The sequence below is a fragment of the Beta vulgaris genome, chromosome 6 (genome assembly GCF_026745355.1).
Source record: "Beta vulgaris subsp. vulgaris cultivar EL10 chromosome 6, EL10.2, whole genome shotgun sequence".
Classification (NCBI taxonomy): domain Eukaryota; kingdom Viridiplantae; phylum Streptophyta; class Magnoliopsida; order Caryophyllales; family Amaranthaceae; genus Beta; species Beta vulgaris.
The window spans coordinates 2,708,451-2,780,539 of NC_079207.1; the positions used below are offsets into that span (position 1 = coordinate 2,708,451).

General features: G+C 32.9%; 3 protein-coding genes and 1 long non-coding RNA gene across 6 annotated transcripts; 2 read left to right on the forward strand and 2 right to left on the reverse strand.

Moving 5' to 3' along the window:
- The first annotated feature begins 3,616 nt into the window (after positions 1 to 3,616).
- LOC104894979 (uncharacterized) lies at positions 3,617 to 16,907 on the forward strand. Of its 3 annotated transcripts, XR_007275142.2 has the most exons (7): positions 3,660 to 3,936; positions 5,218 to 6,982; positions 7,141 to 7,261; positions 7,355 to 7,487; positions 7,756 to 7,792; positions 14,475 to 14,729; positions 16,463 to 16,907. It is a non-coding gene; the product is annotated as an uncharacterized LOC104894979 (long non-coding RNA). The 3 variants fall into 3 exon arrangements; XR_008969818.1 differs by having other exon boundaries at positions 3,617 to 3,936; positions 5,218 to 7,261; positions 10,961 to 14,729; XR_790261.4 differs by having other exon boundaries at positions 3,659 to 3,936; positions 5,218 to 7,261.
- A 7,351-nt stretch (positions 16,908 to 24,258) lies between these two features.
- LOC104894980 (growth-regulating factor 2) lies at positions 24,259 to 28,277 on the reverse strand. Its single transcript, XM_010681369.4, has 4 exons — positions 27,498 to 28,277; positions 26,541 to 26,765; positions 25,729 to 26,092; positions 24,259 to 25,441 (listed from the first exon to the last, which is right to left on the reverse strand). Exons 1-4 carry the CDS (start codon positions 27,895 to 27,897, stop codon positions 24,685 to 24,687), a joined length of 1,746 nt encoding a protein of 581 aa, XP_010679671.1. The 5' UTR covers positions 27,898 to 28,277; the 3' UTR covers positions 24,259 to 24,684.
- Positions 28,278 to 48,837: 20,560 nt separating this feature from the next.
- LOC104894981 (probable leucine-rich repeat receptor-like protein kinase At1g35710) lies at positions 48,838 to 51,265 on the reverse strand. The gene has a single exon (XM_010681370.4). It carries the CDS (start codon positions 50,946 to 50,948, stop codon positions 49,143 to 49,145), a length of 1,806 nt encoding a protein of 601 aa, XP_010679672.1. The 5' UTR covers positions 50,949 to 51,265; the 3' UTR covers positions 48,838 to 49,142.
- A 6,507-nt stretch (positions 51,266 to 57,772) lies between these two features.
- On the forward strand, positions 57,773 to 62,937 carry LOC104894982 (thioredoxin-like protein AAED1, chloroplastic). The gene is made up of 7 exons (XM_010681371.4): positions 57,773 to 58,309; positions 59,475 to 59,521; positions 59,615 to 59,729; positions 61,779 to 61,823; positions 61,940 to 61,999; positions 62,103 to 62,198; positions 62,573 to 62,937. Exons 1-7 carry the CDS (start codon positions 57,989 to 57,991, stop codon positions 62,690 to 62,692), a joined length of 804 nt encoding a protein of 267 aa, XP_010679673.2. The 5' UTR covers positions 57,773 to 57,988; the 3' UTR covers positions 62,693 to 62,937.
- The last annotated feature ends 9,152 nt before the right edge of the window (positions 62,938 to 72,089 follow it).

A 72,089-nucleotide genomic window follows, 5' to 3' on the forward strand; every position in this document is an offset into this window, starting at 1 on the left:
TGGGGGTTGCGCGACGGTTGCGGGGGAAGGGGAGGGGGTGGCGCGACTGGCATGGAAGGGGAGGGGGCCACGGTGGAGGAGGGATGAGTGGTGGGGCAATGGGTGGCTAAGGGCCGGCTAAGGGGTCGGGGAGAGGTGGTGGTTTGGTTAGGGTTGTGCTATTAGCTTAGGGGATTAGGCTTAGGGTTGGGCCTAGGTTTATGTTAGTTAATTAAGGTTAGGGTTGGGGGCCTTTGGCTTAGGTTTATACTAACGAAAGTCTAACACCGTTAGTCATAAGGATAAGTTGATGTATATTTTGAAAAGTCGAGGGTATATGGTGAATTTGGTACTTGCAAGGGTACATGGTGAAAAAACAAAATTTGTCAGGAGTATATGGTGAAAAAACCGCATTATTTAGGTATTGCAAGCTTTGATCTTCAACTCAACTTATTGGCTGATGAGTTCAAACGATTCAAATCACCCTTTGTTCATGTGATGGCTTTGATAGTCATCACAATTCAAAAATGCATCTCGTGGGAGGCTCTCCAATTTAATTCGAGGTAAAGTTTGACCTTCACAAAGTTTGGGTTTTTGTCTCTTGAGGAAAAATCATGATACCCTCAATGCAAGGTATGAATCCATTGAATATAGTGACTTCCATGTTATTTCAATCTTTAGAATCCAAGAAGGTTTCTCATTTCAATGGCCTTGGGATTCATCGTCTTGTGGACCTAGGATTCTACAAGAACAAATTTGGCAATCCATCGTTTAAGACTGGTTTAGGTTAAAATATCGAAAAGTTCCATCACACTTCAATAGCTCCTTCAATGCAAGACATAAAGGTCAACTCCACCAGACATCGCCCAACAGAAGTTCCTACGTGATGTCCAGAATTTCCTCGACAACAAACTTTGTACTGGTAAGGTAATAGAATGGTGTTTAACTTCTTGTCGATTTTACTTCTATGGTTATAAGAGTTAGTAAAGCTTAGTTTAGTGTTTATTTATTTATTTCTCGTTTGTAGTTTGGATGTTTTTTCAGTAGGTTGTAATTTCGTTTTTAATTAATGCAAATTTTGGTGATGTTAAAAGAAATTAGCAACTAAAGAACTTGTGATAACTTAGCAACGGCATGCATGGTACCCTTTTACAACAATATAAAAGTAGCATTTAATTTAGATATGAAACTTACTCTAACATTCTAACATTCAGATATAAAAGCCTGCGCAGGAGAATCATGTGTATCAATCTGTAGAAGAGTGGGCAAGAACCCTTCCTGAGTCATCACATTCCGTTTTCCATATGGAACTCCGTCTCATTCCAGCAACAGTACTACTATGTAATTTTCGGGCAGGGTAGCAGCCAATGGACATCCAGCAGTACCATCTCCGATAATTACATAATAAAAATACCCTTCCACAGTAAAATCAGATATAGTTGAAACGATGACTGCGCTGTCTTCAAGAAAGGGGCAGTCCAATTGAGTTGGAGAGGCCTATTCTTACTATTTATTATATATATATAATAAATAGTAAGAAAGCACTAAATATCACAACCATTTTTGAAACAGAAATAATAAAGGATCAAATAAAAGATTTTTTTTACTTTCAAATTATAAGTCAGGTTTGACCTTCACGGTTAATCGCCTACTTATATTTTCAATTTTAGTAAATTTATGGGAAGATTGCTTAATGTACACTCTGATACAGATTTTCATACAATCTGTCTTGTGTGGACCCAATTCATATTAAAAAGAGTGTGGACCAGACCTAGACACGTGTCCCATTACAAATTAGTCACTCCCGCTTTTCAAAATCCGTGCGATTTTCTCGATCTCTTCAATAAGATTCTCTCGCCCTAAAATTTTAGCAAAAACAGTTGTTCAGAACACACATACACTATATCATTTTAAAATATACTATATTATGTCAAAATATATTATTATGTCAAACACTATAATGATCTATTATGATACTTTTGTGTAATATACAAATAAACTACACTATAAAATTTCAAAGTACATTATATTATGTCAAAACACACTATATCATGCAACACTATCATGTCAAGAAACACAGCAAAACACTATCATGTCAAAATACACTATATCATTTCAAAATACACTGTATCATGTCAATATACACTATAACATGCAACACTATCATGCCAAAAAACTCAGCAAAACACTATGATTTACAAATACATTATATCATCTTAAATACACTATAACATGCAACACTGAACGCGGCAAAAACGGAAAGTTGTAATCATTAAAACTCACGTGAGATGGATAAGGTGTACACTAAGTTAGTGTGCACCGGGTTCATATTAGTTTTTTTTACTTTTCATATTATCGAGAGAAAGAAATATACATTAAAAGAAAGTCTATGCTCAAATAAAATGGAAGAATTTATGTATCAGGTTCAATTGTCGAAAAGTGTTTGATTTATATAATAGAGATTACCGAAGAATAATCAACATTTAGGTTTTAAAATATTATGAGTATAATTATTAATATGAAATTCAAGATTTTTTTTCTTCTAACCGTGTCAATTAAGTTATATTATCGAATAAATTTTTGAATAAATTTTTTTCACATACACGTAGGTAATAAGAGGAAATCATTCTCCTTAATTTAATTTTAATTGAAATTTCAAATTCAATTCCATTATTAACTTGTTCAATATAATTTACATGACAATTTAATTTCATTAAGGGTATATTAGACTTTTTATGAGAGGACACCATCTTCCTCTCCCCTTCACTTATATAATAGAGATATATATAGTTCATTTTTCTATGGTATACTTCATATATTCTTAATAATACTCCCTTCGTTCCAAAATACAATTTCCATCTCTTTTTGCATAGTGTTCAAGACATACTTTTGACCTATAATATCGTCTATTTCGTATTAGAAAAAAATATAAAAAATTGATATTATGAAAGTATACATTGAAGCGAGTCTAACAAGACTCCACATAAGTATGTTTTTTTATACTCCTTCCGTCTCAAAATATTGTTCCCATTTCTATTTTAGGTGTCCCAAAATATACTTCTCGTTTCTATATATAGTTTCACATTTTTCCTTAATTTATCTAGAAAAATCGTGTCCCTACCATTTATTTTCTTCTTGAATTTTGTTTTTTGCTTTGTTTATTCAAATCAAGTGTCACAATTAATGCCCTTTCACCAATTAACCTTCATTCTCTCTCATAAAATCATTTTTTTCCATACAACATTTATTTAAATAAACAAAAAAATCTTTAGTAGCGGGTAGTCTACCCGGTGGGTAGATGTAGCAATGTCCTCTTAGATTCTACTTGCCTTATTTCTCGTGAAATAATAAAAATGAGAACTAACTATATTTTGAGACAGAATAAGTATAAGTTAGTAAGAATATATGATCAAATTTTTAAAATTTAACTCCCAAAATAAATATATAAACTATATTTTAGAACGGGAGGAGTAATAACTATCGAGTTGCGGACTTCTTAGCTAGAGTGAGGAATAGTGGAATACTATAAGTAGAAAAAGAAAATCTAGTGTGAGGAAAATGAACAATAAAATTAATTACCGCCGCTGTTCGTTTTGTTAAATTAAATAATTGATAGGTTCTCATCTTAGATTTTCACTTTTAGCCCATATTAGTTCACACTGCAGTCGACACCAACCATTCAAACTTCAATGTATCTCCCCGTGACCCCTATATAAATAACTCTCCAAGTTTATCATTCCAACACCCACCCCTCCCAACTCCCATACATCTCTCTCTCTCTCTCCTCCTAGCTCACACACCAACTCTACGTATTTGCAACAAAACAAAATTCTACAATATATATAGTTATATACAATAATGTCCAAATTCACAACTCTTCTTATAATAACTATGCTAGTTTGCTTCGCAAGTACTGAGACTTGTGCAGCTCGTTCTATACCAGCTTTTCATCATGAGGTATGTGAGTTAATTAAGATGTCTAGTACTTTAATTACTACTCTTCATTGTGGTCGTATGGTCGAATATGAGAAATAATGGAGTATTTCTTTCTGGCATATAGAGATTTTATTTTGCTATGCATGTCCATTTTTTGCTTTATTTGTGAAGTTAAAGTTTTTAGAAAGTGGAATAAGGTGAACTTATTTGTTAGTAGAATTATAACTTTCTACCAGTATGTCTTCGCCTAATAGTTAAGATTGAGATGCTGTGAATGATAGGTTATATGTTTGAATCCCCTCCCTTTCTTTGTACTTTATACCACCTTCGTAGTTCATATGAATAAAAAAATTAGTTTATAAGGAGATTTGCTTCCTATCGAATGCACTAAGCCAAACTTTTCTTATTACACTAAAGTAGAGATAATCATATAAGATTTTTTAGTTTGATTGGATTTTAAAATGGAAACTTTTTGTATATGTATAATGATATATATTGGAATTTTGATGCTATTAACCTATAGTTTGTGGTATATATAGTTTACATCCTAAATGAAATTCTACATGGTAAAAATGATTTCTTAGCCAGAGAATTTTACTTTTCATATTTAAGCAAAAAATAACTTGAGCTATTTAGTTGATCAAGGAAATTAAAAGTTTGCTTATCTAGACTCTAGAGATTTAGCTATATACCCAAGTAAGCAACAACTTTAATTTCACCATTTTTTGTTGTTAATTGTTGAGAAATAGAACTTCATCAAAAGTGCAACTTCCTATATTTATTTCTTCAACCAAAGAATTTTACATGATAAATTTAGTCTCTTTTACTTATTAGAAATTTCAAAAATTATTAAAAAAAAACGGTTTAATTTTAATATAAAAGTAGACCTAGGGCCTGTTCTCCCCAGCTTATTTTCAGTTCAGATCAGTTCAATTCAACTCTTGACAGTAATTTTACTCTCACATATCACTATTCATTTCAGTTCAATTCAATTCAGTTCAATTCAGTTCAGTTCAACTGTTTTATGCCGAAGAGAACATGTCCTTAGTCACTATGGATTAAATTAGTTACCGAAAGAAATTAAATATTTCTAAGGAAAAAAAAAAAACATTTGAAACTGATTGTCATAATATGGACGTGACAAATTAAACATGCACATGTACATTATACTACACTGTTTCTTAAGTCTATGTGCATTTCTAAAGTATTCAACCAAGAAAAGGTTATTCTTATCTTGCATAGTTGCATGTTCAGCTTTAGTTAAAATTTTATTAATGACGTTGTTACTTTTTCGTAAAGCAGGATATTGATTTTGAGAATTTGAAGGTCGATGATAATGAGAGTTGTCAAGGAGTAAATGAAGAGGAGTGTTTGATGAGGAGGACACTTGTGGCTCATACTGATTATATCTATACTCAACATCAAAATCCTTAAAATTATAATTAGTTTTGCTTATTACTACTATATGAGTTTAGCCTTATCTTATATAAGTATAAAGGATGCTCTGTAAATTTGATTTAGTAGTAGAATATGATTTTAAATTTTGCAAAGGTTTTCTTTGGCCTAATAGTACATGATTTTTATTAGTCGTGTGTGGTATGTAAGATTTTAATCTGATCGATCAATTAATATCTTGGTGTGACCTTATTTAATAGCCTCATAATATATATATATATATATATATATATATATATATATATATATATGTGCCCACAAAATTAATGATTTTCATGACCTATATGTTGATTGTTGAACATTTTGTGTATATATTTGACCAATTTTTTGTCCTCTTAACAATAAAAGTCATTTTTCTTTTAATTTATATGAGCCACGAAAGCAGTACAAAGTATAAAGAAGAGGATGGGGGATTCGAACCTGTAACCTATCATTCGCAACACCTTAATCTTAACTATTAGGTCAAGACATCCTTAATTGATATATACAATAAAAGTTAATTTTGATAAACGAGATATGTATACAAAAAGATGGTTCATATCAATATACATATCACTCTGTAATCTTTATTATAAATTGAAAGTCAATTAAAATTCATGCACTCTCACAAATAGAATTCAAATCTTTTGTTCCACATTTTATGTACCATTTGGATACTATCCATTTTCATTGGTTGATTATAATGTGTTTTAGATTATAGGCCTTTCTAATATAACCAACCAATAGTAAAGTGGCAAATAAATAGTGCTCAAAAGATTTTACTATTAGTAGGTAGTTTAGCTATTAAAAATGGGTAATTATAATAATAGATTTAGTGTTAATTTGAATTCTACTTAGTTTTAGTGTCTTTTTTCGAATTCTTATGAGTAAAATAATCTTTTTAATTGATTTGTTTATTAGTGTGTATTTAGTTAATTTCACACTTCTTTAAAAAAAAAAAGTTAATTTCGCATCTCGAACGACCTGGCACATGATATTACAACATTAGAAATGCAAGAAAGCACTGGCTAAACATTGTAATCATCCATATAACTATATAAGGGGAGAAGCTCATCATAGTTAACTGCTGATTCTTTGGCTAAACAAGACCTTCATCGAAATTCAGAATTTCTCGCTTGAGTGCAGGCTTCTTCCAAAAGTCTAGATCATTTTTCCATGCATCTCATAGAAATGCAATTCCTCTAGCATGACTTTTGGTGTAACGGCCATCATTTTGGTCTGTTTCCTCGTGTCTTGAGAAAGTGAAACAACATGTACTTTTGACTTTTAATAGTCACAGAAACTGAAAACTGAAAATCTCCTAAGATTATCAACAAAATAAAATGACATAATGGAAAGATACCATATGAAGAAACAATAGAGTCGATTAAGCCACCAACACATATTTAGATCAACTGGTAAGGGAGTTGTTCTAGCTTAACTAGAGGTCTCGGGTTCGAGCCTTGGAAACGCAACAGAGTGTGTTGGGAGAGCTTTCCCCCCAATTGGGGTCTGACCCGGCTCGAATCCGGATTAGTCGGGATCTAAAAATAAATTTCGAAAACCGGATATGTTCAAATAAAAAAAAAGTTCAATCAAGCCTCCAGAGAGAGTGGTAAAAGAACAATATGAGGTAATCTATTATCTATATGGCAAATACCCTTGATGAACTCTCCTACCCTAATTAATGGTCCAACTAAACTTATCTTCTAACAAAAGGTGTGTGTATAATGGTCCTTCAAGAATGACTGCATCTCTTTGATTTAAATCATTAAATGCCTTGTTTTGAAGGTTGCGAGCATGGGCCAAACTTGACAAATGACAATAGCTTTCCACAACGCATGGAACAGGACCAGTCTGGGGAGCTTTTATTACACGTACAATTCGTAGCTTAGGTAACAAACTTGGTTAGGTTAGTATCTATCTCACAATCTGTATCAAATCTCATAAAAGTCATTCTCATAATTGTCACAAAATTTCTTAAATCTCCTTTTTTTTCTTTTAGAAGAAAATCTCTTCGACAGTTGTGCAGTTGAAAGATTTTCCAAGAACAACTATCATTCTTATTTACACAACGTATATGTTACGAGTTCACTCATAGTACACCCGGGTGTACCATGAGCATGATACATCCAGAGGTATTTTTGTAATAAATTAGAACTTCAGGTGCTCATTTGATACCAAATTTGCTCATATGGACATTTTGCTCATTTTGCTCATTTTGCTCATTTAGTAATAAAAGTGTTTGCTCATTTTCTTAAATGAGTAGAAATGTTTGCTCATTTGCTCAATCGCTCATTTTGCTCATTTGGATAAAATAGTCTTGGGTGTACCATGAGCATGGTACACCCAGGTGTACTATAAATATTCTCTATATGTTACACATTTCATCTTTTCTTCTAATAGTGACATTCGGGTCATCATCGTCAAGTCGTCAGTCGTGGTGAGTATCTTGTGTTTTTTCACTATACCTCAATATACATTTTGACAAATTTATTTAAATATAACAAATCTCAATCATCAAAATATTAAATATATTATCGTATCAATTATCTCGTTGCACGAAAATATATGTTATAAGCTTAATTTTTCTAAACTGGAACAATACTTTGTACATATTTGGAAAATCGTCAACAATTTATATCTATACTTAAGCCTTTACCTAAACCTATACGAATAAGATTAAAAAATTTCTTTTAGGTGAAAAGAAAGTTCACCTCCTTTAATTTAATTTAAGGAATTAAATGAGGATCATTTTCTTCTCATTGTCTAGGTAGCGCGTTTAAAGATTGAACCAAAATTAGGCCAAATGAACAATATCTAGAACTAGAAGACTAGAATTTAGCATATTAAGGTGGTACAGATTCAACCTATTTGACCTACATACACATTTTTTTAGGAAAATGCTGAAAAATAGAGTGTAAATTAGAGACATATGAGGTCCATGAGAACAGATCATTAGTCATGCATGGCAGATTGATCAAGTAGAAAGAAAAGGATCTGGCCTAAAGTATATTAATTAGAATTCATATTTAATACTACTTTTTGATGTTCTGGATTTTTGAATTTAAGAACTCTAGTTGACTATACTCCTATTATATTACATATTTACATGGGCCTTGTGTTGACTTTGTAAATTGTAATTCCATTAAAGCACCAGTTTGACATTAATTACGTTGGACCAAAACATGGGGCTTCTTTTTAAAACATTTATAAAAGTAATATGCATTATTGCATGCCCATGAAAAAAACTTCATCTACATAATGACACATAATTTTCATCTTTACATGTCTTGCTTATACTTATATTTTGTGTGAGTTGCCTGATTGGGTGCCTATAATGCATACTCTAGTCTCCTAGACATGTGGCCCATTCACCTAAGAGATAAAAAAAATCAATTTTGTTATTTTAATTATCTATTTTATTGTTATTTTTCGAACATAAAAGAAAAATAATACTTTCTTCGCTTCATTTTAGTTGCAACACCAAATAATAATTTAGACCAGTAATATTTTAAATTGTATATATATATATATATATAAACAAGTACAATTACAACTCACATTGCTAAACTTTGGAAAATACTATTGGAGTAAAAGGCTCAACCTTCACTAATCACAAAAAAACATACATGTCTATAATACAACTCTAAACCCTCAATAATCATACATCAACTAGGACTAGCTAGGAATATATATGCTCTTTCCATAACTATCTAATTAAAATTCCTAATACATCGTAATACGCAACGTACAATTTCTTTCTATATTTTTTTTTTGAGGGGATTTCTTCCTATATATTAGTAAAACTAATACAATCAAATGTAATTTATAAATAAAGTAAAAATTAAATTGTTACAACCAAAATTACAAAGGAAGTGTGTTTTATGCTCATTATATCGCTAATGAACAAATTATCTTTCAAACTGAGATTTCTTCCTATTGTTTATTTCATGTAGAAGTATTGGGTCAGACCGTCTGACCCAATACTTTCCGTCGGACGACCTTACAAACCTCTTAAATTTAACCGTCTCCCTCCATTTCTGATGTTTCGGAAGATCTTTACCGACTGCAACATCACTAAGTTTCTTTTCACAGCCACTCCCTCTTTGAACTTTCTTCTTCTCCCTGTCAGTTTTACTACCATATTGTTGCTCTCCATCAGGATGAGTAGATGATAAAGATAATATCTTGAGTTAGTTATGTACATCTATCCTAACTTAGTCAACCTGTATTATGGATAATATCTCCTAGATGCTGTGAATATTCTTAGTATTATACTCTTAGCTCTATCTTTTGTAAACACTTTGTATTATCTTCTTATACCTATAGTTGATGTACTACTGTATAAATATCGTACGAGAGTTAATGATAATCTTAAGCTTTTGCTAATCTTCACAGTAGATTCGAGAGTTTGGAGGAGAGAGAGGGAGTGAGACATAGCAGTTGGTGTGAGGTAGGAGTAGAGAAGAAGATAGTAATAATTTGGTGAGAGATTACTTGACTTTCAGTTGGTGTGTAAATTTTTTCAGTTTGTGTTGTTTTTCTTTCATTTGGTCTTCTGTATTCTTTCAGTTGGTGTGTAAATTCTTTTAGCTTGTGTTGTTTTTCTTTCATTTGGTCTTCTGTTGACTTTCAGTTGGTGTGTTAAATCTTTCAGCTTGTGTTGTTTTTCTTTCATTTGGTCTTTATGTGTTCTTTCAGTTTGTGTGTAAATTTTCTCAGCTTGGGTTGTTTTTCTTTCATTTGGTCTTCTGAACAAAAATTGAAACCAACTGAAAAAAAATTGAAACCAACTGAAATTTTTTTTTGAAACCAACTGAAAAAAATTTGAAACCAACTAAAAAAAATTGAAACCAACTGAAAGTCGTCTGACCAAATATTATGATCGGACAAGTCTAACACAATATGTTCTCTTATTTCATTTTCAAATGAGTATTAGATGCACTTTAGGAAAAGTAACACTTTAATTTCCACTAATTACAAGAAAGTATGATGACAATTTTCTTCACATCCTATTGAACTCAAAATGAAAACGTAGGGTCGTAACTCGTAACAATAGAAATAGCTTCTGCCCTATCCGTAGCGTGGTCTTATGTTATACCTAACTAAGATAGGTTTTCAGTGTGAGGAAGAAAATTGTTGATTAGACTAACCTTTTCTAATTTTCTTCCTCTCAATCACAATCTCGTGAACAAAGCCCTCCTGTGTATTTGACGAGGACAAAACCCTAGAGGTCACAGACTCACAGCCACATGAGATTTAAGTGGCCAACAATGGTGATTATATAAAGAAAAGTATTAGTCTTTGTTGGCAACGTTTTAATCAACCAATCCCTCAATTGTAACACCTTCAAATTACTCGCTTTTAAATAAATAATTTAGTAAATAATATTTGATTAATATAGGAGTATTACCGTCACATGACTAATACGCTTTCGGCAACCAACTACGTACTAACTAACAAAACAACTTGCAGCGAAAGACTTTAACCAAAAATAATAATACTTCTTTATTAATAAAAGTAAATATTGTCTCAATACTCAAAATAAATAATAAGAACGTATTGTGTCGGACTCGTCCGACCATAATATTGGTCGGACGATTTTCAGGTGGTTCCAATTTTTTTTCAGGTAGTCTTCATTCTTTTTCAGGTAGTCTTCATTTTTTTCAGGTAGTCTTCATTTTGTTTCAGTTAGTCTTTTTTTTTCAGTTAGTCTTCTTTTTTTTCAGTTGGTTTTTGTGCTTCAGTTAGACTTACATGGGTTTCAGTTGGTCTTTATTCTTTTTCAGGTAGTCTTCATTTTTTTTCAGGTAGTCTTCATTTTGTTTCAGTTAGTCTTTTTTTTTTCAGTTAGTCTTTTTTTTTTTCAGTTAGTTTTTGTGCTTCAGTTAGACTTACTTGGGTTTCAGTTGGTCTTTATTCTTTTTCAGGTAGTCTTCATTTTTCTTCAGGTAGTCTTCATTTTGTTTCAGTTAGTCCAACTGAAAGTAAACAAAGTCCAACTGAAAGAAAACAAAGTCCAACTGAAAGAACACAAAGTCCAACTGAAAGAAAACAAAGTCCAACTGAAACAAAACAAAGTCCAACTGAAAAACAAAACACTAACCTCCGCTTTCTCTCACTTTCTCCTTCTTCTTCATTCCTCTTAGCTAGTTTTTGATTCTGGTTGTAGTGAGGATTGCAAAACAGATGTTGAATATTCTTCTAGTGAGGATTGCAAAACAAATGTTGAATACGAATATCGAAACCTCCATGGCTTCCCTGTCCAATCTTCAAAATTAAGAAGCAAACCTTTCTCATTATTACTCGAATCCAAAGGAAAATACTTCTCCGCATGCTGCTTTGGTATTACCAATTGATTCAACTTCCCTACGTCACTTGGTGTCACCACTTTATCAAACATATGCTCTCTTTCTATTACAATTTTATCGTCCTCTTCATCATCCACATGAACTTTCATTTTTGTCGCCGTCGTCGTTGTCGCCGATGAATGATTGAACAAATCCTTGAAGATTGATTATGGCAGATTTAAAGGATTATATGAAAATCCAGAGAAGAAGAAGAAAGAGGAGAGAGAATGTGACCTAAAAAGTGAAGTAGAGAGAAGATGTATTGGGCTCAGCCCGTCTGACAGTAAACAATACGTCAGACGGTCTGACCCAATACTTTCACATAAATAAAACACCATAATCTAAGTAAAGATCCCCTTCCTAGTATGGTCCCATGCACATCCAAAATTCACCTGGAAAAGTGCTTACCAAAATGGTAAATATGGCAAAGCCAAATAAGAAAAAAGAAATACGTGTCAGTATAAAACTGAGTAAGAAATATATTAGATAAGTAACACATTTGTTAGTTCACAACATTTTTCATTTTGAAAACTCCATCACTAATAATTCAAGAATAAACTATTTTATATTATTTTCAAGAATAAACTATTTTCAAACACTTTAAGAATAAACTATTCAAGAATAAACTCTTTAAGAATAAACTATTTTCAAACACTTTAACTAGAATTCAAGAATAACCTTTTAAGAACAAACTCTTTCCAAACACTTGAATAATAGTTCAAGAATGACCTTTTAAGAACAAACTCTTTCCAAATAACTTGGATTAAAAATAATCTTGAAAACAATTCCTCTTCTTATCTCCCCTTCTATTTTGTTAAGTGTGCATACACTCCAAGAGTCCAAGGTGTCATCCCATCACAAATCTATATCAAGGGGTAACCATAATGCCAACAAGTAGACTTTGAAGCATGTACCCTTCTTGATGTTAATCAAGTGGTAATAATAATATGACTTGTAAGTCATCATGAATAAATCTCCTTTTCTCATAAACAACTTTTTGAGCATTCAAAATTCATAAAACCAATCAAACATTACCAAAGGGAGCTAGCAGTAAAGAAGATGAACAAAATACACAAGGATTTACGTGGTAGTCCAAAGGTGGAGGATTCAGGAGCTTTTCAGTAATCTTCAATGGAGAAACTTAGAGGATTACAAGGAGTCTTACAAAGGTTTAGAGGTTTTAACCACCCAATAATAGGGTCCTTTTATAGGACATTCAGAACCCTAATGACCCCAAGAACACCCTAAATTTATATGAGCAATAGCCGTCAATTAATTTAAGAAATATCTCAAAAATAGAAAAATTGCCAAAAATCACGAAAATTGAAATCATTGTTCTTGCTTTCCCGGGCAACACACCAAAAATGAGGCAGTGAGTGTGGAATATGAGCCAAACCCCCGAGAGATTCCAAATCTTCTTTTTCGTCGATTTCAAGGCAACACTTACATGATCCTTTCAATTTATGCACATGTAACAAGAAGTTGTTAAATATTGAACATATACTAAATCACTATTTATAAAAAAATGATATTAGCAGTTGTAACTGTGGCCAGTTCGTTTTAAAAAGGTCTCAACTTTTAATTATCTCATAATAATTCTAACTTTATTTGGGAGTTCTCTTCTCATAACAAACCTTCAACTTAAGGAATTTGCTAAATCAATTAAATTAAACACATGAACTCATCCATCAACACTTTTTTAGATAAACTAAAGTCAATGAAAGAGTTTGTTCATCATAATTAATCGATTTAGTAATTAGTTAATTAAGTCAGAGACCATTTTGGGAAGGGCACCTTTAAAGTCGGGACCACTGTTACATGTATAATAAACAAAAATTAAGACCTTTTAAAGTGAACCGACCAAGGCTAAGATCAATAATGTCAATTATTCCTACTAATTAATATTGACAAGTATAATGCATTTTAACATAAAATGACAAAACCTAAAAGACAGTGGTGCTAATTATTAAACTTATTTTAATACTTACTCCATAACAAAATAGATGATAAATTTTAAAAATTGCACTATTCACCTACTACATTTAGTAGTTATTATATGATATTTTGTTAGATTCGTATCAATATACTTAATATTAACTTCTTATAATTTTCAGTGATACACAATTAAAGTTATTAATGTCAAAGTACAATATTGACAAGCATGAAAGTCAAAGTGTAACATGTATTTTATTACGTATGAAGTATATATGGAATTAGAAAGTTTTGTTACTTGGTTATATAGATATATTATTATTAGAAAGTTTCGAATCAAACAAGGTCTCATATGATTATATATTTTCTTACCCATTAATCACAAATGATAGGTAGACATCTATACTATATATTAAAAGGCGTACCTATCAAAGGAACGGTGACATGTGATACTATTCACTATATATGCGCCACATAGCTTCGCCACGTCATCTTATATGCCATGTAGATCGTTACATAACGTTACAAAATAAATATTGCTTTTACTAGATTTGAACATGCGACCTCTTGCAAAGAGAAGATTGTCCTTACCATCTCAACCAACTTTTTTTAGTGCTTCATAAATCCACATAATGTTATTTATTCATTGCAAACATAAAGTAAATTAAATGTTAGATTCTTTTTTAAATTAATTTTTACAAAAATGTTAAAAATACATATCAATTGTGAAGAATAAAAAAATAACACCGGAGCAACGCCCAGGTCAAATCACTAGTATATATATATAAATAGTGTCGAAACTCAAAGGATAACCATGTGGTTTATTGACTATGGTTACAGCTATATTTTGGGAACAAAGCCCAAGTATACAGAGCCATAAAATGGGTAACTCCCCAACCAAACTACTCAAAAACGGAGGCCCGGTGATGATGCCAAGAGAAGAAATAAAAAATCAAGAATAAAACCTATGTAATACTACTTCTTGTTAATCAGAGAATTCAGAAGTAGTTGAACATAAGAACGCAGTGCATAGATCAACATTATGTTTTATCGAGGAAGGTTGCCGTCGCTTCCTTTAGTTGTTGGTGCTGTCCTGTTAGTCTCTCTATCTCTCTCCTCTCATTTTTCTTATAAAGTTTGCTTCTTCATCTTTTTTCACGAAGATTGTTGATTAATGTTTTTAGTTTGTTATGTTTTGTTTATGCAAAAGTTGATTACTATTGTTGTAGATAAGTTAATCGTGTAAAAGAAGATTCATTTTAGCATATAATTGAAAGTTAAAATTGTGACTAAGTTGGGGATTTAATTCAAATTTCAATTTAAAGGTACCCAACTGCCCATTTAAGTGGATGATTAATTGGGGTAGTTTTGATAATTATGTAGCTGATTACTCAGGAATTGTTTGAGAAACAAAGAATTAGGTTCCTAATAACTCAACAATTTGGACATTCTTAGATTGTAATTCAGTCTACTGTTTTTGACCTTAAGGAAGTGCAAGCAGGTAGTCTTTGTTAGCATTGGCTTCGCCATTGTAGCGTAGAGCCCGTTTTCGACTCGTTCGATAGCTCTTAAGTGTGAAGTTTTGCTCTTGTTTGATCAGGGTTAAGAATGCGTTTAGGTGAGATGATTTGAATAGAAGGGAGAGTAATGGATTTATATTTTTTGGTTTGGATATGAAATTAGGTGAAGTAAGGGAAAAGAGATTGAAGGATTAGATTTCTTTCTTGGTTCATAAACCATATACTCCAAAATTGGAAAGATTTAGAGGGTACATAGTATATACAAGTCTATTTCTCCCCTTTCGGCCCTTTCTCTCTTGAGCTGAAATAGGCGAATTAGGATACACAGGTGGTATATTTTTGGGCTAATTTAACGAAACTAGATAGCGAATTGCAGTCCAATACCCATTCTTGTACGTCAAATTAGGTGTTCCCACCTCACATTACTATGTGGTAAGTTTAATAATCTTCATTGGATTTGAAGACGGATATTGAATTAAGTTGATTGGTTCCTTATTCCCGTTCTCCGAACTAGAACGAATTGAATGCATATTTAAGTACTCTTTGTCATGAGAGTCAATCGAACCCATAGCGACATAAGCAGCATAAGAGTAAGGATAAATCAGTAAAGAAGGTGTTGTTGCTTTTGGGTGGAATATTTATGTGTGGAGTCCAGGAAACTGAGGCAATTATAATATTTAGTTATAATTTTAAAGTATGTTCTCTCATCTAAACACATTGTTAGTCATAAACGCGAGTTTGAGCAGAGGGAGGGGCCATGACGAATCCATATAAGCCATTCTCTAGGTCTCCAGTCCATATACGCAATTTGGAACTTGAGTCCCTTACCTTGCAGATGGACAATAATATTCGACCACTCTTCGCAACCCAAGTGTTTTCATGGCTTTGTGGATGCTCTAGGCATCGATTTGATTTTTGTGTGAGTCCATAAATATAAGTTCAAAGGGAGGAGAGCCTTCATAAGCCAGAGGTTAGCCCCCTATGATCAATGTGGGACTCAAGTCCTATGCCTTTGCCAATGGACCATATCATGCTCCTTTTTTCTTTCTTCTTACCACGGTAGAATTGTAACACCAACCTAGATTTTCGGGCACTAGTCAAGGCGATGTTCTTGACAACTATGGGATTATCTAGCCAATTTTTCCTAGCCTTGTTTAGTGAGCAGTGAACTTTATCGTTTGGTGCCAAGGTCTGTTCTCGCTATATGCAAAAAAAAGAAGAGGTCATATTGAATCAAGTATAAAAGAGACTTGAATATGTGCCATTTAATCAAGTATAAAAGAGACTGACTTGGAACGAAATTTGTAGGATTGGCGTCATCTCTGGTAAGGCATTATTTGGACCCCCATTGGAGGAGTATTGGAAGAAAAGGCTTGAGGAGGAAGCAGCGACCAAAGAGAGTGATGCAAAACCGCAATAGCAAATGCTAGCCAAAGGCTTGAGGAGGAAGCAGCGGCCAAAGAGAGTGATGCGAAATCGCAATAGCCAATGGTAGCCAATATCTTTTGTTTTATCAGTTCTGCAGTGGGACAATGGCAGCGTTTTGCTGATTGTTGTAGGTTAAGGTTTTAATAATTCAACCTTCCCCTGATTCATGAATTTTTGTGTGGTGTTCATTCCGTAGCACAAGTTCAATTAGTTTAGTATCACAGTATCAGCATTGTCAGTGGTGGAATATTGGCCTTTCTAGTTTGCGCCAATATGTAATTGTTGTTACAGAAAAAAAAAGAGATTCGACAGTGTTTCTTGTTTATGTCTTCATGTAAATATCTGTTCACCAGTCCAAGGTTCATTCTCCGTCTAAACCATAAATTATCTTCTGGTAATTTAAACAACTTAATTATCTCGAATCCTCTGTTGAATTTCACTTATCTAAAACTAGGAACTTACTAATCCTGCACGGAAGCAAAACTTACCCCATACAACTTGTACCAAACACACTACACTATTTTTTTGTTCATTGTTCATTTTAGGAGCTCCAAATGAGCAATGAGTAAACAGATAGCCTTGGGGGTATGATACACTTGGTGTATAATATAAATTATAGCGCATAAGTGGAAGTAAATTGAGGAGAACAAAGCCTGGTATGCGAGTAACCTTAATAAACTAATCAATAGTCTAAACTATACATAAAAAAATTCAAAGGAGACACCGTTTTGATCATTGATGCAAAAATATATTAGGTACCATATCCTAGAATGGTAAAAGGATAGTCTATGGAGAATAAATTAAAAGTATTAGGCAACAGTCCAACGGGGGATAATATAAGATAAAAAGGTCCAAATCGCTCCTAGAACTACATACTAAGACACACAAACAGTGAAACACAATCAATCTTCTTTAGCTGGAGACTGGAGAGGACTTCCATTCCACTTTTTGGTTGTGCTAATCAGGCCAGTAGTAAAAACTGCTTGGGCTTGTGTTCAAACCCCTCTTCTTTATACTATCGCATTCGCTGTAATGTCTTATCAATCACAATAATGTCTTCTAACAAATCTGGAGAGAGGTGGTAGCTCAGTGGAGTACCACTCTAAATTCCAGATTTTTGCCCATGGTTCGAATTTTATCCCAACACTATTTATTGTAGTGATAGTGACTCGGTGAACTTTCAGGCTTGATGTTTTTTGTTTAGCATTGAACCTAATCTTTGAGCTAGTATCCTAAAGACCGTTAGCAAGAGTTGGTTTTTGGGACTATTATCTCTCGTGATTAAAAAAATTCCTCTAACAAATCTACTAATTTAAGGTTCAATAAATTGAGTTCCGCAAATTGAGCAATAAAATTACAATTAGCAGAACTACTACCAGAGATAAAAGAAATTTCATAAATCTGAGGAATGGAAGCTTGTGAGATGATGGAGAAGAATGAGAAGAATCCTGAAGGTGCTAGGCTCAGATGTGCTAACATTTGAGGTTAAAATGGATTGAGAATCGAGATTTGGCTTTGGATATATCATATACTTCTATAGGAAGATTTAGGTTTTTCATGGATTAAAATTTGAATATTATAATTAAAATTTTCATGATCAAGTCAACTTGATCTTAACAAAATTAGTTTGATAAATTATGATCTAAGAAGATTGTCCAAAAATTCTCGTTAAAAGAAAATAGTTTCTTTTTAATAGAATTTTATATTTTTCCAAGATGTCTCACAAATGATTTTGGCCCAAAAAATTCTAATGAGGATATTTTTCCTTCCTTTATATATCCAATATGGATTTTTTTTTTTTGACATGAGAAATCCTGTAATTTATTCATTCTGAATCAAATCTGCCATGTACAAGTGTGGGAAATAATTGTGTTAACCTGTTGTAGGTTAACCTGGCATTCAATATATATAGTGTTTATAATACAGACCTATGACTATGAAAGTACCTTTCTACCCTTTACAATATAATATTATCTCTTTACATATAATATTATCCAATACTGCAGCTACAAGAGAGAGTCTCTAAAGACACTTCTTCAATCCACACTCGCATAACACTAGAATTACGACTCAAATGTGCAAACTTGTGAGCAACTTTGGTCCTATTCCCAGACACATGACGAAAAAAAATATATACTAACACACTCTCTACCAAGCAAAACAATATCCCCAACAATGTTTCCAAAACTAGAATTCTCATATATGCCTTTCCGCAAATGGTTAATGAGTTTGAGACAATCTGATTTGAGCACAATCCTTCGAAGTCCAGCATCTACAGCAATATGGAGTTTTAACAGTGTCTTCTTTTTTTTCTTTTTTAGGTGAGTGTCAATAGTGTGTAAATTCTTTTTACATACACTAAAAAATTAAAATCTTTTGTTATTTTTGTTCTAATAAGAGGACCAACATTGATTCTCTCCAAGTAACTCTTCAATGAGCTCTCCAAGGAGAGAGCAAATGGAGAGCGAACTGTATCCCAACATTGATGCTGTCCAAACTCCAATGGCTCTCCATTCGCTCTCCATGGAGAGAACTTAGAGTAATGCTCTTCCTCCAAGAGGAGAGAGCAAGCTCTTGGCATAGTATGATAACATATGTCATTGAAAATATTTTTTAAAAAAATTAAAGGTAATAATAAATTGGAGAGCTTATTGGAGAGTCATACCATTATTGGCAATTTTTAAAGGGTGACCTAGAGGAGAAAAAAAGTTGAAAATGGATTGAGAGTAATCTTGGAGAACTGTATCGATATTGGTGCTTTAAGGTGACAATGATGCATGCAAATACGTTTTTTTCCTTTAATAGACTGTTGAAATATTAGATATTGCACCAAATACGTGCCATCTAACATATTTTCGTAAGTAAGTAAATCAGAACGGAGGAGATAATATTTGTTATAGAAGTATTATGATGAGATTTTTATTTTTAGAATACTTCATGTGAAAGGGTATTATTATTACTGTACTGGAATAATTATATTGATAAGAAACATAAAAAAGTTCTACATATACGACCACAAAAGGCAAATATGACACACCCATTATTCAATGACGGAGGAAGTTGTAAACTTTTAGATGTTGATTACACTAACATCTAGTACAATGGGCTAGTGGCACTCAGTCAACTATGCAAGTTAAAGCTAAATTTCATATAACATGTCAATTAAGGTTGAGGGGGTGGAATAGTAGTATCGTCACACCTCATATTCCTGAGGTCTAAGAATCAAACCTTGCGAGACTCATTTGAGGATTTCCCCTTATCCCCCATCAAACGAGTCCGCGTGCGTGACAATGTATACACGTCACATGTCACCTCCACGCAATGTATACACGCCATGTGGCACCTCAGTTACTCCACTAGAATTGTCCAATGTGTACACAAGTGACAAGTCATGTCAATTGACAAAAGTAAAATTAGCTTCCAACAAGATTTGAACATGTGACCTCTTGCAATTATATACTGACACAATTACCATCTCAACCAACTTTTAGTCATGTTTTAAGTGTCCACACATTATTATACTTGTACCTTTTAAATGTTGAATTTTCCTAATATATTTTGATGGGAATGGAAAAAAATGCATATCAAATTTGTAAAACAATACCAATTCGGAGCAACGCCGGGGCTCAAATACTAGTAAATATATTAAAAGGTGTTCCTAAACAAGGAACGGTGCCACATGGCGCTCTTCTAAGGAGTATTTTACTTCACGTAATCCGTGTACATTAAAATAAAATTGGAAGTTGCATAACGTAGGTTTTGATCCCGTGACCTCAAGTTTATAAACTAAAGTCTTAACCACTAAACTAAGTGGTATTTAATTTTATTACTTTAATGTACAATATTGCTAATTAATAAATGAAAATTTTTCTTATCCGAAGCATAATCCGAACCTAATAACTAGTCTTTAATAATATTGCGTCTATCAAACTCTTTCTTATCTCACCTAGTACAAAACTTTTGTTGGACACAATTGATGAATGTTAAATGTTGAACTAATTAAGTGTATGACAATTAGTCAGTTACTTCTTAACCTTGCTAACTCACTATTTACTTCACTAGTCAGTACTCACCAACCTTTTTCACTTTTGATTTTGTCTACCTACATTATTATTATTATTACTCCTATCAAAGATTAGTACATGGTACTAATAAATATGACATTTAATATGTGATTACTATAATACTGAATAATAAGAGTAATAAAGTGAATTAAATGAGCATTGTATACGACAATGGTGAATGTGAAGTGAGCATAGTTACGGTCCGAGGGATGGGAAGAAGTTCCCCTGACCCCAGACAGGAAACACCAATGAAACCTCTCATCCGACATAAGCTTTTAAATCTATCTATCTATCTATCTATCCCATCTTTTTTCCTTTTTTCTTTTTCTTTTTCTTTTTTCCTATTGGAATTTGCTACTAGTAAAGAATAAATAAAGATACCCCTATATATATGCATGGCCCATTTCTTTTATTTCAGGGAAGCATGGGCCCATTTCTTTGTACTAGTATCTTTCTATTATTCTCTCTCCTTCTCTCTTTTTTTTTTTTTTTTTTTTTTTTTTTTTTTGGGTGTTGAAGTTATGATTTGAACTTATCCACTTAATTGTTTGTGTCAACACTCCAACTTTATAGTTCATCCATCCATCCCTCTTTTGAGTCTTTCTTCTCTATGATGAGTGATGGAGCTTGTCACATTCGTTTCAAATGACATGCTTATTTTGAATACAACAACAACTACTGATGACTGAACCACTACTTGGTACTATAGATCTTATATACGTCAAGAGTATTGTATTATTTGTATACTATAGATTTGATCATCCAAATTTCATAAAAGTCAAACATAAATTATTAAAGGGGTGGTTTTAAGAAAATTTAGAACTTAACATGACTAAACTACATTTTGATTTCTAATAATAGTTAAAGTGTTTAGTATCGAATGTGAAAGTCAAAGTGGATAATTGTCCGATTTCAAATAAATCATAATTTAGGGGGAAAAATTAGCGTAACACCGCAAACTATGACGCGGGTGCACGCAACGCTACCAACTTCGACTAATAGTCAAAACACCACAAATTATTGGTATGAGTGCAGTGAGTGTCATATGACGTCGAAACTAACTTTAACATATGTTCACGTGGCTTAGGCTTCTAATCAATGAAAACATAGGATAAATGAAAAAAAAAGGGGGGGAAATGGGAAAAAAAATTAACACGGATTCCCCGTCGTCAACAAGAAAAGTTAGCTCCAGCATCATTTATGACACTAGCTGCAGCCAGGTCAATAGTTTGGGGTGTTTTAGCTACTAGTCAAAGTTTGTGGTGTTGGGCGCACCCACGCCATATTTTGTAGTGTTGAAGCCAATTTTGCCTAATTCAGGATGTTTCACAACTATTAGTGTTTAGTATCAAATGTAAAAGTAGTGGACAACTATCTGATTTCAAATATTTCATAATTTAGAATGTTTCACAACTCTCATTTTTTTTCTCCTAAAAGGTTCAACAAACCAACAAAGCCACCTGAGTGCTCCGAAAAAAGTACCTAAAACTAGGTATTTCATATCATTTTTATACATTTACATTTCAGTTTTTGCAAAGCTATAAGGAGAACATTTATTTATTATTATGGCCGTGAAAATGTGGAATTATCAACTGTGAAAACAACTTACACCATTTTGAAGCGAAAATTCTATCATGGTCATATATAATGATAATCATAGAAATTTGGTGGTCCAAAATAATTTTAAATTTTAAAACGTGAGCCGAAAATCATTTTGATCTATTAGATTTCCTTATTTCCATGATCATTTCTATTATGACCATGATAGACGTACACATCCTTCCGAAATGAGGAGCGCTGATAAGCGCATACCCGATATTTGTAAATATCGGGGTAAATTTGTAAATAAATACAACTTTTCCTTTTTTTTGTTTTTTTTATTTTTTTTATATATATATATATTTCTTTTTGGGTTTTTACTTACATATATTCATGATCTGATTTACATTATAGTTGATTTGATTCACATTGTGGTTGATCTGATTCATATAATAGTTGATCTGATTTCTCTCCAACATGATCAGAGTTGTCTAAGTCAACCTTTTTTGTCTTTTTCTGGCAAAATAACTAACATACCCCGGTAGGGTTGGCAACGGGTCGGGTTGGGTCAAGATCAGGTTGGGTTGGCGGGTTGAGAATCCCTTGACCCAACCTGACCTGTTAACTTAAACGGGTTGAAATTTACAACCCAAACCAGCCTTATGATAAACGGGTCGACCCGTTTAATTTTTTTTTCGTGTTTTTTCTAGAAAAAAAATAAAAACAACATAATTTATTTGCAAATAACAGTAGGCAGCAAATTAAAATTAAGTCATTACATAACCATATGATAATATTGTTCAAAATCAACCAATTTTTGTTCAAAATCAACAGAAATGTTTAAATTTAACATCATTACAACTTCGTAAGCAATTATTCAACCTTAAGTGTAATGACTAAGTCATAATAAGCAAGAGCTGTAGAGGACTAAATGGGTTAGGTGGGTCAAAATCAGGTTGGAATTTTCAACCTGACCCAACCCATTTAATTAAACGAGTTGGATCAGGTCGACCCATTTAATTAAACGGGTTCAAATTTTTGACCCAACCCATTATTAATGGGTTCGGGTTCGGGTCGGGTTGGCGGGTTGGGTAATATTTTGCCAGTTCTATACCCCGGTATGGACACTGTTGGCCCATACCGGGTATGCGCATATACTTTCTCCCGAAAGGAGTATTGTGGATTTTTAAAAAAAGAAATTAAAAAGACTCTCAAGAACAGTCAATGAACAGGTGAGTCACGTGTAACAGGACACAGGCTTAGAAATTAGGTGAATAATGAAAGTAGCATATAAATTAGCTGTGACAAAATATGACGCATATGACATGAAAGATAATGAGCAATGGATAGGACGAGTTTGGCCTATTCTTACTCAATAATGTCTTGCCCTAACACTCATCTCCTTGGTAAACTTATTTTTACAATTTCTAGAATACACATCAACAATTTTCTTCTATTCTAGTCTGTTTAATTTCTCTCTTAAAGAAGGTGGTTGAGCGAAATCCATCTTAAAGATTGGATATTAAGATCTAAAATCACTTGCTTTGGATTTTTTCTTCATTTGCTTTTACATAAATAAAACACTTCGACTTTTACCTATTTACAACTTTGACCATTAATAGTTCAAATTTTACGATACTAACATAATAGCTCAACTTAACATTAATATTCCTCGTCATCTATTAGTAAAAAATAAATGTGTTTTGACAATTTGCAATGAGATTCAACCAATAGCATTATATACTTCATAACGTTTTTTTTACATATTAGTAAAGCATGGTCAAGGTTATTACATTTAAAATTTCAAATAGTGCAACAATTAAGTGTTACATTTCTTAGAAAAAATTGAGGAAGAAGTGTAGATCTAAAATACATAGAAATATATCAGGGTATTTCTTCCAGAAAAAGCAAAGCTGTTAAATTTGGATGGTTTTGCCCATCTATGACTTAATGAGGCGTGGGAGTTAAACTAGCAAACTGTACTACTATTATAAACCAATGTCACAAATCACAAATAAGCTTGCTTAAAACTGTACTACTATTATAAACCAATGTCACAAATCACAAATAAGCTTGCTTAATCCAACAAAAAGTGCATTTCAAGATGTATTTGCTTCAATGTCCAATCCAACTCTCCCTTAGCAAAAATTCGTGAAAGTTTGGATAAGTTCTCCAAATGGAGAAGGAGATGCAAAGTGATCATTGATAGGTACAGTAATAACACACATAATACACCACGATCAGTCGATGAACAGATTGGTACAACTCAAACCATAAAAGAGGTTGAGCTATAAACACCTGTTTTAAGTTTTGAGCCTCCCACACTGTTTAGCAAAACTCAATCTTAATGAAGAAAACATATAAGCATATTTTTAAGATACTAAACAAGCCTCAAGCAGACTTATTTCGAAACCAATTTTTCACAATAGGAAGAAACTAATGTCACGTAATCTCCTTTTCACTCTTCTCTTACCTTGGCAGACTAGCTCTTCCAACAGTTTACATGGAAGGAACGAATGTAGAGCTATCATGAGATGCTGAGCCGAGGATATTCTCACCCCTCGGACTTCCAGCGGAGCTACTGTTGGAAAGAGAAACAAAGGTAGACTTCTGCAGGACACCGGTTGGGGATGACCCAAGCTGAGGGCTCCCGTGACATCCTTCACCCTTAAGATTTAGGGTTGGTGCAATGTTACTTGTATTGTTCAAGACCTCCCCCAAAGGACCTCCCATTGAATTTCCCCATGTAATCGGTATCCAAGAATTTTGCTTCATGCCCGTCTCACCCACAATGGTCCCCACCCCCAAACCCACTTGAGACTGGTCAAGCTCACGAGACAACCTCAATGGTGAAACAGTGATTTTCTCTTGGTTGGGTGAGGATGACGAGAAGTCGGATGCTGACATGGGGATTGACATTGACAGTTGAGTCCAATCCGATTTCATGTCTTCGGGCCAGGGGATGGCTGAACGATTAGCATTGTCCTTGGGCCAGGCGTCCATGAAATGCCGTAGTGGGTATTGATCTTGAGTTTGTTGAGCATTGAACTCCAAGATAGAAGAATTGTAGCTTTTACAGCCCATATAGGCACTTTTCTGGGTAGGGTTGAGGAGAGAATCGGTAGAAACAAGACCGAATTCTGATTGTAAGGATTCATCCAACGGGATATGTTGTTTTGCAATGGAAAACGGCGTGTCATTGGTTTTCAAATTGATGGTTGAAGGCATCACAGAGAGGTCCGGCTCATTATGGTAGCTGTTCGTGCACAAATATAGTCAGTAAATATCAAATTCTCTGCTAAAAGTTATGCTAGAAAGCTCACAGATAATGAGCAGCAGCATTATATCCACTACAAGGCATTAAAGAAGGAAAATTAAATCTATCTCAAAAATCGGTCTTAGAGTAGAATCTCTTAAGGGCTCTTTTACTAATACTGTAGTCACTTTCCTAGAAAGTGAAAGTAAAAGGAAGCAAATTAAAGGTATGAGTATATGCACTATTGGATCCAGATCATCATAATCATGAAAGTTGAGATGACTCACCGATTAACAATTGAGTCAGAAGAAGCATTGGAGACACCAGTAGGCTGCAAGCCTTTGATCTGGTGCTGATGTGCAACAGTGACACTGTTGGAGGCACCGCCACTGGATGATACGAGCGATGACATGGAAGCAGACATCGCTGGAACAACCTTGGTGTTAGTGGGTCCAGAGGCAGCTTGGCCGGTGTGGCCTTCCACAGGCTTTCTTGAACGATGGCGACCTCTGTTTATATGTCTTTCACAATACTTCTGGTCGGGAACAGCGTCCCTCGAGCACCGCCATTTCTTTCCATCAGTTCGGCGACACCTCCCGGGCTCAGGATCGGTGCTGCCAGAAAACCCTAGATGGAAAGCTCCCCATCCATCTACATTTCACATAATAAAAGGCAAAGCAACATAAAGGAAGCAAAATCAGAATAACAACATCATTATTCTTCAAAGCTTACATTTCTGAGTCCTTATTCATTACATCAAACATGAAGCAAAATTAGACATGAAGTCATGGAAAATCACGTTAGTAAATTCAAACACTGTTCTTCAAAGATTTCATTTTTCCAATTCTATTCATCACCTATGTTCCCTTACATACCCATGTCGGACTTGTGTCGGCACATGGATACTTCATTTTAAACCAAAAACCTCACAATGAAATGGCCAAGTCCAACACAAACACCCCGACACCATATTCGAGTCTAAGTTTCATAGCATCACACTATACTATGCTCAAAAATTGATATAATTAAACTAATCATTTACCCATTGAAAACCTAATTACTTTGTTAATGAATAGTGAAGGAAATGAAAGAAGCTTACAAGAATGGGGAGGATAAGATCCAATAGAGAAGCCAGGAAAGCCAGAAGAGCTTAGGGCTTTTCTAATTGGAATGAGCAAATTAGCAGGAACAGGAACATTTGCAGTCAGATACTTGTAAATCATAGCCTGATGTTCTAACTCTATCCATTGAGCTGGTGTAAATGGTCCTCTGATCCCTGTAAATGACCCATGCATGCTCCCATTCAAGTTTCCAGGATTAAACCCTGAATTTTTATTAACAATTGAAATCAGACCACAATAAGATATCCTAAACAAAAAAAAACAAAAAAAAGACAAAATTATATGGGGACCATAATAATCTACAGAAATAAATCACCAATTTCATGTAAATCTATCATTGCCAGAGCAGAAAGGCAAAGAAATTTCAGGGAAATAGGAATTAAATATTATCTTGGAAAATAAATGAAAAAAATATATAGAAATTGGCAGAGACATTTAAGGTTGCAGCATCAAAATTTGCAAAAATTGCCAGAAAGGAGGAGACAGAACATGAAGAAGTGAGTGAGAGATGGGAAAGACAAGAACAACTAATTCAACTATTTTACCTCAACTAAACCACTTTTGTTTGTCACAAATCAATTCAAGATAATAGTACTCAAATTTTCCCAAAATAGAACACAAATATCCAATTTAACAGGAGCTTAATAATGAAGCAAAATAAAATAAAACAAAAGTATCAAAGATATACTGTATCTTGACATGACCAACAAAAAGATTGAAAAGACCACTTACAACCTGTATTATTAACTTATGAAAACTGGAAAAAAAATGTTATCTTTATACCGACATGTTTCTAATTAAATAGTCCCATCTCATAAAATCAAGATCAAATCAAACCCAAAAATGGAAATTAAACCCAGAAATTAAAACAAAAGTTGGGTAATTAAGGGATTAAATCTATGATTAATTAGACTAAAAGAAAATGTACAACATACCAGCTGGAGTTCTTGTGTAAGTAGCAGAAGAATGAGGTTGCTGAAAATAAGACAAAACAAGATTTTGTGCATTTTTATCTGCAATTAATCCCACATCTTTTGCACAAAGAAAACTAACTTGAGGTTTAGTTGAAGAAGAAAAGCTCAACATTTGTTGTTTAGGAAGTGTAGTATTATCAGATCTTACACCCAAATCTTCAACCCGTTTAACCATTTTTGAAGCTCTATTATCTTCATCTAAAAACGGGTCGGATCTTTCTTGTTTGATGAACCCAGATCCATTACACTTGGGTTTTCCTTCTAGAACTTGTTGTTGTTGTTGTTGTTCAGATGAAGAAGAAGAAGGAGGAACATTTTGACCCACCACCAAAGAATCTACACCCACCAACCCAAAATCCATTTCCTGAATCCAAGTAAAAAGGTTGAGTTCATGAGAAAAAGGGTATAAATTAAAACAGAAAAAAGTTGGGATTTTTATGAAGGAGGGAGGAGAGAGAATAGGATGAAGAGGAGAGAGAATGGGAGGCGCATGTTAAGGGGGTGTTGAGTTGAGGAAGAGAGGTGCTACTTCTCAGAGTTTTTTTTTAAAAAAAAAGCAGTGAATTAGTTTGAGGAAGAAGGCAAAAATAGTTGAGGAGAGAGAAAGAGTGTGTGTGTGTTTTTGTTGAAACTCAGGAAATTGGACAAGGTAGTACCCAAAGAAAGACAATTCCTAGTCTACTCTTGGACATGGCATTTTCAGCTCAATTTAAACCTTATCTAATTTTTTAGGTATTAAACAAAGGGAGCAATTTAAGATTCTTATTATGCTACATTGCTACCTCTATCCCCAAATTGTAGGTCATATACAAGGGATGTGTTTGGTGAATAGAGAATTGATACTTTTTTCGTTCTTTTTCTTACATGTAAGAATCCGTTCGTTATCGTTTTTTGTTTCAGTTTTCAATTTTTTTAAAACTAAAAACCAAACGCTGAAAAAAAAGAAATGATTTTCACTTTTCAGTTGTCAGTTTCCAAAATCATTATGTTCCCAATAAATTTGACTAATTTTTCATTCATTATAGGATATATATCACATGACTTTGAAAATCAAAAAACCAAAAAACAAAAAACCACGGTAAGTAATATCGAACAGGCCCTAATATTTTTACTTGGTTTTTGAGTATCGAATCCTTATTATAACGCGTACCTAAATATCAACAATTAATTCCTAAATTCTTTTTCTTCTCTATTATACAAATTTGGCAATTGTGTTGAAAAATGGATATAATATCTTTTAACATAAAGTAGAGATATATGTATATCCCATTTTTGACATTATATTATTGAAAAGATGCTAATTTTTCACTCTTATTATAAAAATACAGATTTACTTCGTTGTGATGTGAAAATAGTAATACTACTTTTAGATTCGTTATACAATACTAGCATTTTTTGAACGATATGTGTGCGTGTCATATTAATCCTTTTTTTCTCAATTAGTTATTTATCAATGTTACAAATTTTTTGATTGGAACAAACATTTATAATTATTTTAATTTTTTTAATATATATTTTTTAAAATCAATATTTTGTTGGTTTTTTTAATTATTTGTTCATCATTATTCAAACATATTATTAAGAGAAGGAAAATATAAAGCATAAGAAATCTTGTGCTTAAATAAAGTGTAAGAATTTATGTATCATGTTCACTTGTTGAATATTAATAAAGTGAAAGATTTTGATTTATATATACTAGCCTTCATATGCACGCGATGCGTGCGTAAATTTCAAAAATTGTTATTCTATTAGATACTCCATTCGTACTTTATTTATGATTAAACTTAAATGTGAAAAATTCAATAGTTAGATGAATTTAGATATATTAATTCGCTAATAAAAAAATAAAATGGTTGTGAGTGATTGTTAACATTAATTTTTTGTGAATGAATATTGAACAGAAAAAACCAAAAATAATGAGTTGGTTTAACTGAATTAAAGAATATCAAAGGTAGTGAAGTTCAGACTTTTCATGTGCACGTTATGTATGCCATCTTTTTTTATAAGGTATAAATATTTTGTCCATTTAATTTTTGATTGAAGTATTTGATGCATATACCATTTTAAACTTGTTTTAAATGGCAAGTTGGAATGAGAATTTTTAAATGATTTGTTTTTGTAATTTTTTTCATTCCATTAATTAGATCATTAAGGGTATTTTAGTCACTTCAAAAGAGGACACCACACCTCCTCATTTGGCTTATATAATAGAGATAATAGAGATTATCGAATAATAACCAACATTTAGTTTTTAAAATAATACCAGTATAATTATTAATATGATCAGATTCATTTTTTGTTTGATTGTGTCAATCAAGTTATATTGTCAATTTAATATATATATATATGACAATTTAAATTGATTAAGGGTATATCAGACTTCTTGTAAAGGAGACACCATCGTACCCCCTGCACTTATATAATAGAGATATTTCAGTGACAATAAATTTGTAATATTTTAGTTCGTAACTTTCTCTTTTTTTTAAAGTTTTGAATTATGTACAAGTTGAAAAATGCTTTTTTTTAGCTTTTATATTGTTATTAATTTCCTTTCGCCTCATCGCATGAGTATCTTTTTCAAGTTACGACATGAAAAATAACAACTTCATAATTTTTTAATTATAAGGAGGCAAGCATGCTTGAACTCAGTGGTTATGAGTTTCAAAAATCAATCGTAAATTAGTTATTAGTTTGGGTGGAGTACATTCATCATACACCTACATGGTACATCCACTGACTACTCAAGACTATCTTTTGCTCATTTGAGACCTCCAAATGAGAATAGTCAAAGCTTCAAATAAGCAAAAAAATGTTTTAGGTATACCATGCTTATTGTAAATTCGAGTACTTCCTCCGTTTCGTTTTAAATGCAGCAAGTGAATATCTTATATCTCACAAAAATACCCATTTATTGCATTTAAAACGAAGCGGAGAGGAAGTTTATGATAAAGATTGTAGCTTGGGTGAGTGTGACTCACATACTTCGTGATTTACATTCGAAAATTGTTAAATACTAGTTGTTATGTTTATTTTCTTTTCTTCATCGAAACCATCGTTAGTTTTGCTTCCAAACTTGGAGCATGACAGCCGCAAATAAGTACATGCACCCAAGTGCATGTAGAGCATGGTGCGCTCTTTTTTAAACTACGTTGTTTTATCATTTTTACAATCTATAGTTTTAAAAAATTATTGTTATTTGCTTACTTAAATTTTGCAACTAAAAATTCCTTTTTCAAATTTAAATTTAAAAGGTATATGTTCTTTTACCTTAAATGTAGATGTTCATTTACTATATGGTGTTTTCATTATAACCTTTTTTCTTTCATAAGTATAAATTTACACGTTTTTTAATTATAAGTCGTGTGTTCTTTTTCAAAGTAGAAAAGTTGTTGAAAAAAGTTCGTGTTCTTTTATATAAATGGTATGTTCTTTTTAAGTGCACAATAAGCATTATGCACTCTAGTGTATAATCCACGCTTTGCATGACAGCATGTAGTTAATTTGGCTATAGACTATAGTAGTGTGCCTTGCGTGGTGTTGTTATCCGTCACCTTAGGGCTTAGCTTTACCAATGTGAATCAAGACTTCCATCATCATCCGCGACCAATCCCTATCACCATCCTGATTTAATCGCAAATCTTTCTCCCTTTAATTTGAGACCAACCTTCAACCAATACGTTCAACTAGTTGCAAGTTGCAAGTTGCAACTGGCAACATCTCAACACTTCTGTCTCAAGCTTGTACGACACATTATCTCTCCCTTAATTGGATTTAGCATATAGACATAAATAATTGGTAGGGTTCTCTTTTTATCCCAATCAAGACCATAAAGAAAGCATCCCCTTTTACCATTAACAATTATGATCCTAATAAAAAATGTCTTGGTCTAGTGGTTAAGATTAAGGTGTTGTGAATAATAGGTCACATGTTCAAATCCCTCATCCCCTTCTTTGTACTTTGTACTGCCTTCATGGCTCATATGGATTAAAAAATCTGACAACTACTACAATCATATCTTAACAATTTTCATTTATTTCACGAATTCAACTCGACAAAATCAGACGTATTTTTTTATGAACCCTAATGTCAGACAAACTCAAATTAAATCTAAACTATAATACTATGAGGATACGACTGTTATCATGTTAGTCAATAAAATAAAAAAACCGGGTGGTGATGGTCAAGTGGCCACAAGGGGATACTGAAAAAAAAAATTCTCAAATAGTAATAAGAGTAACTTATTTAACACTTACCTCCGTTTCTAAACAAGTGTTATATTCACTCTTTCACGCGAAGCCTCTTTGATTATCATTACTAATATTTTTTAATTGCGTAGAAGTAAAAAGTATATAAAGTTGATATGTTGAAAGTATATATTGAGACGAATCTAACTCACTTGACTATGCTTTTCTCTATACAAAATAGGTAGAAAATAGAGTTAAAGTTTGTTGACTGCCTAATTACTAAATGTAACATTAGGGCAGGTTTTCTTTACCTTAAAAAAAATAAGTTTCTGTTCCAATCAGTTCAATTCAGTTGAGAATTTGAGATAAGTTTCAATCAGGTCCAATCAGGTCAATAAGTTATCATCAGGTTCAATAAGTTCCAATCAGGTCAAATAAGTCCCAATCAGATCCAATAACGTCAAAAAAGTAAATTATCAATAAATTAAAATTTGCATTATAGTACCATTATGATTATATAGTATTATAATCTTATTATTGTTATTAGTTATTTTTACTATTCAAATTACTATTAGTTGATTATGTTATTGCTAAAAAATATTATAATCATGGTCAAATAAGATACCAATAATAATCATTATAATTATAATATTTTGCAATTCGTCTTTAAATAACTAGAGATAACATATTTTCATTACTAATAACAATAAAAGATATAAATGTTATCAATTGATTGTTTCATTACCATCACCAAAAAATCTTTCTTCATCTTGCAAATCCTCCTCCTCAATCAATACGTTTTCTTCAAACATCCAGTCATATTTCATCTGCAATTTTGCTTGAGTAATCTCATATATTGTGTTCTCGTTTTGTTAGTATTTTTTGTAGTAATTTTTTTTTGTTAAAATGTTAATCATAAGAGGTAATTGATAATAATTATTATTTCGAAGGATAAATTTTAATAATTGTTATGTCATAATATATTTTGATGGATAGTATTTATGTTATTACTCATCAATTTTTTTGTCAAATAAGGTCAAATAAGTTCCAGTAAGATCTAATAAGTTTCAATCAAGTCCAATTAGGTATAATAAGTTTCAATAAAGTCAATAAGTTCCAAAATCAAGCCCAATCAGTTCCAAACAGATTCAATCATGTTCGATAAGTTGAATCAGGTCAAATTAGGTCCAATAAGTTCAATTCAGTTCAGATAAATTCAGTTCAGTTCATTGTTTTCAGCAAGTTAAATTAACGCACTCTTATTTAGGAATAGATGTAGTATGTTTTAAGTCAAGTAAAATTGTTTTAGGAAAATACTCTAAAAGTTTGACTATTCTAAGTTGATTAATAGTTGAGGTTCTAAAAGAAAAGGAGCATAATAGCCATAGTTCATATTTGAGATTGTTGTAAGCTTTAGGAAATAACCAATCTAATATAATCTTAATAATGATATTCAGAGGAATTCATTATCACAACTCATACCAACCCAATAAAGCAGGATTGATAATTCAAAAACTATGGCTAGGAAGACCTAGACCATGAAGTCAAATCAACACAAATATTCAGATAAGTAATGATATTTTCATATTTGATATTGGGCAAATTGTCCAATATTATGGTATTTTAGTAATTTTTATGACAAAAATTAATATTAAAAAAATAATTTTTTTATATATTTTTATTTGGAAATTGTTAGTTGAAATATAGTTGATGTATTAGATGACTAGTATATCATATCTTAACACTATTTTATCATATCAGTTAGCTATTATATCATATCTTGGTTGTATCTAATCATATCGACTGAATGCTATATTATACTATTATTATATTGTATCAAGTTCTAGTAAAATTACAAAAATGCTATAGTATAGGACAAGTTGTCCAATATCGGATATGAAAGAATACTTTCCCATATTCAGATATGCCCAAATCAACAAAAATATAGATAACCACGGAGTCCGGATCCTCTAGAGTTATTAGAGAACTCTAGAGGTAGAGTTAGTGTAATCTCAGCCGTCCATTTAAAAAAAATAAAAATGATACCCAAATCAATTTGATTTCTCTCTCCTACTGTCCTACCCCTTACTCTACTGTTTCTTTCTCTTCAACCCATCTCCCTCATTTCTCTCTCCTACCCCTTTACTGTTTCTTTCTCTTCCACCCATCTCCCTCCAATCCTTCTCCTAAACCACCAAATTCAACCTAGAATTTGTGATTTTTTAAAAAAATTTCTCTCTAATACTTCAAACATTACTTCCACAACTGAACTTCTCAACTCCTCTCATTTTCTCTCTCCTCCTTCTCCTCCTACCTTCTCCACCTTTTCCATGGCTTCCGCATTGCAGTATCCGTCTTCTCGCCGTGATGATTCCGTCGGCGGCGATTATTTCGGCGTCAAAATCGCCAATCCTTATCGATGGTTTGCGATTTAATTTTTCATTTCTTTGGTTTTGAATTCCGGCGTCAACTCCTCTGATTTATTTTTTAAAAAAATTTGTGATTATTTTAGTATCATAATGATTTAGGTAGAGTTTAATTTTTATCTTGTTATCAAATTATAGTTGTGTTTCAATGAAAGCTTCAATTTTGATTTTAATATTGTGTTTTTGCCTTTTACATACTGTTCATCTTTTTTTTAGATGTGAGAGGACAATTATTTGCATATTGCATATGGTTCATCTTAAAAGAGTTTATATGAAATTATGAATTAGTTGTAAACTAGATAGATGAATTCATAGCGTGGCTCTAGTACCTGTTGCATTGTGTGATTGTGCTCTTTTCATTGATCATAAGCATTGCAGATGGAGTAGATATGTATAACAGTGTAGCTGAACTCTTTTTTTTTGTCTCAAGTCCTTCAATATCCTGTGTAGTGCTTTGCAAAGATTTGGATGGTTTCGTCAATATTGGGTGTGTTTTATACACTATGAAAGTTTTGTTGTCACTCAATGATGCCAAACCTACTGTTAATCCCAAAATGTTATTGCAATATCACTTCAGCTTAAAATCATTGTCACTAGTAAGCTACATATCTAATGAGCATTCTGCATCCTTAATGTCCTGCGAGCTTACAATCTCGATAAGCCAACACTACACAAAGTTGGTTTATGTTAAAGCCAGATTGAGTTGGTTGCACTTTACTCCTAAGATGCTCTTCTATTTGCAATAAAAAATACAAATTAAACATAAATGGAGTTTTTATTAAACTTACATGGCTTCAAGGAAACAGAATCCACACCACTCAAATTATATAATCAATAATCTTCTTCGGTAGTTTAGTCGTGTGATGCAGATTCTTTTTGAAAAAATTCTGATTGGTACGGTAGTGGCAAGATATAGATTATAAGTTTCTCAAACTCTTTCATAGTCCATCAATGGAGTTTGTGAATGTGTATGGCGGAAAAACTACGTCTCCTTTGCATATTTCCTTAAGTTTTAGATGTTTATTTTATTTTCTTAAATAAAATGATTTGTTTTAAATTAATAACCGTAGATTTAGATGGAGGGATGAGATTACACTAACTCTACCTCTAGAGTTCTCTAATAACTCTAGAGGATCCGGACTCGATAACCACGTGATGTGAGGAATGAGATTGCAAAATTATTTGCCCTTGGTTTATCCCAAAAAAAAAAATGTTACTATAAGAAAAAAGAAATGAGAATTGAGAACTTGTTTTAGAAACCAAAATCTAAAACGGCATTTACGTCACTTGAAAGTAGGGAAAGAAAGAACAACTTCTTTATTACGCCCTTCTTAGTTCTTAATCTTTTGCCCTCGAATATCTAAAATTGTCTTTCCATGGCTAGTTTGCCACCCTCGTGGTTGATACTTGATACTTTGATATGATCAGAATTCAGAAGGGTAGAAAGGGAAAAGTGCAAGAAGCGTGTGTATAAAATAAAAAATGTGTTCCAATGAAAGTCGAAAGATGCACAATCCACGTGACTCTCATACTATAATAAGTCTATAATGAAGATCGTGTTTGAGTTTTGACTCTCACACAAGGCCACAACTCTTATGTTTGGATTAGTTTGATAAAAGATCGTGTTTCCAAAATTAATTAGGGGGCGTTTGGTTTTAGGGAAACTGGAAAGGAAAAGGGAATAGAACCTCTTGATTCCCTTTTATGTTGTTTGTTTTGGGGGTTTCTTTTCTCTCCCTTTCCCTCCTCACCCCCAAATTCCTCTAACTTGATTACCCACACCCCCTCCACTTTCAAATAGGGGTAAGGAAAACCCTTGACCACTTAAGTTTGACCACCCAAGTTTAACCCACCCTATTCAGAACCACCCACCTCACCACCCTAACCACCAACCGCACCACCACAGCCACCAACATATCCACCACAGCCACCGCCCCCCCCCCCCGAAACCCACCTCCATGACTGGAAAACACACCCCATCAAAGGCTGCCACTACTCCCTAGCCACCAACACCACCCTCGTGCCACCCCAACCACCTTAGCCAATAAAACATCACATAAACCACCACTACCTAGCACCTACTCAAAAATTCACCAACATCCCTTCAAATTTCATAATCCTAAAAATTCAAAAATAAAGGAAAATCAAAAGTAAGAATGCATGAATACCTTTTTTTATGGCTTTAGACGGTCGAATTCGACCACAAAAACTCTAGATCTAGAGTTTTTATGGTTGAATTTGACCTTTAAAACCTCAAATTTCATATCTAATTGTGGTGGAGAAGGAAAAGAAAGGAGGGGGTGGTGGCGCCAGGTGGTGCCGTGGTGGTCATGGACGACCTTAAGTAGGCGGCAGCAAGCGGTGAGGGGAAGAGTGGTGGCCGGAGAAACTTTAGAAAAAGGATGAAGAGGATATATGGTGGTGCAATGGTAAGAAGAGGAGATGAGATTTTCTACCCAAACAACAATTTTAAACAAAGGATTTTCTATTCCTTTCTCCTTGTTTCTCTTTCTTAAATCCTTTCCCTTTCCCCTTCATAAACCAAACGCCCCCTTAAAGCTTTTGAGTCCAAATCTTGGAAATGGAGCAATATTTGTGGCCAGGTATGAATTAGTAGCTCTAAATAAATAGGGTTTAAGATATTTTTTTGTTAACTGAATTGGATTAAATTGAACTGAATTGCAAAGAAAAACTGAATTGAAAATAGTAAAAAAAAAAAGTGATCATATGGGTGTATATTACAATGCAAGTTGGGTTTCGGGAGAAATTCCAACGTTAATGAAGTTTCATTTACCAAGGAGTATGTGAAATAGAAGTTCTCAAAGAAGTTTCCCTTACCTAAAAGGTAAGGTAAGTTCATTCTTATATGAATCAAACAATTATATTTAATCTATTTTTCAAAAATATCACTTCCTCTTGTTTTTCTATGTTAACAAGTAGTAACAAATTATGTAATAATAAAAAAAGCATATCTAAAATACGGTAATGTTTGTGACCTTTAACTAATAAAAGAAAATATTTTAGTAATGAAAGGGATAAAAACACATAAATATAGGAAGGAAAGAGATCGAGAGAAAGAATAATAAAAAAAAATAGGTAATACTACATAATATTGCCACTATTTAAAACTTTGTTAAAAAAAAAGTATTATAAATAAAAGCAAACATATTGAGCAGGCTATGGGTTTTAAGGCCGAAGTGGAAGGTTTGTTTTGTTGTTGTTGAGATTGCTGAATAAAAGTCTAGCATTGTGCTCAAATCTGGAGAAAAGAGGTATAGAAACTTCAAGCGTGTGCTATTTATGTCATCAAGAGGCAGAGTGTGAAGAGCATTTGTTCAGAGACTGTCAGCTAATTTCCAGAGTGTGGATGACATCGTGGTTGGGAGTTCAAACACAAGGTGCTAATTATATTCCCTTGAAAGATTGGATTTTGAATTTTGTAAATAAATTATGGAAGGAGGATGGACGAGAAGGTGAGAGTGGAGTATGGGTATGTGCAATTATGTGGGCGATATGGATTCATCAGAATAATGTTGTGTTCCGAAATGGAAAACCTAATCCTTAAGAGATTCTACATAATGCAGAAGAGTTGGTTGTTCAAGAAAATATGAGATTGGAAATCTGGAAAGCCAGTAGTAGGATCAGTATCTCAAGGTCAGTAGAAGAAGAGAAGGTGTTAAAGTTCACAATGGGGATTTGCGGAGGTAGAATTTGTGAGATTTTTATGGATGGAGTATGGAAAAAACTTAAATGGGTAAATGGTTCAAGAGCGGGTATAGGATGGACAACTAGTGTGGATTCTGATATTATATTTAAAGGCAGTGCAATGGTAAAAGCAAATTCAGCACTTCAGAGTGAGGGGCTAGCGGTTTTAAGAGCTCTTGAGGAGGCACATACTCACAGGGAAGAAAAGGTCAAGATTCTTATGTATTCTGAAGTGTTAGTGCAAGCTCTAAGCAAGCATACAATACCTTTTCTAGTATATGTCAAGATATTTACGAGGCTTGTAAGTTTTTTAACTATTGTGAAATAACTAAGGTTGATAGGCAGGTAGTTAGGGGAGCGCTGATAAGCGTAGACCCGGTATGGACACTGTTTGTCCATACTGTGGCAAAGTTGTAAACAAATACAACTTTTTTTTTGGGTTTTTTTTGGTTTTTAGTTACATATTTTCATGATCTGATTCACATTATAGTTGATGTGATTCACATTGTAGTTGATCTGAATCATATAATAGTTGATATGAATTCTCTTCTACATAATCAGAGTCGTCTAAATTGCCATTGAGTTAACCTTTTTTTTGTCTTTTTCTGGCGAAATTAATAATGCATGATCTGATTCACATTAGAGTTGATCTGATTCACATTATAGTTGATCTTATTTCTCTCCTACATGATCAGAGTTGTCTAAATTACCATTAAGTCAACTTTTTTTTGTCTTTTTATGGCAAAATTACTAACATACCCCGATATGGACACTGTTAGCCTATACCGAATATACGCCAATAGTTTCTCGTAGGTAGGGATAGTCATACTCTAGCTATTAGAGCTAGACAATGTCTTGTCATTTGATTTTGTTGGTCATTGATGTTTGTTCTTGCTGCCAAGAAACAAAAAAGAAAAAAGAAAAAAAATGTATCGTTTTTTTTTTTTTTTTTTTTACCAAAGAAGTATTTTAGCTAAGCTGCTAACCTTTCTATATCATACTGTATTACTGTATGATGCATGATTGCATGATTACCCAACCCTCCAACGGGAGATGATTTCAAATTCACATGCACGTATCCCAAAATTTGTGTTCTTTCCCAACATCATCACTTTGTCACTTCTCTCTATAGTCGGTCACACTTTAAAATCATCCATTGTGTTAGCTCCCAAATGCCTCTTTGATCCCACAATTTTTCTCACTTTACTGAATTAGAGTGCTCATTATACCTTGCATTTGCTTGAAATCAGTACCCTATATTGGACCAATTACTGTTTTTTAATCGTCATAAAAGTTAGATATTAAATAGAAAAAATCACAAGGATTTAATCATATCATAAAAGTAATTTTTGTTATATCTAAAATATACTCTCCCGTTTCATAATACTCGCTACACTTTTCATTGTGGGAAGTTTCATATTACTTGCTACACTTTCTTTTTGGGAAATAAACTACTTCCTCCATTTCTTTTTACTCGCTACAACTTCCATTATGGGAAGTTTCACATTACTTGCTACACTTCTTTTTTGGGCAATTAACTCTCTCTATCTCTCTCCTCCCACATGGGTCCCTTTTCTTTTTACTCTCTACCTCTCTCTTCTCCAAAAATTGCCTAGGAGTCCGTGAAATGAGAAGTGTAGCGAGTAAAAAGAAACGGAGGAAGTATCTCCACCTCTCTCCTCTCACATGGGTCCTTTTTCTTTTTACTCTCTACCTCTTTCTTCTCCAAATATTGTCTAGGAGTCTGTAAAGTAGGAAGGATCTAATTTTTTTTGTTATATAATAATGCGAATTTCTTATCAAAATTTCGACTCAAAGGGGAAAAGTCCTTCGTAGCTCCCTTTAAGATCTGTTGTAGGTGAGGAGGGATTCGAACCCCGAACACATGGTAGTGTGTAGCCATATGCTCAATGCTGATCTAATTCTCCGAGCTACCTGACTAGCCCAGCCTCATTGGATTTGTTCAACCTCTAAAACATCAAAAAGAGACGGATGGAGTGAAAAATACTACACCTTATGTGTTGCGTTAGTGCATCTACCATAAATACTCAAAGAACTTAATTCCTAGGGTTCACAGATATTTGAGAATTTACATCTTACTTGACAAATAATCGGACCCATCATAATGATGTGAGGTAAAGCCTTAAAGGCATTGTGGCAATTGTCAAACATGCATCACAAAGGAGACAAACAACAAGATGGGCCAAGGCTAGTCTAATAATGTGGGCTGTTGCACAATAGTCCAACAATATAACTTAAAAGCTAAATAGATAGAGGAATGTCTTTGTTTTTCTTCTAAGATTTATACTACATTATATTTGCAAATTCTCAGAGAAAAATACTTCATGGAACAACAAATAAAGGATGAGATAGGATAGCTTCTGTACTTTGAATATAATGCTCAAGAAATGACATCAGAATTTGTTGTGTTTTCGTTTTTCTTGTAATTGATTTTAGAAACTATGCTAACGGAGTTTTTGATTGAAGACAAATCCTCCTAAGAGCATCCACATAAGTTGAATTACACAGAAGACAAATTAGCATGAGAATAGTGTATATACGGCCTGTTTGGCAAAAATAGTTGTCAGTTGTGGAGGTAATTGTTACCTTTTAGCTGTGAAACTACCTATTTAAAGTAGAAGTATTCGGTAAAATAGTTGTTGGCAAAATTTTAATGTACAAATAATATGCAAAAATAGTAGCTTTTGACAAAAGGTACTCAAAAGCTAATAATCTTAACTTTTGGTAAAAGCTACTCAAAAGCTAAAAGCTAGCTTCAAAAGCTACTTCACCAAACGCTAAAATAATTTTTCAAAAGCTAAAATGTACCTAAAAGCTACTTACAAGCTACCTCAAACGCTATGTCAAACACACCCGTAACCTTCAATAGTGCCTTCTTTTATTACGACTCCACAATGTATCAAAAATTGAACTCACAAAAAATTCTCTAACAAACAACTTATCACCTACATTTGTCCTAAAATTCGAAAACCACATGATACGTTTTACAATCACATAATTAGAATACAAAACAAGGCGAAGGAAAAGAAACGCATCACAAATGGATACTCCTATCAAGGGAAAAAAAGAGATTAACGGTTGGGTAATGAACACGCAAGAGCATACAATTTTGGTAATTTTACTTGTTGTGAACCCTGCTCCCTTTCTTTTAGTCTTGTGACCACTTAATAGTTATCTAGATAGTCATTCTCTATAAAGAAAGACATAGCAACTAGAAGTACAAGAAACAAAACCTAATCAATTGTCCGAATATCAGGAGAATGACCACCTGATCAACACATAACACCTGCAGGATCAAAACAGAGATGATTAGTGAAAGCCGGCAGAAAATGAGAAAAATTTTGTGTCAAATGATAGCACTATATAGACTTCCAGGATCAATTCATTGACAAGAAAAAGTGCAAAGCTCTCTGCAAACAATCCACAGTAAAGTTAATCTAAAGCATGTCCATGGAAATCTAAGGAAAAAAAATTAGCAAAGACAGAAAAACAATGAGCATCTCTCTGTACCAGAATTATACTGTAGTAAGTAAAGATCTTTACACTTAAGATCTACAGAATAAAATTGATCGACAATGCACACAATTCTTTCGTTATGCGAGCCGGTTAACAGGCAAACACCCAAGGAAAGAAGGCGCCAAACAAGAAAGAACCTTAATTATCTCACACCACCAGGGTGGTTCTTGGCCCATGCAATCATGGCGACAGAAAGGATCCCAAAATATGAGGGCCCCAAATATATATATTTTTAACTGTTTGAAGATTAGACAAAAGAAAATATTTAGATCACTAGTAAAAATGTAAGTGAATGGACAATAAGAACACGAAATTCATCAAAGTTTTGTTGTCTAAACTTTTGAAGATAGTCACCATTAGCCAGCTGTAAATACGAATCTTATATATATACATGTCACGGTACAATTTATTAAAGAAACCAGTTGTAGATATATGCAACAAGAACACAAGTACACAACTTATAGAACACCCAAATTCATGTAAAAGAAACACTTGCCAATGTAGTTGTGTTGTGCATGTACATGTTATGTTTTATGCGCACATGTTATGTTTTGATGATGAAAATTAATATAATATGTTGTAGCATGAAAGTATGTAACAGTTGCAACAGATGCATGAAGAAAGAAATTGATAAACGAAGACTTTGAAGAAAAGAAGAATCAAGAATGAAGTTTTAGTTTATAATTTCTTAGAATAGTAACTTTAGATTAAAATGTAATATGCTCAAACTTGGTGATATGCTATGTGTCGAAATATAGATTATATGATATTAGTATAATTATTATTTTCTTAGAGTTAAGAAAATAAATAATTATGTTAATGTTATATGTCTATATAAAAAGGAAATTAGTTTTCAAAATAAGGGAAATAGATTTTCGAAATCAGAAATAAAAAGGGATTAAGGAAAATGAGTTTTTAGAAAAAGATTTTGTAAAACCGAGTTTCTAAAAGATTTTGATAAAAACAAGTTTTGAAAAAGATTTTATAAAAACCGTGTTTTTATATAAAACGAGTTTCTAAAGATTTTAATAAAAACGAGTTTTTGAAAATATTTTAATAAAAATCAGATTTTGATAAAACGAGTTTTAAAGAATTTTAGAAAAAGAAATTTTCGAAAAAACGTGTTTTAGTAAAACGTGTTTTGAAAAAAGGTTTTAAAACTGAATTTGAATAAAACGTGTTTTGAGAAAATATAAAATCAGATTTTATTTTGGAAAATATCTTTTTGAAAAAGAAAACAGAATTTGAGTTGAAAAGAAAATCTAATGTGGAAAACTTATCTTTTTAAGTTTAAAAGATAAAGATAGAAAAAGATAAAGTTTTATCCCTTAAATCAAGGATTAAAAGATAAAGATATTTTTAAGTGATTTTCGTCCTAACCAAGCCTATAAAAGGGAATCAGAATTCACTTTTAAATCTCAAGTTTTCAGAGACAAAAACCGAAAATATTAAGAGCTGAAAACTTTTCCCCGGCACTGAGCATAGCACTGAGCGAGTCAGATTTAAGTTACTATTATACGATTGTAATTGTCCTCTATTTGCTTGACTAAGAAGCACATCTTTGAGGATCGTTCTTTTCTTGTAACTTTCATATTATAGAGAGTGTCAACACTTAGAGTTAAGTGTTGGGAGTCATTACTAGGGTTAGTAGTGAGGGGAATCGTATTGTATCAAGAGTTTGATATTATAGGATTCAAAGAAATAAAAGAGTTTTTGTTTCTTGTGGACGTAGATCTCAGAGGTGAGATTGAACCACGTTATATCTTGTGTCAAATCTAATATCTTTAAGTTTATTATTCGCAAAAACGCAAATTAGCAATTTTCGAGTGTTCAGCTCAGAGCCTGGCACTGAGCTGTGAAAGGATTTTTGCGAAAATCGATTAGATTTCACCACTCAATTCAACCCCCCCTTCTTGAGTGTTCCCTTAGGTTACAACAAGTGGTATCAGAGCAGGCTATTCTCGTAAGACTCACATCTAGAGAATAGAAACCATGAACACACAAGATGACTTTCGTGACAAGTATTCCAGGTGTCCAATTTTCAACGGGAAAATTATGGATGGTGGAAGACTAGGATGAGGATCTACATTCAAGGTTCTGACTTTCAATGCTGGAGAATCATAAAGACTGGACCTCTTCCTATTCAAAACAAAGATGATGAAGGAAACCTGATCGACAAGGAGGAAGATGAGTACAATTCTGTTGACTATGGAAAGGCCGAAAAGAATTTCAAAGCTATGAGTATTCTCCAATCTGGAATTGGACCTGATGAATATTCAAGAATCTCGGCGTGCACCACTGCTAAGGAAATTTGGGACACATTGGAATTGGCCCATGAAGGTACAAACGAGGTAAAACAGTCTAGGATAGATTTACTAGTCCATGAATATGAATTGTTCACAATGAATAAGGACGAATCTATTAAAGATATGTTTACCAGATTCACACTAATAACTAATGAACTAAGATCCTTAGGAAAAATCTATTCTTCTGAAGATTTAGTTAGAAAAGTGTTAAGAAGTTTGACTAATAAATGGCTTCCCAAAATCACTGCTATTCAAGAGGCTAAAGATCTAACAAAACTCTCACTAGAACAACTAATTGGTTCTTTAATGACCCATGAACTTGTTTTAGATCCTAAATCAAATGAACCAAAGAATAAAGGGTTGGCCTTAAAAATTGAAGTAGAAACGGATGATAGTGAAAGTGATGAAGAAGTAGCGTCTCTAACTAGAAAGTTTCAAAATTTCTTAAAAGAGAACAGGAGCAACAACTTCAGGAGAAGTGGAAACTTCAAAGGTAAAGGCACTACTTCTAACCCTAAGAAAAGTGCTACTAACTCTGGTTGTTTCAAGTGTGGTGAGTTCGATCACAGGATTAAAGAATGTCCTCTGTGGATTGAAGAAAAGCCTAAGGAAAAAGAGAGCAGTCGAAGAAAGAGTACAAGAAAGCTATGATGCGCAGCTGGGGAGACTCGGATTCTGACGAGGATCAGTGCCAGCTCAGAGCCACGAAGCAAAATTATGTCTGAATGCTGTACAGACAACTCTGAAGACGGCACTGAGCCATGACGACTCACATCTATGCTTGATGGCTAAAAGTTCGAACCCTCTTGAAGAGGAAGAAGACAGTGAGGTAAGTCTAACTTCTTTAAAACCTTCAATTCATAGTCTTTCAAAAAGTCATGCTTGTACATTGCTTGGAAACGTAATTGATGATTGTCAAAACATGAATGATAATTTTGATATCATGAAAAAGGAAATAAAAAATTTGACCAGGCTAAAAATTGGATTAGAAACAGAATATAAGGATTTATTTAAAGAAAACAAAACTCTGATGAAAAGGATTGACGAGAAAGACATAGAGATAAACACACTAAAACACGAAAAGACTCTAGTTGATAATCTCGTAAATAGCTCAGTGCCAGTCACTGAGTTCGAAGCTGAAAAATCTAGTCTTGAGGAACAAATTGAAAAATTAAATCACGAGTTGAATGAATCTTAAGAACTCAAGACAACAATCTAGAATTGTTCCACTAAGCTGCCTAGTGATGCAAAGATAAGAGAAGAGTTGGATAAAGTTAAAAGAGACTTAGAGACTTCCCGAAAAAGAAGTAGTGATTTAAATACCTCAGTTGAATTTTTGGAATCACAACTTTCTATTGCTCGAAGATGCACGAAAAATGGACTAATGGGATGAATGCTCTAAATTACTTAACTTGCACCACAAACAACATGAACAAAACTGGATTAGGATATACTGACCAGCAACCCAGTGCCAGGCTCAGTGCCAGAACCTTCGAAAGAGACTTTCGAAAGAGAAAATACGTGGGCCTTCCTGAATATCTAATTTGCAATTTTTTGGAAATAATGGTCATCTAATTGACGACTGCAACAAAAAGAAAAATCGAATTGCAAAGAATATCAAACGTGTTACTCAAATTTGGGTTAGAAAAGACATACTTGATGCTCAACGTAAGAAAAAGGGACCCAAACAAATCTGGGTTCCTAAAACTAACAAGTGATTCTTTTGCAGGCAAATGTGAGAGGAAGCAGCCTATAGTATCTTGACAAAGGTTGTTCAAGACATATGACTAGTGATAAATCTCAATTCCTCTCACTAGTAGCCTACCATGGAGGGTGTGTTATATTTGGCACTAATAAAAAGGGATAAATTGGTATTTGAAATGTCGGAAATCTTTAACACACTCCATAGAGAATGTGATGGTGGTAAGTGGTTTGAAAAGTAATTATGTGATCAAGGTAATTATGTTGAATGTCATGCATGAACCTTTTACAAGATAACTCGTGGCTTTTGGGATTAATTTCTGGAAATTAGTTGAGTATTATGCCTATTGTCCTCCTTTAAATATGTTAATTAGAGTGTTATTGATGCATGTCTTGGTGAAGCTTTGTGAGTAAAGGTCCACTTGATATAAAAGGACTCGTAATGGTCTAATGATGCTGTCCTAATGTCATGATCCTAAGTTGCCGAACTAATAAGCTATATGATCCTAAGTTGCCGAATTTTTGAGCTATGAAATGCTAATTCTTTCTCCTTAGCGAGCTTGATTTTTGCCCAATATTCTGATTTTCCATTCATGAATTTGACATTTGTGCCTCATCATTTTTTCTTTCATATATCTCACCTTATCTTCATTTCCCTATTATTATCCTTCTTTTCTTCACACATTCATCCAAAGTTCTACAAGTGCTTTTAATCTTGATTCATGGTATATGGAGCATAGACATATTGATAAGATGGTGAAAGAAGAAGACGATTAGTTAAGGGGGAACATGAAAAGGTTGGAAGAAACACTAATGCTTGAAAGAATGAAAGTATGTTTCATATTGTGCGGGCACAGTGCCATGAGATGTATCGAAGAAAATGAGGTTCGAATTAACTTATTTCACTTTGATATCTTATTGATTGACTCTAGTAATATTGTATGGTCTGACTCTCTTTAAAAAAAAAAAAAAAAAAAAGAGAGAGAGAGAGAAGAAAAGAAAAGAAGAGTAAGACACTTCTTGTTAGATAAATCTTAGAGTTCAATTTCTAGATGGAAAAAAAATTATCAAAGGTTTGAAAATCATTATTTTGGATTCCGTATATCCGAAGATTAGTTATATTTGAAAGGAAATAGATTGTTCAGTGGCACAGTGCAGTGGCACACAGTGCACAGTGCACAGTGAAGAAAGTCTTAGGATGTTTATTTGCGAAAGTTGAAAATATGAAAAAGGGTTTAAGCACTTGTTGATCCAATTGCCATTTCAAATCTTTAAGCTTGCATTACCTATCTACTCCATCTTACATTCTTAGCTACTAACCATGATCCTTCATGATTATTTCTTAATTGCTTCTTAAATTCGGATTGTGAGTTGGATATATGTTTGTTAATGACTTGGGTTGTGAGTTGGATTATGACATAGCACCAGCATCCTTAGTATTTATTGCTTGAGCTACTTGAATTATTTTACAGACTATATCTCACTTTGACTTGCTAACATGTTGATGTTCTCCTTTTTGATAGTCAAAAGGGGGAAGATGGGTATAATACTTAGACTATTGAATGAAATTATCTTGGTTACCAAGTTACTTGTGAAAACGTATGTGAAAGATATTATGTTACTTTCCCTAATGTGATTAATGATGCATACTTTGAGGGGGAACAAAAGAATATATGCATACTTTAAGGGGGAACAAATGTTTATTTAACAATATTATATTTATGGTTTGTCATCATCAAAAAGGGGGAATTTGTTGTGCATGTACATGTTATATTTTATGCGCACATGTTATGTTTTGATGATGAAAATTAATATAATATGTTGTAGCATGAAAGTATGTAACAGTTGCAACAGATGCATGAAGAAAGAAATTGATAAACGAAGACTTGAAGAAAAGAAAGAATCAAGAATGAAGTTTTAGTTTATAATTCTTAGAATAGTAACTTTAGATTAAAATGTAATATGCTCAAACTTGGTGATATGCTATGTGTCGAAATATAGATTATATGATATTAGTATAATTATTATTTTCTTAGAGTTAAGGAAATAAATAATTATGTTAATGTTATATGTCTATATAAAAAGGAAATTAGTTTTCAAAATAAGGGAAATAGATTTTCGAAATCAGAAATAAAAAGGATTAAGGAAAATGAGTTTTTAGAAAAAGATTTTGTAAAACCGAGTTTCTAAAAGATTTTGATAAAAACAAGTTTTGAAAAAGATTTTATAAAAACCGTGTTTTTATATAAAACGAGTTTCTAAAAGATTTTAATAAAAACGAGTTTTTGAAAATATTTTAATAAAAATCAGATTTTGATAAAAACGAGTTTTAAAGAATTTTAGAAAAAGAAATTTTCGAAAAAAACGTGTTTTAGTAAAACGTGTTTTGAAAAAAGGTTTTAAAACTGAATTTGAATAAAACGTGTTTTGAGAAAATATAAAATCAGATTTTATTTTGGAAAATATCTTTTTGACAAAAGAAAACAGAATTTGAGTTGAAAAGAAAATCTAATGTGGAAAACTTATCTTTTTAAAGTTTAAAAGATAAAGATAGAAAAAGATAAAGTTTTATCCCTTAAATCAAGGATTAAAAGATAAAGATATTTTTAAGTGATTTTCGTCCTAACCAAGCCTATAAAAGGGAATCAGAATTCACTTTTAAATCTCAAGTTTTCAGAGACAAAAACCGAAAATATTAAGAGCTGAAAACTGTTTCCTCCGGCACTGAGCATAGCACTGAGCGAGTCAGATTTAAGTTACTATTATACGATTGTAATTGTCCTCTATTTGCTTGACAAAGAAGCACATCTTTGAGGATCGTTCTTTTCTTGTAACTTTCATATTATAGAGAGTGTCAACACTTAGAGTTAAGTGTTGGGAGTCATTACTAGGGTTAGTAGTGAGGGGAATCGTATTGTATCAAGAGTTTGATATTATAGGATTCAAAGAAATAAAAGAGTTTTTGTTCTTGTGGACGTAGATCTCAGAGGTGAGATTGAACCACGTTATATCTTGTGTCAAATCTAATATCCTTTAAGTTTATTATTCGCAAAAACGCAAATTAGCAATTTTCGAGTGTTCAGCTCAGAGCCTGGCACTGAGCTGTGAAAGGATTTTTGCGAAAATCGATTAGATTTCACCACTCAATTCAACCCCCCCTTCTTGAGTGTTCCCTTAGGTTACAACAAGTTGCAAGTTAGTACGGCTAATATTTGGAGACCTACATTAGTCCCCATGATAATAGATGTTCATTAACATCATGAAATATGATGTCTTTTCTCCAGAGCATATTCGAGAGTGAGAACCATTGCATCATATGGTCATAAGATTTCTTTTATGTAGTACACAATTACACATACGAAGCATTATAATGCTCATGATGTGAGCAAAATGTTTAACTAGCTAATTGATACATGAAGCATTAAAGTGTTCCACGAGTTACTGAAAGTCTGAACTAAGTACCATTGTACCAAGAAGGTATATGGCTTGTATAGTGACTATTAGCCTTACAAAGACGCGCAGATTCTGCGCAATACAATGTTTTGAACGCGAAATAGATAATGCTATACTCGAAACTCGAATAAAAGTACAATGTAGGATGCTTGTGAGGCAAGCATCAGGAAAAGAATGTGGGTGAAAATCTAAGAAATAAAAAGCCTATCTGGTACACTGCTACATGAAAAGCATCATGTTGGCAGTTAGTAAAGATTGAAATTACAGTGCGTCTGTTTATTAAGAGTCAGCTTGTTACTGGCTTATTTGAGGTGGGTTTTTCCCCTTGCAAGGATGCAGGGGTTTACCACACAAGCACTGGTTGTGCGCATAAGCTGATGCAGGAAAGATATTGAAAGGTCTGCCCTGTGGTATAGCTCCGCACAATCTGTTTGCTCTAAAACTTGTATGCCTGAGGTTTTTTATTCCAAGCAAGCTGTTTGGAATTTTTCCTGTGAGGCTGTTGATAGACAAGTCCAGCCATTGCAGCTTCACCAGTAGGCCTAAACTGGATGGAATGATCCCAGAAATTCGATTCCGGCATATATCAAACCTTTGTAGCTCAATCAAGTTTGAGATTGAGGTTGGTATATGTCCTGTAATCTTGTTACTTCCAATGTTGAGTACTTTCAAGGCCAACCCTTCCTTAAATTCAGGAATAGTGCCAGAGATTATGTTCCTTGAGACATCAATAACTTCAAGAAAACTACTAGTGTGATCATTGAGAATAGCGGAAAGAGGACCAAAGAGCTGGTTCGCGCTGAGATCAATAGAAGATATCCCTCTTGGCAAGACAATGCTAGAAACGTCGAGCTTGAGTTTGTTATTGGAAAGCTTGAGAGAATTCAAGTTGGGCATTTTTGTCAAAAAACTAGAGATACCATCAGTGAAATGGTTATTGGAGAAATCTATGGAGGTTAAAGAGGTAGGTGTTTTGAAAGTTGGAAGAGTTCCTTTAAGATTACAACCAGCTAAATGGACAGCAGTAAGTGCTCTGCTCCTGATCCAATCAGGAACTGTCCCTAAGCTGAAACTGTTGTAAGACAGATCAATTGACAACAAAGATGGCAAGCCTTTGGAAAGGGTACTTGGCAGAGGATTCGAGAGCGCGTTTCTTGATAAATTAAGGTACCATAAATTCTCTAATCTAGCAACAGATTCAGGAATTGGACCTGTAAGATGATTATTACTAAGGGAAAGACTGGTGAGTGATTTAAGACCACCAATTCTCTCAGGAATCCTTCCTGTGAGCTGGTTGTCACTCAGGGAAACATCTGAAAGTGCATTAAGACTGCAAAGTGATATGGGTATTAAACCAGAGAGCTTATTATGAGAAAGATTGATGAATGTCAGATTATGAAACTGTCCAACAAAATCAGGGATTACCCCAGATAATAAATTGTTGCTAAGATCAATAAACTGCAAACTCTGAAGGTTTCTAAAAGTAAGTGGGATAGGACCAGCAAGGTAGTTTTTACCTAAATTCAGTTGGAGAAGGCCCTTAAGATTTCCTAAGCTGGGTGGCATTAAACCTGTAAGGCGGTTGCCGTCTAAGATTAATGTTTTAAGAGAAGGCAAACGGCCAATGCCGGAAGGGATAAGTCCTAAAAGCGAATTGCTGTCAAGGACAAGCTGAGATAAGTGTCTTAAGTTGGATAATGTATCAGGAATGTTTCCTCTAATGTACTTCATACCACTGATCACTAACACTTCAAGGAATTGCAAGTTACCTAAAGCAGGTGACAGTGTTCCCTCCATAAAAATACCATCAGCAATTTCACTGTCACTATCAGAAGGTTTCTGCAGCTCCAATGCAGTAACTCTTCCAGTAGATGGATTACATTGAACACCTTCCCAGCTTCCTCCACAGCAATCTGTGCCCACCCATGATTCGAGTATGCCCGTCGTATCTTTCGAAATCTTCGATTTAAAGCTTAAAAGTGCAGCTCTATCAGCTGCATTACAACCTGAACTTATTGCATCAGGACTTTCACATTCTGACAGCTGACTGAAAAATGACAGAATCAGCAAGAACTTCAAAACCCATCTCAGATTCTGCATTTTGTGAACTGGGTATTAGTCTGATTTTTAAAAACAAGCAAGAAAAAGTTTGTAATGAAGAAAGAAAATAAAATATCAAGAAATTTGATGATTGCTTAAATTTTTGCAGGGAAAGAGCAAAGACAAAAGAGAGAAAAAGGCTGTAAAGCAAACAAATTGGGTTGTTAATATTCTTGATTCATAAGTCTTCACTTAGACTATAAGATATAATGATGGGAACAAAAGATTTTGTGGTATTAAAAATGAAAAGAATGAGATAGATGAAATAAAAGTCATTTGGTCGGGTATTTATAAATGGTAGGAAAAAAAGGTAGTAATTCATCATTTGGAGATGTTGAAAAAAAGTTTGAAACTTTTTTGAAATGAAAAAAGGGGGAGTTTAATTTTGTTCACATGAATTATGAACAATTGTCAAGTGACCGTTTGATAAAAAATGAAAATTCACGGGGATGGTAAAAATATTCAACTCGAACGTTGGAGTTGGAGCGCACTATATTTCAAATACTACTCTTAACTCTTACTAATAAGTTAAATATTGATAGTGGGCACGGATTATTTTTAGCTTTGAAATTAGATCATCGATGAACAGAAAATGAACTCAGAAAATGAACTTGAAATTTCAAATTCAGTGAATTGACTATGTAATGTTGATTAAATATGTTAATCAGTTGATTAATTTGACAGAATCATATTATATCTAAACTTTTACGCAGCTAATTATAAATAAGAAATCTCTAATCTCATAATTTGAGTAAGTAATGATACTTACACATTACAATAAGATGAAGTTGCCTTTAATTCATGATAAGGTTACCGTCACTGCATCAACATTCTGAGTTTCGGATTCTAATGGAAGTTCGGCCCATGTCTCGAACGTCTTGCCTAGACGTTCGACCCATGGGTCGAACTTCCTGGCCAGACGTTCGACCCATGGTCCCAACGTCCAGGCTAGATGTTTGGGACATGGCTCGAACGTCCTGACCAGACGTTCACCCCTTAGCCTTAAAAAAAATTCGAAATATGGGTCGTTGCGAGGTGGCGGCGGGGGGGGGGGGGAGGTTGGAGGTAGCGGTGGGCTAGTTGTAGGGGTGAAAGTTATTCGGATAAAATCCGATTCGATCCAATTCAATCCGAATTAGTAATTCAGATAAAATACGATCCAATCCGAATTAGTAATTCGGATCAGATTCGAACTGTGTGCGAATTGGATTCGAATTGAGATTCTTAAACAAAATGAATTTTCAGATCGCTTTGGATTGATGGTAATTGGATCCAAAAATCCAATATAACCGAATAGCACTGTATCTTATACTTGTATCTAGATTGGGTTTAAGTACTTATTTTAATTTTTTTTTAGAAAAGCCTAATCCATAGCCCAATAGGCGTATCACTTCAACCCTTCCCCTAAAACCCTAACATCACTTAGTTCCTCATTTCCTAAGGGCCTGTTCTTTTCGGCATAAAATTTCTAAACTGAGTTGAATTGACTGAACTGAACTTAATTGAATTGAATTAAACTAAATTGAATTAAATTAAATGTAATAAATATATAAATAATATTTAAACAATAATATATGAATATTAAATAATAATTATAATGATAAGTAATAATAATGAATAATAATAGTATTTTGGATATTTTTAAATGATAGTTATGAATAAATAATATTAATAATCATAAATTAATAATAATAATAATGATAATTAATGATAATAATGATAATTAATAATAATTATTTTATATTATTTGTATTAATACTACTTGATGATTATATAATAACAAATAATATATAATAAGTAAATTAATATTACTATTTTAATAATATACAAATATTTACTAATAAAAATAATGAATGGATCGTACCGCGCAAAATTGCATCTACACCGTTTTGATGTAATTTGATTGGTTTATGGGCTAAAAAACATGGGTTTATTTATGCTTTTGACCTAAACCATGTTTCTCCTAATAATAATAGTAATAATAATGAGTAAAGGTATAATAAATAAAATAATAATAATAATAATGATAATACTAAATAATAATGATATGAAAATAATAATAATAATAATAATAATAATAATAATAATAATAAGAGTAATTAGTAAAAAAAATTAGACCAACATAATAATAATATTTAACAAAATGGTTATAAAAAATGGAACTGAACTGAGCTGAGCTGAGCTGAGCTGAACTGAAAATAAGCTGGGGAGAACATGCCCTAAATCTACTAGGCTGCTATTGTGCTTAATTTATTTCATCGAAATACTAGAATTTTAAAAAAATCGAGTTTTTGGATCGAATTCAATTTAGAGTATGAAATTCGAATTGGATTAGATCAGATTCAAACTCTTTTCGGATTGAAAAATTAAAATCCAATTTTTTTTTCCGATTGGATTGGATTAGGCCCTAATCCAACTGTACACCTAACTTTCACCACTAGCTAGTTATGGCAGGAGGTGGTGGTTTGGGAAAAGAAAAGAAAAAAAAACAAGGGTAAAGTTGGAAATGTTTGGTGAGACTGGGACGATTTTAAGTAATTATGGAGCGATGTTTAGTAGTTTAATTTTTTTTTGGCAATTTCATTAATGGTGGTGTTTGGAAGAAAATGCAGAAGCTAACAAGGATGAGAATGAAGTGTTTGGAAGATGGTCATGTGAATGACCTACAATGACCGCTTTTGTAAAAATGACATAAAGTCTGGCTAAGTCTGGCTTGCTGTGAGATATTCAATAGTTGGGACTTTTTATGGCAGGACGCTTATAATTGGAACCTCGGATGTTTAATTGAGAATTGAGGTATAAAATGGATATATAGTCTGTTTGAAAACTGGATTTTTCTCACTGTAGCTCAATGTGATGTTTAGGTAGAAGATTAATTAGGATTTAGAAAATAAGAGTATTGTACGAAAAGATTTCAATGACTATTTGATGAAACCAAACACTATTTCACTTGATACATTTTTCTTTTTTCTTTTCTTTTAACATATGTCTCGGGTAATTATGATTATCATTTATTAATATTTTACTTTATAATTATAATATTAAAATTACTTGGTTTATTGGTTAAAACTTTGGTATATAAGTTTGAAGTCATGAGATCAAACTTCATATCATGCACTTTCTAATTTTTTTATCGTATGTGAAATGCATGAAATAAACACTCTCAAGGACAGTGCCACATGGCACCGTTTTTTATTTAGGAATGCCTTTTAATATATTTGTATATAAAAATTCTTTTTAATGAAGGCAAATGAAAAATAAGGTTAGCACGATACATTGTGATTTTGTTACACTATTCCTAAGTCAAGCCTAAAAAGCGATGTAACAAATTAACTATTAGAGATTTTTACAATTGCCTTCAGAATTCCACAAACTATCTTAACCAAGGTCAAATCGATCACTGCTTCGATTTACTTTATTTTTCTTGAGACTGGTGGCTCAAATTGATGGTTAATTGCTTGGAAAATAAATTGGTTTCTAGCTCCAGCGGTATCGATTATGTTGTGTCTGTCGTGACTAGTGAGTTAAGGCCTTGGTTCCCTAATTGATCCCTACTCGATAGAGCTAGCAATTATACATGTATAAGTGTATTATCCACCTACCCGTCCCGAATAAATGGGTGGTAACCCGTGGTGAAGCGGGTGACTGGTGGGTGATGGGTGGATCAGGTCCGATGTGGATGCTGTCTTTTGGACTCATCACCCACTTCATATATCCACCCGTATACATATATATCAAAATAATAATTTTTTTTGCCACGTGTCATTTAAGTTATTCAGAAAAACCTTATCATTCCTCGTAAAATAAATGGCATACTAAAAGTGAAAACCCTATCGAAATTTACATTTTTACAATTTCTCATCTTCCTCAGCCACTTGACTCAAGTTTCACTTCTTTCTCTGTCCCACGTTTCTTCAATCTTCCATACAGTGAGTCCACAATGGACTTTTGAGAAGTGAGGAATGAGAAGATTTGAAGGAGTAGTAGCAAACTAGCCAATAGCAATGGACTTGTTTTTTTTTTTTTTTGGTTGGGGGGGGTGGGTTTGTTTTATTAAGACTTATTAGTATTACTTTTCGGTGCGTTATACTAATAAGTCTTAACAACACGTTTTTGAACAAGTCAATTGCTATTGAACAATTTCAAGTGGGATTTAATCCCACAATCTCAAAGTTGTGAGATTCAAACCAAACCACTAAACCAAATAATACTAGGTAATTATACTGACATATGATATGGGTTTCTTTACTAAAATGAGGCCACTTTTAAAACTATATAAAAATAGTCAAAATATGTGTATATACGAAAAAACTCAAAATTTATGACAATTACAGCTTATAACAAGATTGGTCTATTTCCGACATCATATCCATAATTAGCGCATTCATCCTAGTTAGCAGCTCCAACTCCGTATCAAGGTCACGATCGATTCGTCACTAGCATCAATAAGAGAACCTTCAGGCTTGTTATCCAGGAACTTGTTCAGAAATACCGTACTAAAAGGAACATAGGAGTTTGTCGCTAGGTATTTGACCAAATAGGATCCTCCAGTTCCTATAGAACCTATCACTAAAATACCTTTAGAGGGGGATAGGGCTAATTAAGCGGAGCGAAAAGGGTCCCTTCGTCTCTTATTAGTTTACCCACTTTTTTGGACACAAAGTTTTAGGAAAAATAATATGTAGGTTCTAAAGAGAAAGATATATAAAGCATTAATTTAGTATGGGTTAATAGAGAGAAGGATAGTAACAAATAAAAGAAACTGATACTTTATGTGAAAACTGTTAATATAAAATTAGTGGGTCCATTCCAAAAACTAAAAAAAAGAGAAGTGGGTAAACTAATGAGAAACAACCCAAGAAGAAAAGTGGACAAACGAACAAGAGACTTAGGGGGGTAACATACCTATTTTTTTAGTCTGAAGTCTAAACTGAACTGAAGTGAGTTGAATAGAACTTAACACAACAAAGTAAAATTTTGATAGAAAAGTAGCGGAACTGAATTGAAACGAGCCGAATTAAACTGAAACTGGGCAAATAAAGAGAACCCCCTAAATGGCCTAAGTACCTTAGGTTCTCCACAATCTTCGAGAACCTCCCTCTAGATAGACGGTGGACTCGTGTCTATCATCCTAATGATAGATACTGGACAAAACGTAGCCAAAAAACATAAAACGCGCGAAACCAATAAACATTAAGTGTACCGCGAAACCAATGAACATCAATTGTTCTCCAATGAATATCGATAAGATATTTCCTGTTATGTTCATCCTTTTTTTTCTTCTTGTTGTTCATTGTTGATTCGGATGTTCATTGAGTCTCGTGTGTTGTTCTTTTGTTCTACTTTCATCTTCATGTTGCTTAGTTTGTTCATTTAGGATGTTCTTTTGTTTATTATATTGTAATGTGAAATGCCGTCGTATGAAGGCTTTGTTTGGTAGGGCGTAAAACAACTCCAAAAACTAGTTTTCCGTTGTTTGGTTCCAACTTTCACGTAAGAAAAATGATTAAACTAAAAGAAAAATGAAAGGAGAAGTAAGGAGGTAGGGCCTGTTCTCCCTAGCTTATTTTCAGTTCAGTTCAGTTCAGCTCCAATAAGTTCAGTTCAGTTCAGTTCAGCTCCAATTAGTTCAGTTCAGTTTAGTTCAAATCAGATCAGATCAGTTCAGTTCAGTTCAGCTCCATTCTTTTATAACCATTTTGTTAAATATTATTATTATGTTGGTATAATTTATTTTAATAATTACTCTTATTATTATTATTATTTTCATTATTATTACTTAAATATATATCATTACTATTAAGTATTATTATTATTATTATTATTATTATTATTATATTATTTTATTATTATTATTATTATTATTATTATTATTATTATTGTTGTTGTTGTTTCTATATATTATTTTTTTTATTATAGGTTTACTCATTATTATTACTATTATTATTAGGAGGAACATGGTTTAGGTTAAAGCACAAATAAGCCCAATTTTTTTAGCCCATAAATTAATCAAATCGCGTCAAGACGGTTTATGATGTAATTTTCGCGGTCCAACCCAATCATTATTTTTATTATTAAATATTTTTAAATTATTAAATCTAATTATTATAATAGTAATATTAATTTACTTCTTAGATATTATTGTTATTATATATCATCGTCAAGTATTAATATATTAATACAAATAATATAAAATAATTATTATTAATTATCATTATTATCATTAATTATTATTAATATTATTAATTTATGATTATATTATTTATTTATAACTATCATTTAAAAATATCCAAAATACTATTATTAATATTATTCATTATTATTACTTAACATTATAATTATTATTTAATATTTATATTATTATTATTGTTTAAAATATTATTTATATATTTATTACATTCAGTTTAATTCAATATAATTTAATTTAATTTAATTCAATTCAATTCAATTCAATTCAGTTCAGTTCAGTTCAGCTCCAATAAGTTCAGTTCAGCTGTTTTATGCCGAAAAGAACAGACTCGTAGTGAGAAGAGTGTACAAGAGATAAAAAAAAAAAAAAAATTCACTTCATTTTAAAGGGAAAATGATTTTCCATCATTAAGAGAGTAATTTTACTCCAAGAGAAAATGGTTTTACACTATTTTGCCAACAAAACAATGTAAAATTGAAAATAGAGGAAAACGATCTTTCAGAAAAACATTTTGACGCCCTACTAAAAATGAAGCCGAAATAGTGCGCACCATTTTCATATTAGACTCGTGCCTACCATCTAATTTGCGATTATTTTCCCCAAAGTTCTTGGTGATAAATCGGAGCGAAGTTAAAAAAGGTCACAAAAAACAAAAGATGAACATAATTTTCTGGCGTGTGTAGTGTGTTCACTCGTAGTCCGCTTGATTTCTCCAACTCTTCTCCTTCCACTGGTCAATTTGTGAAGTTCTTGAGTTTCTACATTCTAATGTGTGGTCTTAATCCATTTTTCTAAGCAAAAAATCAGAAAAACCACCCAAACCACCCCCAAAAAAAATAAAAAAACAAAGATGGGGGTAACACTCGCATCTTCAGTAACACCATTAATGGCAGCAAACAAGTATCTTCATCATCCTCTTTCTTCTCATCATATTCACCCACAACCCTCATCTTTTCAACGTCTACCCACTTCACTTTCTACCATTTCTCCCTCTCTTTCTCTCTCATCTCCACGTCTAACCACACTGAGTTCACTCAGTCCTAGACTCGTTCCCAGAGCTTATTCTACAGATATCGTGTCGGAAAATATCGGGGAATTTCTGGGTGACATCACAATTTTTAAGGCTACTGGTGAACCTGTCATGTTCAAAGATCTTTGGGATCAAAGCGAGGTTATTTTTCTTCACTATTACACTTATTTCATGTCTTAGGAGTCAATTATCATGATTAAGTTTTGGTATTTGTAAAAGTGTTTGTTTTAATCATTGCACTTCAAGTTGGTTTTTTTTTCTTTGAATCATTTTATAGAGTGGTGTAATTTGTTTTGTTGATTGTTTGATGACATATTGGTGAATGGTGATTAATTATCAGGATGTTCTCTTGAAAGTTGTTTGGCATTGGAATTCAATAAGATTATAGAACATGATTAGGGAAGGATCAAGCTAAAGTGTAATATTGTTTGTTGTTTATCTGAATTTACTAGTTTCACAAGTTATGCTATTGCTATTTGCTAACCCACAATCACAATGTGAATGGAGGAAGTGATTCTAATTTCTAATCAACATTTGCCTATGCATTTTAGCAAACTATAAATATAGGAAAATGAATGAGAACAATAGACAAGAGACACGATCACGTGAAGGAATATTATGTGGAAGCCCAAAAACCGGGAGGAGAACCACCAATGTGCACCAGGAATCAAAGATGTTCAATGACGGTGTACAAATTACTCGTTGAGACGTCTCTTAGGTTTTTCTCTCTATTGAGGCCCTGTTCTTTTGGACTTGTTTTCATTTAAGTTTGTTTAGCTACTATGTGCATTTCAGTTTCTCTCAATTCACTTAGTCCAAAAGAACGGGGACTAATAGATAATTAAGTCGGTAGAATCCCCATTTTGTCGAAGCCATGGATGACACAGGAAAGCATAAAGTCACATGGGCACGCCTTTGAGTCAGAAACTTTTAAGCATTCTACAGAGCAGCAGACATGGGCAACCCCAAATTGAGCTTGGGCAAACCACTTTTTCTTGTTTCTGCTTCTGTTAGTTTTCTTACATCTTACACTTCCAAGTTCCAACTAGGAGTTACACTTATTTAAGACTCTGCTTTCATGCCTAACCATCATCACACCCCCACATCAATGATTTCTATGGAGGTCAGATGATTGATGTGGATCGAGGGATGAATAAGAATCACAATATGATACTACAGGGTTGATTTAGCATGAAGCAAAGTGGTGCCATTTTGAAGCAACTAGTTAATTGCACTTTCAAAGTGTTTGTAAACTACCAAAGGTGTGAAATGGTTATTTCAAACTGATAAGCATGTTCTTGCCCAGGGAATAGCAGTTGTTGCGCTGCTGAGACATTTTGGATGTTTTTGTTGGTAAGCATTTGCCTCAATCTATGATTTGGTTGGGCTTTTCTTGTGTATTATTTTGTGGCATACTGACGTGGTTTTTTGCTTTGTCGTGTGAAGCTGGGAGCTTGCAGCAGATTTGAAATTAGCGAAGGCAAGATTTGATGCTGCTGGTGTTAAACTCATTGCTGTTGGTGTCGGAAGTGCAAGCAAAGCCCAAATGCTTGGAGAACGGGTATTGGTCTTCGCTCATTTTTAGGGGATTTAGCTAAAATACCATGATCCTTACATTAATTGATCATATGGCGTTCCTGGTTTCTTGACATTTATTTATGGATAATAGGGAGTTTAACTGTTATGAAACATGTTTACTGGTCCATGAAGTGATTTACGGAAGCCAACTTTGAACACTACCAATTGCCTAGGTTATACTTAGTGTCCCATTAGGATAGACTTTGGGAGAGTGAGGTTGTTTGTTAAAAACTTAAGGAATTCATATAGCATATTTTCTGCTTATCTTTGGTTTGTATGTGTGAAATTTATGTTAAAATATTTTGTGGTGTAATCTGTGTGTTTTTAGCTAGGATCTCTGTGAAACATGCAGTTTTGAAAGAAAACTGATGTTAATCACTCCACTTGCTTCTGAAATGAACTTTTTGGCTTATCGTAATTCTTCCTAAAGATTCTTGTGAACTCATTTCCTTTATAATGTTATTTCTTTTGGCTATTATTTCCACTGGATCATTAAGGAGCTGAAATATTTGGTCGAGTAACCACTGAGTAATGCTTAATGTTGTTTTTTATACCGAGTGTCTAAGTCGAAGAATGCAGTATCATGCTAGGTGTTGCTCTTTATGACTGTTTGTGGTTTTCTCGTTTCGGGTGCTCTGGATTGGCAAACTTGCTACCCACCTCACCTGGCTTTGATATTAGCAATTCCATGAAAACGGAATTCCAAAATCTAAATTATTCACGATACTAGTTTGTCTTATTATCTTACCCTGTTTGCCAAGAGCAGCAAAATTCATGTAGACGCTTATTGTAATTTACTGTGAAGCAAAACCAAACTTCTTCATGCATAATTGGGCATCAAAGGCTCAAAACAGCTCTTAAGTCTACTTTTGTGGAGTGTCCCCCTCATTTACTAGCAGGTCACATCTGCCTTGTCACCTAAGGCTGGTTATATTAGGTTGTGAACTTCTCATTTCAGGCTCTGTTCTTGCTGATCAGTCCTCCTCCCAAAGCAACCTGTCACTTGGACTTTGCAGCATGCTATGTTTCTTTGGAAACAGTCTTTATACTCTTCAATCTATGTTACTCGGATACTAATGCCACACACGAGTATAACTCCAAGTGTTTGGCCTGCTATTATATGAAAAGTTCTTTGTTTTTCTGCTCAAAATGAAGTGTCGAAATTCTTCATACACACGCCAAAGTGTCGAGCATCCGACATGAGTAGTAAAAGTAAAATGAAGAGTCCAAGTAATATAGCTTTCAATTGACTAGGGTTAGAATGCTTATATGTAGACCTTCCAAATCCTCCTTAGATGCGCTGTGCAGAGAGGCTCTGTTAGACGAGACAGAAATCAGTGATTCTTTTATTGCCAGCCAGAAGGCTCACCCTAATGCACAAAAACCTTACAAGTGTTCCTTTATAAAATGCCTTTCCGTTTTACAGGAGAAACAATCGTGTAGATACCAGAGAATATTCATTTCGATGTCTCTGACTTGCAGAATGCCCATCTCAAACTAATATCTTGTAATTGCATTATCTAGAGCAGAAATCCAACTTTCATCCTAATTTGTACTTACCTGCCCCTCCGTATTTTTATTAGCTATTCCCTTTTGACATTTTCACTATTAACAGACGCCATTTTGACCCTTTTTTTTAAACTAATGTACATAGAAAGGTGTTATTAGTAAAAAATTATATGGTTTGTCTTAATTGTCTACATTTATATTTTCAAAATATCAACTTTTTATTATTTTATCTTAGATTGTTAAAGATATAAATGGTCAAAGTTGTGCATTGTCAAACCTAAAAAGTCTAAGTGGTACAACTAATAACAAATCGAGTTATCTACATGTTGGATCTTCATATCAAGTAATAGATGTAACTCTTACATGTAAATGTAATATTCACTTAAATCTGGTGGTCAATATTCTGATTTTCTACCAGTTAAGAGACCTAACTTTGGTTTCTCTATTATTCTTGAATTGCTTGCGAACTTTCTGACCTTGGATTCTATGATCCTTTTCATACTCTATCATGTCTTGTGTCCAGCTACCATTTCCAATGGAGTGCCTTTATGCTGATCCTGAGCGCAAGGTAAATCCTATTTTTTCACCACCAGCAGGCTTCTTCTTCTTCTTCCTTTTTTGTTTGGAGTTATATTACTACTATTTGATTCAGATAAAATTTAATGAAAATGCTTGTTGTTACAGGCATATGATCTACTAGGGTTATATTATGGTCTTGGCCGGACGTTCTTCAATCCTGCCAGTGTAATCTTTCGATTGTCAATAAGTTTTTTTCTCCCCTGTGCCTTTATCAATCCTACCAGGGTTATACTATTAATTTTTGACTTCCTCTACTTTCATCTGGCAGACGAAGGTTTTCTCAAGGTTTGAATCCCTAAAAAAGGCTATGGAGAATTACACAATTGAAGCTACACCTGATGACAGGAGTGGTGTTTTGCAACAGGTTGATTCTGAATTCTTATGTATCCATTCTAACTAAATCTACATGTTAACCCATTTATAACTTATAAGAACGATAAATTAATATCGTCTGTCCCAACTAGAGTTATGCATGACTTGTAACTTTTAAACATGTTAAAATATAGTTCTTTTTTTTTTTTTTTTTCTTTTTTCATTTTGCTTGTCTCTCCCTTTTCACCACCTTTCTTAAATTTATGTAACCATCTATAAGTTATGTAACTATGTAAGACTGCTTTGGGACAAGATCACGAGACTCCTCAAAGTTGGGGCTGTTTAAAGAAAGGGGATGTTGTTCAAACTGCTGGCATCAAATTTTCCTTTATAATAATGCATCTGAACTTGTATTTATCTGGCCAGGGAGGAATGTTTGTGTTCAAAGGGAAGCAATTGTTGTATGCTCGAAAAGATGAAGGAACGGGTGACCATGCTCCATTAGACGATGTTTTCAATGTTTGCTGCAATGTTTCAGTTGCATAAACCCGAGGTAGGTTGAATTCCATGGAATTTTAGTATGGCTGACTGGCGCACTGTTCAGGTCCTTGTTGCCAATATCTGTAGCTGTGTAATCTGGTACGTGAAAATGCTTTAATTACTTGTAAAGATATAGTGCAATAACCTGCATCTTGATTAACAAAGAAGAAAATTGCAGGATATGTACGTAATTGTAAAAATAACTTGTCTATATATTTGAACTATGAATCCATTTTTTGTATTTCTCCCAACCACGAGGCTCCCCTACTGTTTCAGTGTTTAGTCTATGGTGAATACTGAAGGTTGATAAAATATATGTACTGCTAGTCACTTAGATACTGCTGCTGTAGCCTGCATGGTTCTCTGAACATCTAAACATAACGTTTTAGCTGAAACACATCTCCAAGGCTATTAGTCGTCTTCATCAGACCCTCAAGTCGACGGGTTCGACAAATGCTTGGAGAAGTATACTGAGGTTGCCAGCCTGCATTAATGAGACATACAAACACCAAGCAACACTAGCTACTTCTACTAGACACTCTAAAGTCTAAACCGAAAACAGTTAAAGCATTGCAATTGCTCTGAAGCTGTCAATACCATAGAATCTCTTAGAGGTCACAACCAAGATGACTCTAGTTGCAGTTAGTGTTAAGCTAAAACCTATATCTCACAATTTTTTTTTTTTTTGTAGTTTTCAACTCACTGTGTGTTTGCCTTCTTATTTAGAGCATAATACAAACAACAAAAGTACAAAACCTGAGAAAACAATGTATTTGGAACTTAAGTGGAAACAGATAACTACCCTTATGAATCAAGTAATGAACTAAGATCTCAATAAATAACCCTTACAACTTGAACCATTTTAAAAGGCCTAATCACAATATAAGACATAATAACATGAGTTCAAAATGTAAAACAACCCCTACTATAAAAGTAAGATTATGAACTAGTATGTCATCTCCCGAGGAAAACTAAAATATAGTATTTCCTTCATTTTGTTTTAAATGCAATAAAAAAGTTTTTTTTTTCGAGATATAAAATATTCATTACTGGCCTGTAATGGTCATATAATTGGATTACTTCTTTTATTTTAAACTCCATGCAATTGGAAAGATGAGTGCAAATACTTCATTTTAAACTCCATGCTCTTCGATATCCCTTGCACATGTTCTATACTTTCTAATAGAACTTTTAATAAGGTAGCAAGCTATAATCCCCTCAAACAAAAAAAATTAGCAAGCTATAATTTGGTAGTTGAACGATTATTTTTAAGGAAGTAGTTAAGAGTCCGAAACCTCATACAATTTTATCTTCTAGGTAGTTTCTACGTTAATGTTTTTGACAATGTGTCAATTCTTAAGAGTAAGCGAACTTTTCATATTACATGCATTGTTCATACTTTTTAATGATCATTATAGATGTTTAAGATGTGAGTCTGTGTCTATTTAAAGATATTTCATTAGGAATGGAGCATTTCACATTTACATATCTATAGTTTTTCCATCTTTTTACACATAAATGCACGAGAGGAATACATAGAAATATAAAAATATCATAAATTTGTATTTGTGATGTGAAGATAGCAAGAAATTAAACAACTCATATACAAAATATGTTATGCTACAAGAAAAATAAAACATTCAAAACAGGAAATCAAAAAATGTTGCAAACTGAATAATAATGAGAATTTTTGTTTGCTCATGGGTTGTAAATCAGTTACAATACTGAGAATGTTTGTTTGCTCATGGGTGATGAATTATTATTGGGATTTTCCATTTGGTACCATTGAATTTTTGGCTTTTCCATTTGGTATCACTATTATTTTAAAATTCCATATGATACCACTCTAATTTAATAGTATTAATCTTTATCATATCATTTTGGGATATTCCATTTGGTACCATTGTACTTTTGGCTTTTCCATTTGGTACTACTATTTTTCAGATATTCTACATGGTACCACTATAATTTGAATTTATTCTCTATTGTAGCATTCAATTAAGTAAAGTGTTAATTTAAGTTAGAATAGGCTGGAGTTTTACTTCGATTTACATGTTTTAATTTGCGTTAAGGTTTTAGTAATTGTTTTAGTCGTTAAGGTCAAAGTTGAGGTCATATTTGGCAATAAAAAGGCATAGAATATTATAATCATTTTTATGAAAATTTTGATTGAAAAATAGAGCTTTAAGGGTTAAAACGACACCCTAAAATCTTAACTTATTAAATTTTTGCAACTGCAAATAGAAACATGCAAACTCAAACAAAATCGTATTCTTATTCAACCATTAACTAACAATTTACTTAAAAAAATGGTATAATAAAGATTAATATTAAATTATAGTGGTATAATGTGGAAGTTTAAAATAACAGTGGTACCAAATGGAAAAGCCAAAAATTCAATGGTACCAAATGGAATATCCCTATCATTTTTTAAGTAAAATGTTAGTTAATGGTTGAACAAGAATACAATTTTGTTTGGGTTTGCATGTTTCTATTTGCAGTTGCAAAAATTAACTGCAAATAGAAACTTAAGATTTTAGGGTATCGTTTTAACCCTTAAAGCTCTATTTTTCAGTCAAAAATTTCATAAAAATGATCATAATATTCTATGTCTTTTTATTGTCAAATATGACCTCAACTTTGACATTAACGACTAAAACGATTACTAAAACCTTAACGCAAATTAAAACATATAAATCGAAGTAAAACTCTAGCCTATTCTAACTTAAATTAACACTTTACTTAGTTGAATGCTACAATAGAGAATAAAATCAAATTATAATGGTACCATGTAAAATATCTGAAAAATAGTGGTACCAAATGAAAAAGTCAAAAGTACAATGGTACCAGATGGAATATCCCATTATTAATTTACACTGAATTTTTGAACACTGATGATGATTTTCGTTTGCGAAAATAAAGAGGATAAAAGAAGACACAATGGGCTTGGACTGTTACTCAAATTGAACGCAGCATCACTAGTGGGCAAGTCATTAGTCAACTAGATATTTTCGATAAGCCCAATTTTCTATACTGGCTGGGCCTGAAGAGGTCAATCGGGCTAAGCTCTTTTCCAACTAATCCGAGATACACATAAAGAGAAAGAAATTGGGATTTTCTTTGGAAGATAGGTAGCAGCATTTAATACTCTAACACACGCACGACTAGGGGTGTTAATGAGTTAGGGTAATTCGCTATCCCATCTCATCTCGTTCAAAACTTGGTTTGATAGGATTCGACTCGAATTCGGGATCAGTTTGAAACGTTAAGAAGCTGAGCCTGAGCCTCTACAAGTTTTGCTCGAAAGTTTGTGAACAAGCTCCCAAAAATGTTTTAAATAGTTTTTAAGTAAAATAGTATATCCTACATCGTTAGAGAAAATAGACAACAACCTTATATTCCCTATAAAATCTACTATCTGAAAGCATGTATTTGTATAGTGGACTGTTTTTTTTTTTTTTAAAATAATGTTGCATTTGTGTATATTGGAATATAACATATATAAAATTTGCCGTCTTCACTAATCAATCAACTTATAATTTTGTATATATACATTGTGAAAGAAGTATCGACACATGGCAGCAAATGCCTATGTACTGTTGCCTATCTCATTATTTTCAGTGCACCACATGAAGCAAATTCCTTTGGAAAACTTGACAGAAATAATTCTAATTATGAGCGTTTCGCTTTAAATAATCTAATTTTGAGTTATTTTTGAATAATCCAAACTATTTGGGGTACTTTTCCAAAATAATCCAAACTTTTATCTTTCTTCCTTTCAAAAATCCCTTTTGGGTCTATTATATATAAGATAATTAAAAGTTTGGAGTATTTTGAGAAAGTACTCCAAATAGTTTGGATTATTCTAGAATAACTCATAGTTGGGATTATTTTGAGCGGAACGGTGATAGTTTGGATTATTCTTGTCAATTTTTCCAATTCCTTTTAGGTTCTTACTAGCAAATTATGCACGTGATGTGTGTCTCAAATATTTTTAAAAATTTTCAAACATAAATTCTAGTATTTTTGGGCATAAGAAATGTAAGAATTTTAACATTAGACTTTTTTTTGGCTAAATTTCGTAGGTTAAGCCGCTATTATTAACCCTTCTTTTATAAATATTTTACTTATTCTTTCTTTTAGGTTTCTAAAATTAAGAACGATAAAAGAAATAAAGTAAAGCGAATTTCTTTAGAATTTATAATGTTGTATTAACATAATCTTTTGTGTTAAATAAATTATTTCACATTGTTAATTGATTAAATTTTCCATTTTCATGTAATATTTGATTGTGTTTGTGAATTGATTGATAAAATATTTGATTGATATAATATTCCTTTTTATGTTTCTCGGCATTAATGTACCAAATCTTGTAGTTAGTGTTTTCTTTTTTGGTGGCTCAATTATAACTTGATCTTTTAATACGAATATGACTTTATTTTTTCCTTTTTTTGGTAGCTGTTGATGTATTAATAGACGATTAAGTAAATTTATAGTGGGACACCATAGCTCCCCTTTCCTTTTATAATAGAGATAATAGCTAAATGTTTAGTTCAAATAAGATTTCACATCGATTAGGAAGCAATAGTACTGGGGGAGATGCTCTATTAAAGAGTGAGTATACAGGGACAAATTATATGGATGTTGGGCCTAGCCTAATAATTGAAGATCACTCTTTGACTTCCATACTTAACAAGAGTTCGAGAAGAATTTATTGGGCTGTACATACAACCTAATGTGTAAGTTAAGTTAAAAGTTCTCTTGATATTTAAAATATCAAGTTTTTGAGCCGAGCTTCGAGCCAATCTTGGCTTTGACCCTTTCGAGCTCGAGCTGAGCCTAATTTATTGAGTTCGACGAGCTTCTAGCTCAAGCCGAGCTCAATCTAAAACTATTCTAAAGAGCTTAGCCAAGCCTTGACATATTTGATTTCAGTTCGCCTTCGTTAACACCCTACGCATGACATATAGAGAATGGAGAGGTAGAGACGCATAGCAGGGAAACGGATCATAGAACAACAGTCACGAGAGAGAGATCATAGAGGAGAAATTATTAAGCGTTACTCACAAGAAGTAATATTTCAGTATAATTCAATTATAGGATGGAAGTCCTTATCAATAAATTCACAAGTCAAAACTTGTCTTGTCAAAGGAAAATGCCATAAATATCTCCTTCTTAGTTGTGTTCTTTTGTCTAATTGTTTGCACGAGAGAGAGAGAAGCACAAAGAGTACAAAGGCTGGAATTAGCCTATTTTTCTCCTGGAAAGAAAATTTGAAATAGACATGATATTATTAATACTTCATATCATAGTAGTATGAAAGGCACTTCTTTGTTGCTACTACTGCTAGTAATTGGAGTTGTTCTTCTTGAAAGCAACCTCACCCCACTAAGACACCAACCAACCACTTTTATGCAGATGGTGAAATCAATTTGTAATAATATATTACTAATTTTGCGCATTCTACATTTTTTGATGCTCTATATTAGAAATTTCCCTTGTTTGTTTTCTATGCTCTTTTAGCATAACAGAAGCATACAGGGTCCTAGGAGTATGGGTGTTTCTGTGATTGGCTTTGGATAGCTCTATAATTCTTCCCTTTTCCCCCTTTTATGTGCTTATGTTTTGGAGAATTTTTTGTCAACAGTAAATAATATTTGAGTGGACCCTTTTGGTTACCAATCCTAATGCAAATTATAATATGTAAAAATATGATTATTTGCACATAATCGAGCAAAGTTACATACTTACATCACTCATCAATTACTGTTCTTTGTGGAGTTGCGGTCACAAAGTTAGACTCGTTTTTAGCTAATGTGATTCTACACCACGATAGTTAGGGATGACAAGTGGGTACAATTTGGTGGATTTCTATGACTCTATTAGCCTTGGTGGGAATAGGGTATGGATGTCAAAGTTCATACATATTGTTCCATATCCAGTTATACTGCCTGCTATATGTAAAATGCAAATAATTATTTACTTTTTGTAAAACATTCTTTTTGTTAAAACTTTTTTGCTTTAGACGACAAGTAAATTTCTTTCTAATTAAGAGGATATGAATATATACTAAAGTGTTTTCATATTTAGTCATTTTATGAAATATGAATTTTTTTTGTCGGTATGTGATTATCATGTTAGATTTTGTTTATGTTGTTATGAAAGCTTTGACACGATTTAGAGGTGAATTTAGTGCCCATGACAAACATGTACGATAGGTAGAAAAATGAATATAGATATCAAGATATGGACTATGGAGAAAGGTTATCTGCATGCAACTAGCTAATCCTACGCAATTGTCATCTCTGAGATCAATACCATGTTGTGCATCATGTTGTTAAAGGACAGAGCCCTCGAGTTTCAATGTGGAGTTCACTATACGAGTTCTCGTTCTCCCATTACAATAATATTGTGTACAATATGGTCCACAAAAAAAATACAAAATTAAATCAAATGCCTACATTTTTCTTAAGCAAACAAAAATATCAAAAGTGGAATATTAGGTTAAAACTGAATGATAGTTCCATTTAATTATGTCATTACCTCGTAATTCGTATGTTCACATAATACTTACTCTTTTCAAAGAGATCATCTCATTTTTGCATTATGATTCGTTGGTCCAATATCTTTTTTTGGTAAGATAGTCACGCTGCTATAATCTTTTTCTATTTCTTCCTACTAAACATACAAAAGAAACTACGCACTTGTTGAATATCTGAAATTGTAAAAAAAAGAATAGGGCAAACCTAAAGAGTTGAGGTCTTGAGGTAGTATTCTTTTGAGTTTGCTATAAATCCTATGATGTATAACAACCAAAATTATCAAGCGAAAAAAGAAAAATAATATTTATTATAATAAATCAAGTGTAATCTTTTGGTTTTTTGTGCGAATTGTTTATCAATTTGATCTCTAACTATAGTTTTATTGTTTTTTTTCACGACGGACTTGTATGCAGTATGCTTTATAATGAATTTATGATAGTTAGATTAGATAAATGCAAAACACATAATTAAAGAAGAAAATACTTCCTCCAATCTGTTTTAAATGAAACGTCTACTTTGTCACACAATCTAATGTGATTCACGCGTTTTTTAATCATTAATATCTTTAGATGTGCACAAATAAAATATAAAAAAGTTATAATTTGATAGTATGTATCGAGACGAATCTAACAAAATCCCACTTAACTTTGCTTTTCTTTATATAATGACGATAAATTGAAGTCAAAATTGACCAATAGATAATGTTATTTTACTTAATGTTTCATTTAAAACAGAATAGTGGAAGTATTTTATTTGCATGTAATTAAGGTATGATAATATTAGGCTGATTAGCTGATAGGAACAGGCGCACAGGTAACGAAAAGATATTGTAATGTTGGCTTATTTTATGAGGTTTGGGTTGAGGGTGGAGGAGCAGTCCCTATATATGTAAAGATCAGCAGACAGCAGTAGACAATAGTCTAGCAAGAGTAGCATGCTACAGAAATAGTGGTACTGCTGGTATGGGGGAAGCTTTTTACTTTACAGATCTAAGAATTGAAGGCATGCAGTTTCTTAATTAGTGTATACAAAATCTAACGAGTATATGAAGTATATACTAGTGCCTGCTACCTATTCATTGTTATAGTCTGACCAATAGGCTACAAGATAAGCCAAAACAAATGGAACTTTTAATAATTCAGAGAAAGAAATTATAAAATATCTATCTCTATATTTATGTAGTAGTACTAGTATATTATGGGATTCATTTAAAGAATTTCCCTTATTACTCTTAACTCTTAAGAGAGAGCCTCTTTATATTACCTAAAAAGAAAGTACTCCATATACTCATGGTAAATAAAAGTGTCGTGCTTTAGAGAATATGAAACGGGTTTAGGTTACTTAAAAAAAAAAGAGAGTTAATCATATATATACCTCAAATGATGTTTCATCTTGAAACTAATTGAGTAATTGGCAATAGGAGGCTTGTAGTATGTAATATGATGTGAAACAATTCATATGTGCAAATAACATACAACTAAGGAGTTTAACATAAAGATGAGACGTATTATAATATTTTCACTTAAATAATTATTATCTATGAATCATAACTCTAATTCTTTCCAACCTAAGATAATATTTATGCCTTAATTGGTTACGTTCACTTTTTGTTTATATAACTCACAAAGACAAATTTAGCATTTAGTGCTCAATATTTGTACATCTTCCAAATGTGTTTATTCGAATATTATTAATAGAGGAATAATAACTATGTTTAAAATAAAGTAATTCAATTATTATAAACTAATTGTATATATACATATATACAATCCAAATCGTAGTACGTACTTATTTCATTTACTAACATTGTAGTTAAATGCATCGATATAGTACAAGCTAGTTAGTTAGACACTTCACTTTGTAACTTCTAGATGACAAATTCACAACCAATTTTGGGTTCTTTATAAACAAAAAATCATTTATCACTTATCATTGCACCACAAATCCCAAGAGATTGACCCTCAAATCTCAATGCATTAAGTGAACTTACATGTGATAATTCATAGTAACTTGCAAAAAAATTTCAAGTTCATGCGTGAGAAGTCATAGCCGGTAGTTCAATAGGGTTCATCTTCTTATTCTTATCGTTATTTTGGGCTGACTTAACCGAAATAAACTGATCAAAACGAATTGAAGTAAAACTGTGAGAATAAAATAGCTAAACTGTACTTGACCCAACAGAACTGTGCCTAAAAGAACAAGGTCTTCTACTATCATCCCATATTCCCATTCCCATGGTGATGGTATTAGTTGTAGTGGTGTCAATTCAGTTAACCAGTTCAGTTCTGGTTCAAACCAAACAGTTCAGTTGACTTCAGTTCAGTTAATTCAGTTTATTTTTCCAAACTTAATTGATTCAGTTTAAACTTTTTCGGTTTCAGTTTCAATCCATACAGTTAATTCAATTTTCAGTTAAGTTCAGTTCAGTTTACAGTTATCTTTTGGTTTGACCCATGCAGTTTTGGTTTAAACAGTTGGCTTTTTACGGATTACTATCAGTTAAACAGTTATTTTCGGTTCGGATTCAGTTATTTTCATTTTCTTAAGGAAACCCGCATTGACTCGGGTGAAAGTTGATATCGGTTATGACGTGCGTTTCGGGTCTCGCTTCGGGTCGATCCGTTATTCATTGCAGGAAATTCCGATTTAGTTGGACTTTTATCACATAGGTTAAAGTGTTGTTAAACTTGTCGAACACAACAATGGCACCAAGAGACGTATATATATTTGTCTGCGAAATGGCATTTTGAAGTTGCCATATTTTCTGTAAAATTATTTTATTAAAGGTTCAATATTTGGCTGATATTGAAAAATTCAATTTCAAATTCTTCATTATTCTATAGTTTTCCAATGTGTAACTA

What these genes read in the sequence shown, in the direction of transcription:
- LOC104894980 (XM_010681369.4), bottom strand. Translation starts at nt 27,897, where the DNA reads ATGGATTTTGGGTTGGTGGGTGTAGATTCTTTGGTGGTGGGTCAAAAT. An exon ending in TTACACAAGAACTCCAGCTG is followed by an intron (nt 26,766 to 27,497) that starts GTATGTTGTACA and finishes ATAAAAATTCAG; the next exon opens with GGTTTAATCCTGGAAACTTG. An exon ending in ATCTTATCCTCCCCATTCTT is followed by an intron (nt 26,093 to 26,540) that starts GTAAGCTTCTTT and finishes TGTGAAATGTAG; the next exon opens with ATGGATGGGGAGCTTTCCAT.
- LOC104894981 (XM_010681370.4), bottom strand. Translation starts at nt 50,948, where the DNA reads ATGCAGAATCTGAGATGGGTTTTGAAGTTCTTGCTGATTCTGTCATTT.
- LOC104894982 (XM_010681371.4), top strand. Translation starts at nt 57,989, where the DNA reads ATGGGGGTAACACTCGCATCTTCAGTAACACCATTAATGGCAGCAAAC. An exon ending in ATCTTTGGGATCAAAGCGAG is followed by an intron (nt 58,310 to 59,474) that starts GTTATTTTTCTT and finishes GTTCTTGCCCAG; the next exon opens with GGAATAGCAGTTGTTGCGCT. An exon ending in CATTTTGGATGTTTTTGTTG is followed by an intron (nt 59,522 to 59,614) that starts GTAAGCATTTGC and finishes TGTCGTGTGAAG; the next exon opens with CTGGGAGCTTGCAGCAGATT.